The following is a 72,089-nucleotide window of genomic DNA, read 5'->3' as shown; positions in this document are numbered from 1 at the left end:
CCAGTTGAGCCTGTATAAATTGTTAAATATAAACTGATAAACAGGGGCTCATTTTTCCCAACTGGCCCTACTGCTATGGCAAGAGAAGGGGAACTGCCAGATTCCAAGCCTGTGCTCTGAAATCAAGTAAGTATTCTGAGATAGAGAAACTGAGCCGGTGGGGGGGGGGGGGGGGGCACAGGCGCAAGCCAGTTGTACCCCAGAACGGTGGAGTATGTGGACACGTCAAGTTGTCTTAATTTCTCTAAAGAGACGGGGCTCTCTGGGAGGCCGAAAACAAAAATGTCAGGGGAAGTGCCGAGTCAACATATATTGGCCATCTCTGTTTGCAAGTGGGTGTTTTAAGCCAGTCCCCTTCTCATTTCAGTACGTCACAGCTCACGTTGCCTCATCAGTTGTTCTGGGCACGTGACCGGGTTGATTGGCCAGCTTCTAGACTACGAGAAATTGTGCATTCACCTCTGGCATTTGTCCCTCTGGAAAATGAGTGAACTGCACGAAACTATGTAAAAATCCTCCCTAAAATCCCCAGAGGAGATGATTTTCTCCTAGACTAGACAACATAGCCATGGACACCCTCTTCTTGTGTTGTCTGCCTGATTAGTTAACCTGGGCATGAAATTCTGGAGTTTCTCTCTCGCTTTCTTTATTCCCTCTCTCAGCCTCTCATTTTGCTTTTCTCCTTTTCTCGTCCTTCTTCCTCAGAATCTAAACAAACTACTCAACTTGCCTCTTGAGCCTCCATTTAGGATATGTCTCAACCGAAGCATGGTCTTGGGGTGCTAACCCTCAATTCCAAGCAGTTTATCAAAATATTTCAGTATTTTCAAATAAAAATAGAGCACTTCTGCAGAGGAAACCTAGTGAGTGAAAGTTTCTCTAGCTCATTCCATGTACTTTATAACTGTCAGTGATGCTATGGAGCTTGCAAAGTATAATGTTAAAAACAAAACATTATTTCACTGAAAAAAAAAACACCATTTATGGTGCAATCATTATGTGTTGAGCACTCTCCAAGTGATTTGCTTGCCCTATCTTACTTACTTTTCTGGCAACCCTATAAATAAATGTTTTACTCCTTATTTTGAAGGAAATGAGTCACAAAGAAGTTAAACAGTCTTGGAAATCATACAGTTGGTGATGGGGCTGGGGTTTGAACTTAGTAGTTTGGTTTTTACTACATACATCTAAGGAAGCATGAAGGAAATTGAGTTTTGAACCAGATGTTGATGGAGAAGCAGAAGAGAGTATTAGATAAGTAAAAGACATTTGGGAATAGGTACTCAGATACTGTTTTATTAATTTATTAATAATTCTCTGTTTTATAATTGCTTTTTATTTGGTGTGCATTAGTTCAGGCTCAAAACAGTTCTTGACTTCAGGTTTGAGTTTTTGTCTTCCAACCAATTCAGAACCCGAGGAGGACATTGGGGTGGGCAAGGGGGGTGGTTAGGGGTGGCTCCTATACACTGTCTAACCCATCTTTCAGCTCCTAAATGAGGGATGGCCCTTCAGTCTTGGCCCTTAGACCAAGGACCCACATTACCCTCTTGGATACTTTCTATTTAGACACCCTCAACTCTACCTGCACCCTCTGCCTCCTCCCTGTCATGCCTTCTAGCCCCTCTGACCTCTGCTGCCTCTAGAAAAGAAGACCACTCCCTCACCTGTTCTGGTGGGGGGTGGGCTGGAAATAACCTTGGGTATTGTATGTGTAGCATCTGGAAGACAATCAAATCACATACACTCCTAGTGGATTTTCTGTGCAGTTCTGACGTCTTCCCTCTAGAACTGCACACCCCAATGTCCTCTATGTTTTGACTTCTCTAAGTGCCGAGCCCAGGAGGGTGCAGGGTGGCGAGAGCCAGGGGATAGAAACCATTTTTCTGCTATAAGCCACTCATTTTACATCTCTGTTCTCCTGCATATCAGCAATGGGTGCACGTTAATATAAAATCTATTTTTTGGCAAGTGGGAGAATAGTGACTATTGCTTGGAAGGGATCACATAATTTTATATATATTTCTTGTTTAAAACAACACATCCATAGAATTATTATTACTACCATCACACCATTTTTTAAAATATAAGAAGGGTTTCAAATCTATTATTTTACTTATTTATTATTTTCCTTACATGAATCCTCATAACAATATTTTAGAAGGTAAATTAGACATGAATATCCTTGGTGAATCACAAGTTTGTATATTGTCCTCTTTGCTACTTAATGTTTTCTGACCCATGATTGCTATTTTAAAGAAGGCTATCTTACTGTATCTGGCTAGTTTTTCTAAACTGTTTTCCAAGGATTAACCTCTGTCCTATTCTTTTTTATTTCTTGGATTGATGGGATAGAAAAATATTAAATAATAGTTTTACATCTGACATTTTTTTATTGGTACTTATTTTATTTTTTAAAAATATTTCATTTTTAAATTTAATTTTATTGTTTTTGGTATTGATTTTAAAGATAATGGCTCCAATATTTCCCCATTTTTTCTATTTCCAAATTTTATTTTCCTTTTGCATTTTTGTGAATGCTTACCTTTTTCCCTCTTTTTGATAGCAAAATTATTATATGTTATAAAAGCTTTGGAGAATATAAAAAGGTATAAAGACAAAAATACAAATCACAGCTAAAAAAAAAAATTCCACCTAGAAGTAAGCCTATAAACAATTTTGTGTACATTCTTTTCTATCTTCTCATGTTATCTCTATTTTTTTTTTTATTTTTTTTTATTTTTTATTTTATTTTTTTTGAGACAGGGAGAGACAGAGCATGAACAGGGGAGGGTCAGAGAGAGGGAGGCACAGAATCTGAAACAGGCTCCAGGCTCCGAGCCGTCAGCACAGAGCCCGACGCGGGGCTCGAACCCACAGACCGCGAGATCATGACCTGAGCCGAAGTCGGCCGCCCAACCGACTGAGCCACCCAGGCGCCCCTGTTATCTCTATTTTTATAGCATCATAATTTGTTAAAATTCCCAATTGTTATACATTTTTAATGTTTATAGTTTTCCTGTATTTTAAATGGTGTAATGTTAAGCATCTACTTACATAAATATTGAGTACATCTGAAATTTCTACTAAAATTACCTAATCAGTTTTAAGGCTTTTGATGAATAATTCCAGAAGGTTATCCAGAAAGTTTTACCAATATATGCTTCCAAAAACATTGCATGAGACTGTATATTTTACCAACCCCTAAACAACCTTAGGTGTAAACACTATTTCAATCTTTGCCTACTTGATGAGTAAAAGTAGTACTCTAGCACTGTTTTATTTTGTATTTTAATCTTTCACGAGGCTGAGTATTTTGTGTGTATGAATTGCCTTTTCACATTCTTTGTTCATTTCTTCTTATGGAGCAGCTAATTAAAAATAATTCTTATAAGATCTCTTTCTATTCTAAAGATACTAACCTCTTTTCTATTACATATTATTATTGGTTTGTCACTTGCTTGTTTTTGTTTGTTTGTTTCTTTTTGAGAGAAAGAGAGTGCAAGTGAGAGAGGGGCAGAGGGAGAAAGAAAGAGAATCTTAAGCAGGCCTTACACTCAGCACAGAGCCTGATGTGCGGCTTAATCTCACGACTGTAAGATTGTGACCTGAGCCGAAATCAAGAGTCAAACGCTTAACTGACTGAACTCGCCAGGCACCCCTCATTTGCCTTTTTTAATGATATTTTAACAATTTTTTTAAGTTTAAATATTATGGATGGTTATCAAATTTTACCAAATCTCTATTGATACCTATTGATAATTTTCCTATTTTAAAATATATAGATGTGATATATTGCAGTAATAAAGATAAACCATATGGACTACACTTGTGTTCCATAAACTCTACTTAAGCATTATATAATTTCTTTGAATTTTACAGTACTTTTCAGGAGAATAAATCATGTCATGTTATTAGAGATACCAATTGTTTTCTTTCTTTCTTCTTTCTTCCTTTCTTTCTTTTTTCCTTCCTTCCTTCCTTCCTTCCTTCCTTCCTTCCTTCCTTCCTTCCTTTCTTCTTCTTTCTTTCTTTCTTTCTCTCTCTCTCTCTCTCTCTCTCTCTCTCTTTCTTCTTTCTCTCTCTCTCTCTCTCTCTCTCTCTCTTTCCTCCACATCCAGAATGGAGCCCAATGTAGGTCTGGAATTCACAACCCTGAGATTAAGACCTGGGCTGAGATCGAGAGTCAGATGCTTAACTGACTGAGCCACCCAGGTGTCCTGATTCCAACTGTTTTCTGTCTTGGGATTCTTCTGTAGCTGAACAACCAACCCGGCCTCCCCACTTTCAAGCATCAGGTGACTGCACTAGAATTGGACACCCGGTCAGAGGTCCCTCAGTACACTCCCAAATGGCCAGGCTGTCACGACTGTGAGTAGGGCCAATTAGATTTTCCTGTCGGGGACTTGGGACACTGAGTCAGTCAGTGGTGGGTATGTGATCTGAAGTGTGTTGAGTCACATGCCAGATGAACAACAGATATCCAGGAAACCTTGTGGTTTCTGAGAAATAGAAGGCATAGGGTGGGATCCTGAGGGCTTTTGAGTTTCGCATGTTTCCAATGAGTCTTATTTATACTCTCCGCCCCTGGATTTTGTGAGAACCTCCAGAGTTTTTTCAACCATATACCTTCTCCTTTACTTAAGGAAGTTGGAGGTTCTTGATTTACGCTGCCAAAAGCTAACACGCACACATCATCTTGCTGGGTTGAAGTTCGTGACTATGTAATACCAGAACTCCAGGAGGTCACTGGCCTCCTAAAAAACAAAAAGGGTTGAACTCAGCACTGAATGATCCAGGTGTTTCCTTCCAGCCCTATACTTCTATTTGTTTATGAAATTAATGGTGCTTTTTATTGGGGCATTTTGTAAATTTAGCTTGGTAGAACTCTAGAATGACAGAGATTCAGTTAAAACCAACGGTCAAGAGGGAATGTGTTGAGACAGACCTCTTAAGATAGGAGGACGTTTCCCATTTTCAAAAAATTGTATTTCCTTAAAACCTGAAGGCATATTTTGCTTTTCAGTCTTTGAATTGAAGCGGTACCTCTGCTTCCTAAACAGTGGAACTGTAGCTGTCTGTCTGTGCTTCTCTTCACGTACCTCAGACTGGGCATCTGGCAGTGACAGGTAATCAAATCATATCAAGGGACACTGAGCCAGCCATCTGTCCTAATTTCAGCCCTCAGAAGTGAGCTATTGGAAAGGGATTCAGCTTTTCATCTTGAGCTTACAAGCCAGCACAGTTCAATTTCCTCAATGAAAGTATTGATTTAGTCGTTTAAAAATAATTCCCAACCCTGCTGACATCAAGGAGATATGCCTCATAGCACCGAGATAAAAGGTAATCATGCTGTGAATAAAGCTGTTAAATTTTCTTTCACACACAAAACAAAACTCTCAAATGCATGTCTTAAATGGCCAACAGAAAAGAGCAGCAAGCTAATTACGACTTGAGGATTAGGAAAGTACGGTACTGGGAGGTGATGAGGGGGTTGAAGGTGACAAACTGTGGTCCCCCTAAAGCCAGTGCCATACTGGAGTGTTCCTCCTACTGATGTTGCGAGATGTGAAAGACAGCCCTAAATCAACACTTTGGCCGACATATATTTCATATTTTGTTCATCTTTTTGCTATCGAGATAGTGGCATTCTCTTCTTATGGTGATTATATTTGTGTGACGTTTAAACTAATAAGTGTATTTTTATTTGAAGTATCACATTGTATTTGAACTATCGTACAACCAGTGTCAAAACTGATTGGCTTTTACTTTTAAATCCCTAATATCTTAGTCAGTTTGGGCTGCTATATCAAATTATCATAGTCTGAGTGCCTTAATGTGCATTTATTTCTCATGCTTCTGGAGGCTATAAGTCTGAGATCAGAGTGCCAGCAAGCCCAGGTTCTTAGTGAGGGTCCCTCTTCCTGATTATGTCCTCACATGGCCTCTCGTTGGTGCATGCATAAAAATGGGGGGGGGGTATTAACAAAGGAATTTTAAGGGACACAAGCATTCAGTTTATAGCACCTGGTGGTACCTATTCTATTCAGGGGTCTGTGCATTGCATCTTAGGTTGGATTTCCCAGAAGTGGACCCTGAGATTTCCCAGCCCTGGAGAGAGGAGGGACCCCATGTGAAAGTAGTTTGTTAGGACACGAAACCGGTAGGGGACGGGGATTGGCACGTGTGTCATATCAAAGTCCCACAGGGAATAACCCTTACTCAATCCTGCAGTAAAACCGTCCTGACTAGGGCAAGGGTTACAAAGAGCACCCAGGGGGTGCACATTCTTATGAAATTATGGCTCTTAAGCCCAACAGGCTGGGAAATCTGAGGGCAGCCCTCTAAAGAGCTGGTTGGTAGGCGTGAAAGTCCCGTTGAGAGAAGGCTTGTACAGGAAAGGGATCCCACAGCACACGCGTGGAGCACAAACAGCGGATTCCAAGAAACAAAAACAGACTCAAGCTAACGTCAGTAAAAGGGTCTCGATTAAGATTGCATTTGGCTGCATGTGTTAGAAGCCGGACTCGGTACTAAGGAGAAGAGTTTGTGTTTCTAATTAACAGGAAGTTTAGAGATGGGCAGTGTGGGATTGGTGTAGCTGCTTCCTGATGTTCTGAGTGATCCGTGTTCCTACTCTGTCTTCTTGCTTGTTGCTTCAGGATGGCCAGATACCTCTTCTACTTCCAGCCTCATGCCTGCATTCCTGGCAGGAAGAAGAAGGGGACAGAATGAAGCCTACGTGCTTCAGGAAAGCAACCATTTCCCAGAAATCTCTGGCAGACTTTTCGATTATTTTTTCATCAGCTCTTAATTCCGTACTTCCCTTTAGATGTAAGGAATTTTGGGAAGGTGGCACATGGTGCCCCTGAAAAGAACGATTTTTCTTTTAGGAAAGGATGGGCAGTGACTGGGTATCCGGCAGTGTCCATCCAGCAGAGGTTTTTGTTTTGTTTTGTTTTTGCAAAAATACAACCGGCCATCTTAAGGGCATCCCAGGCCAAGATGCAGGCACCCCTTGAATTCCTGGGATTGTGCCAGAACTGGCCGATGAAGAGCTTGTATTCTGTAACTTAAGTTTTAATGGACAATGGAACATGCACCTGCGCAGACGGGATATGTGAAAAAGCATGCTTTCACGTTGACCTGTAGCTGGTGAGCAGAGGGCGGACCACCGTTAGCGTGGCTCTACACGCCATGCCTGGGACCTGAGTTGGGCTGGGTGTGGTGGTGGTGACGGTGATGGTGAGGGCAGCCACAGAAGCAGCAGCAGTGGCAGCAGTAGTCACAGCCCTGGAGAGAGGAGGGACCCCAGTGCCAGGATCCATGGCAGGAGGCCAGTTTGCCAGTGTGTCTCTGGAGCCCGTCTCTGGGGCATTGGCACAGATCTTAACTCTTTGGCCAGGAACTCTTAGAGCTCAGGTGGCAAAACTTTGTCAGCAAAATTATTACAGAATGAAAACGTACGCATGGACATTTCAACAAAACCTGTTAAGGAGGAATTAGAATTCTTCATAGTTGAAAACCTCTGTTTTCGCTAACTGCTGCAGCACCATAAAACAAATATCCATAAACTTAGAAACAGAAATTAAATGGAACGATGATCACACTTCATGAAATAGAACGCTATTTTCCTATGAAGCATCAGATGAAACCGTTTTGATGAAGATAATTTTGAAATTAGTTTTCCTTTGTAATTGAATATACAGTGATAGAATGCATAAACAAGTATTTGAATTATATATAAACCATGAAGTCCTTTTCTTGTATAACCTCCACAAATTACAGGAAATGTAAGAGGAAATGTTAAAATGCCATGGTATAAATTTACATTTAGAATTAAATTTAGACTGACATGAAAATGATCTGTATGAAGACAAGTTTTTTCAGAAAAATTGTTCTGCAAGAATCATCAGCTTTAGATGTACTAATATTTATATATATATTTCTAGTATTTATATTTTAATATAATTAATTGGAAATTTATCCCAATGTTTTCATAGCCTATAAAATACTCTTTTATGTAAAGTTTATTTATTTATTTTGAGAGAGAAAGAGAGAGAGTGAGAGTGGGGGAGAGGCTGAGAGAGAGAGAGAGAGAGAGAGAGAGAGAGAACTTCAAGCAGGCCCCAGGCTCAGCAAGGAGCCTGACAGGGGGCTCAATCCCAAGACTGTGAAATCATGACCTGAGCAGAAATCAAGAGTCGAATGTTTAACTGACTGAGGCACCCAGGCACCCCACCTATAAGATACTCTTAACAGCTTCAGTAACTGTGGCATCAGCAGACAAATCCTCCTAAATATTAAAAATCATCAAAAATTGTTTGCAATCTTGAATTTTCCAAGAGCAACTCACATTGCTTTCAATAACATAGATTGAAAATGAAGTTGTTAAAAGTAAAAATGTTGATGATTGAATAAATATATTTGCAGAAATGAGCCAGAAGAGTCTTACAATCAAGCTATCACACTAATGAAGCATTATTTATTATATTATAAAGATTATGACGCCAAAGATATTTTCTTCAGTTTGTAAGTTTATACTGTTACCTATGTATCACAATTACCCCTACTTATGGACTGAATTGTATCCCCCTGCCAAATCTATATGTTGAAGTCCTAACCTTCTACATGACTCTATTTGGAGACAGGGCCATTAAAGAGGTAATTAAGGTTAAGTAGGGTAATGAGGGCTGGGCTCTAATCCTGTAGGACTAGTATCCTTATGAGAAGACACTAGACATCTCTCTCACTCTGTGTGTGTGTGTGTGTGTGTGTGTGTGTGTGCGTGTGCGTGTGTGCATGCAGAAGAAAGGTTATGTGAGACATGGCAAGAAGGCAGCTGTGTGCCAGCCAGGAAGAGGTATCTTATCAGAAACCCTGACAGCACCTTGATCATACTTAAGACTTCTAGCCTCCAGAGCTGTGAGAAAATAAATTTCTGTTGCATAAGCAACCCAGTCTGTAGAGTTCTGTTAAGGCAGCCTGAGATAATATGCCCGTATACATTTTATAAATAATAAAATATTTTAAAGGAAAAGCCTTCATATTTTAGTACCTTGAATGGCATTTTCCCCTTGCTTTTGAACAAAGGGCTCCACATTTTCATTTTGCACTGGGTCCTGAATTATACAGCTGGCTTTTCTCTGAGTTGAAGTCACACTTTGTGCATCTCCCAAGGGTTTCAAAATGGTTCTTCTCTCTGCTTCCTCTCTCCCCACATCAGCTTCTCCTGGTCGCATATAGCCCAACAAGGCCATTTTCATCCTGACTATATGACCTTTTGTCAAGTGTTCAACAGTAACCCATTAATTCTGCCTCAGAGCCCTGACTCTCCATTTCTGAGAGAAAGAATATAATTGGCTTAGCCCAACTTATGGACTGTTTGGTCTCGTATTGGATGTCCATCTGTTCCAACTGGCTGGGGCCACGCACACGTACCTGGCTGGCCTGGCCTACATTTGCAGGGTCTAGGTGGCCGGCAATTTCAAAGGAAGTGCTGTGGGCTGGGCTTGTGTTCTCAATTGAGGCAGTTAAAATGCTTACATGGAGGATAACCTGGCCTCACTTCCACGCTTAACTTATTTTTCCGAGGGTGTTCAGAATCTCCACTCCTAAATATAACCAACCACAGTTTATAAAGGAAAAGCAGAAACCAGTACTGTGTTCTGAGAAGTATTTCAGGGTTGTGTGGCTCAGCTCTCATTGACAAAAAACCCATTAAGAATAGGATTAGATAGAGGGGCACCTGGGTGGCTCCATTGGTTAAGCATCTGCCTTGCACTCAGGTCATGATCTCCCAGTTTGTGAGTTTGAGCCCCATGTTAGGCTCTGTGCTGACAACTCAGAGCCTGGAGCCTGCTTCAGAGTCTGTGTCTCCCTCTCTCTCTGCCCCTCCCCTGCTCATGTTCTCCCTAGATAAATAAACATTAAAAAAAAAAAACAAATTAAAAGAATAGAATTAGGTGGAGATTTTCAACAGAATAATGCAATGTCCATGCATTGTTAGTTGAGGATCCTCTAAATCTATTTAACATGGATTTTTTTGCTAACTCATTTAACATTAAACTGTGTGTAAAAAAATTAAACAAAATGTATAAATAAAGGTAGCAACATAAAATATTTTCCAGTGAGATAAATTTTAATAACATTTTCTGGCAAGATTCATATTTATCATTTAAAAGATGTAGTAAAATCACAGGGCACCTGGGTGGCTCAGCTGGTGAAGTGTCAACTCTTCATCTTAGCTCAGGTCATGAGCTCACGGTTTGTGGGATTGAGTCCCGCCTGGGGCTCTGTGCTGACAGGGTGGAGCCTGCTTGGGGTTCTCTGTTTCCCTCTCCCTCTGCCCCTTCCCTGCTTGTGCACATTCTCTCAAAATAAATAAACATTAAAAATTTTCTATACATTTCCAGAAGCAAACTTGAAAGATAATGTTGAAATAAAAGGACAAATTAAAATCACTGATTACAAAATATTTGAATATAGCAGCACCTTAGTTACTTGGAATTCAGGCTTATGTACAGCCCCTACAATCTGGAACACAGCGATGGAACAAAGTTCCCCGAAGTGTTGAGACAGCTCTTGCAAAATCAGTGCACTGAAGCTCATTTGCTTTAATTGCAGAAGAGGGACCCAGGCAGAGGCTTTTCACCTTACTTTATACGATTCTAAATAACTTTGACGGTCTGGTTTGGCAGACCACAGCAGATTAAAACAACAATTTTTTAGGGGAGAAGAAATGAGTGAACGAAAGGCAGATATGCTGCCCAAACACAAAGTGTTTATTGACATCAGAGAGGAAACTGAAAAGGAGAAACTGTAAAATGTATCGTGTGGAGACATTCGGTACACACATATTTGACCTACCATTCTTGCATATATTTAATGAGCACGTATTTAATAATGTCTGTTATTAGCCTTTTGCTACGCTAGGTGCCCAGGATTCAGAGATTGAAATCTCGGCGCCTGCCCGCAAGGGTTGATAATCTAGCAGAAAGGTTGACAAATAAAAAGGCAGTGATGATACAGTATGGAGAATGGTTAAGTGCTAGATGGAACTGAAGCCTGGGTGACGGGCCAGAGTGCGTTTAAAATATTACAGGCACGACGCGATGAAGCCCTAATTAAGACAGCAGCAGTGGAAATGCAGAAATGTGTACAATGTGAAAGATCAAGAAGGTAGACTTTCCAGGTCAGGATGACTGGTTGGATCTGAGGGATGAGGGAGAAGGAAACATCAGGGATGTCTCTCAGATTTCTGGCTGCTCCAGTCTCTCTAGGGGGCCTCCTCTTATTAAGGCTGACATTTTAAAAGAAGACTTGGGAGGGGCGCCTGGGTGGCTCAGTCGGTTAAGCATCCGGCTTTGGCTCGGGTCACGATGTCACGGTTCGTGGGTTCGAGCCCGGCATTGGGCTCTGTGCTGACAGCTCAGAGCCCGGAGCCTGTTTCAGATTCTGTGTCTCCCTCTCTCTATGCCCCTCCCCAACTCATGTTCTGTCTCCCTCTGTCTCAAAAATAAATAAACATTAAAAAAAATAAAAAAAAAATTAAATAAAAGAAGACTTGGGAGTCACTGGCAAAAGGTCAGAGAAGTGTGAAATCCATTTAGCAGTGATTTTTTTCTGTTGGGGAATAAAACACCCCATTCTAAATGAACGGTATGCAGAGAAGTCCTCGTAAGTTCCTTGAGGGCAGGGCACACGCCATTTATCCTTGTATCCCCAGTGCCCAAATATGGTGGATGCTTAATGGTAATTTATTTATTTGACTTATAGAAACCAATTAAAATCACTTTGACCTTTTCTAATCATCTCCCTTGAGGGAGTCAGACAAGACTGAGGAAATTTATAGAGGTCTTTTGTCCTTGAGCAGATAGCTATTGGCTTCAGACATATTTCTTCTCTTTCAAACAGAATTTTTCTTAAGGGAATCGAAAGGTCCATGTTGTCTCGTTGGATCAGATCTTCTGAAGATCCTGACAAGCAGCCTTTCCATCTCCTCAGGTTTCCCGAGGCTTTTACAAAAATCTCGGGCACTAGTTGGCTCCCTGACGCTGACACTGTGGGGTACAGAGGGGGGCAGGCCGTGGCACCTCAGGGAACTGGGGGTGGCCTTGTGTACTCACAGGCACTGTATGCTTACAGGTTTAGGGATGGGTGTGCAGAAGCCTGTCATTCCCTAAAAGAAAGGAGGCCTCATTCAGCCGACCTCAGAGACCAAAAGGTTCCCTGGAACCTTCCTTACCCCTAGAAGTCTCCCCAGGGGTTTCTGTTCAGAAAAGAAGCTCATCTCTGAGAGGCAACTTTGGAAACAATGAAGTCAAGATGCACTTAAAAGAGAAGCTCAGAATTGGGTCAGATTAGGATGAAGGGAAGAAATACTCCAGATGCATTATGAAGCTTCTCTGAAAAGAACTGTTTTCATGAGTTTAATCACTGACATCTACTGAAGCAATGTTATTTTTTCATTTGAATGTTTAATTTTGAAAGCTAAGCTTGAGAAATAGAAGCATTTTATCCTTTATCAAATAGCTGTGAGTCACGGCTGATATGTCTGAAAAAATCAGCTATAAAATCTCAGTTGGCTTTGAAGCAGGAACAAAAACAAAATAAAACAAGAATCAAATCGCACAAGGGAACCCAGCTTCCAAAAACACTCCCAAGAATGCTCACCCGTGCCTATGGAATATAACATGCTATCAGATGCCAAATGTGTGAATTTACATAGATGTTGTCATTATAAAATCTGTGGTTGGATGAGCATCGTGCCTCAAGGGCACTGGTATTTAAACGAAAACCACACTGGGCAGTGGGTGTTCTCAGTCCAGTTTTGTGTCCCTTGGTTGCAGAAGGCATGTTTTTAAAAATTTCTTTTGAATCTTCCTAAAGCAGCCATGATTTTCTGCAAGCCTGAAAGTTGCTCAGTGTTACTGGCGAGTTGCCTAGAAAGCCTCCTTGGAGGTGAGCCTTTCCCACTCCGGCCACCTCTTTGTGGGGAGATCATTCTGGATGCATTTAGCTGGAGGGGAGCCACCAAGGAAAAGGTGCACAGCCTAGCTCCCGGGGTGGGGCAGAGGGAGGCCATGGAGGGACAGGGAGCTCGTCACCCCAGCCAGGGGGCAGGCAACTGGGAGAAGATGTGGTGGGCCCAAAGCCAGCCCTGGGAGCAGGTGTGGCCTGGAAATAGGCAGGCAGAGGAGGTGGGTGGGGGGCGGCAGGATACGGGTGGGCAGCCCCGGGCCTAGTGACTAACCCCATTCCATTTCTGAATGCGAGGCCGCGGTCACTGCTCACGCACTCTCCTGTTAGGAACCATCCTTGCCCTTAGCGGAGGGTGATGAAAACATGACAGGCTTTCCTCTGGGAAGCCCGTGGGATCAGAACGAGCCATTTTTGGATACAAATGTCAGTGGCTTTGCCTGCGGCAGTTCACGGAAGACATAATTGCTGTGAGCTGCCTCCCTCCACCCCTCTTCCTGCACTCAGCCACCCACCTCCCTTGAAGCTGATCACAGACTCCGGGGAGCAGAGGGAAGGGCAGGCGGTAGAGGCTGCTCCTTCTGGTTCTTTCCCACTCCCTCAGCGGGAGGCTCTGACGTTTCCAGAATTCAGACCCCAGAGCTGAGCGGGACTCTAGTGGGCAGAGGGGAGGCCGTCTCCCATGGATGTGAAGGCCGCGCGGGCAGTTCTGGAATTGAGGGCAGTGTGTGAACCAAACCCCAGAGCCTTCTCTGTCAACCACGTGCCGAGTTTATGGATTCTGAGGGAAATTCTGGGCTTCTCTGAAATGTGGCCGGGGGAAGAGAAGGGGTCTCCAAGTTTAATTCTTGGGCGCTGCCTTCTATACCTCCTTTGGAAATACAGACTCAACGCAGAGACATTTATGTTTACCAACTACCCCCATCAGATATGTGGGGTCTTTACTAAATCCTCATAAACTTTGTAACTTTAATAATTCGTTTCTATCATATCTACCACCTAGCCTCAAGTGGTATTTAACAGGCAGACTTCTTGAAGGGCAGGACACTGGCTTATGCAGTTGTATATTCTTATTTCAGATTCTGTACAAACCAAACATGGCTTTTGTAAGTGAGCATCGTTCTATTAAAATACTGAGCATTAAAATACTCAGAAAATTCATCCCACTGACAAACTAAAGTATACTTTGATCCTTGTGGGTTTTTTGTTTTTTGTTTTTTGGTTTTTTTTGGCTTTATGCCCAGCGTGGAGCCCAACACAGGGCTTGAACTCATGGCCCTGAGATCAAGAGTCCCATGCTTAACAGACTGAGCCACCCAGTCACCTTTACTTTGTTGTTGTTGTTGTTTTAAATAATTTAAAGCATAAGGGTTCACAAGGTTGTAAATGCTTCTTTTTCGTGACTGAGTTGAAGAGCTATCATAATTCTATGGTCATAGACTCTACTATTTCCTAATTTTAGGCTAGTCCGCAGATCAGGAAACTACTCACCTTCAGCAGTATTCATCTGGTTTTATTCGCTTATTTCAAACACAAATACGTTTTTGACTGTTCCTGTCTGATCTTATATACTGTGCCTGTACTCATAACATGAGTGGAAAGATACCATTAATTTAATTTTCATCATTCCATCCTAATTACTTTTTCTATGAGGCTTTGGTCTTTAAAATTCAATAGCCTACAGGCCTCTCTGTTCCTGAGGGTGGTGCTGATAACAGAGAAAGTAAATGTGCTCATAATAAAATTTCCACACTTTTCTTTTTAAAGTGTCACAAGTAATACATGTCCATGATGAAAATGAAGAAGCATGTAAGCAGAAATAAAAACTATGCGCTTATATGTATTTATAAATATATATTTATAAGGATGTCCATGTATATTTGTAAAAATGTGATGCTTTGCATCACGTTTTAATATTTTCCTGTTTAACATGAACATGTCTCTATTCTAACGGCTGCCCAATTTTGTCTTGTATGGATGTAATACAACTAATTTAATTAATCTCTTAATGTTGGAGATTCAAATTATTTAAAAATATTTGCTATGGTAAATGAACATCTTGTTGCTACATTCTTGTGCATTTGCTCAAGTATTTTTGTAGGATAAATGGACCCTAATTTTCTTTTTGATCGTACTCCCCTCATGGCCTTAACTTGTCTCCTTTCAATGGGACCTGATTGTGCCAACACAGAAGATAGTACTGCCTCTAGTGGATTCTTCATATTAGTTCCTTGACCTTGATTCTTCATTTTAGTTGCTTTATCTCCAGAAATGTCTCATTTTGGGTTTTTTATTCCTTTGCTAGAGATTATATGGAGCTTGGTCAAAGTTATAGTTAAAATTTCTCTGTTGCCTCCTGTCTCTCAACATTGTTCCTCTGCTATTTAAGTTTACTTATTTTCGAAAAGAGAGAGAGAGAGAAAGAGTATGAACGAGGGAAGGGCAGAGAGAGAGGGAGAGAGAGAATCCCAAGCAGGCTCCGTGCTGCCAGTGTGGAGCCCGGTGTGTGGCTTGAACCCACGGACCGTGAGATCATAACCTGAGCTGAAACCAAGAGTCAGATGCTTAACTGACTCTTGCCACCCAGGTGTCCCCCTCTGCTCTCTCTAAGTGCCCGCATTTCCCAAGGTTCTATCCTTGGTTTCCCTTTGCAGCCCACACACCTCCTCAGCCAATTCTTCCCCTCATTCTAATTTGTGAGAAGGGTTAATTCTTGAGTTCTAGCCTTTCCCCCAATTCTTCAACATATACTCCCGACCACCACCTTGGCATCTCCATATGTGCAGGTATCTTAAAGTTAGTATTCCCCAGACTAAACTCATGCTTTACTCCAAAATCCTAGCAAAACAAAAACAAATACAAAATAAAAAATAAAGCAGCCCCTCCCCTCTAAAACCCAAACAACTCACTTTCTCCTTCCATGCTCTCTCTTTTAAAGTAAAAGTGCCCCTTATTCACCATCACACAGTCATCCAGATTCAGTCAATTGGCATTTATTGGTTGCATCAAATCATGTCACTCTCCTGCATATAAAACTCTCTAGCGGCTTCCCACTGTCATTAAAATGTTCCCCAAACTCCTTACGGCCACCGCAAGGCTCCTGGTCTTTACCTGCCCCCGCCCTCATCTCCTTCCAGGCCCCTCCAGGTTCACTACACCCTGGCTGCCTTCTTTTTGACCTTTCCTTCCAAGTGCAAGTGTTTGTACATCTCAGAGACTTAGCACTTGCCCTTCCCTCAGCCAAGAACTCCTTTCTGTATTGTGCCATTCGTGTTATAACTAAAAGCTTATTGCTAAACCCAAGATCACCTATTCAATGTTTTCTTCCGGAAGTTTTATAGTTTTGCATTTTTAAAGTTAGGTCCATGATCCATTTTAATTTTTGTGAAGATTTCTGTCTAGAATCTTTTTTTTTTTTTTTTTGCATACAAATATCTAATTATTTCAATGCCATTTGTTGAATATATTATCCTTTCTCCATTGATCACCTTTATGTCTTGATCAAAGATCCGTTGAGATATTTGAATGGGTCTTTTTTGGGCACTAATTCATATAATTCTTTAAAAAAAATTTTTTTTAATGTTTATTTATTTTTGTGACAGAGAGAGACAGAGCATGAGCAGGGGAGGGGCAGAGAGAGAGGGAGACACAGAATCTGAAGCAGGCTCCAGGCTCTGAGCTGTCAGCACAGAGCCCGACACGGGGCTCAAACTCACGAACTGGATGATCATGACCTGAGCCAAAGTCGGACGCTTAACCGACTGAGCCACCCAGGCACCCCACTAATTCATATAATTCTTAAGATTCATATGTCCCATCAGGAAATATTTATTGAACAACTATTATATGATAGACACTGTTGTAGGTGCTGGAAGCATATCAGTAAAAATTAAATAAATAAATAAATAAATAAATAAATAAATATATATATATCCATGCATTAAAAAAATCCCTGCCTTCATGGAGTTTGTATTCTAGAAGTCAACTAATATATAACATATGAGAATATTTTTATTTTATTTATTTAATTTTCTAATTTTTTTATTTCATTATTTATTTTTAATTTTGTTTATTTTGAGAGAGAGTGACAGAGCAAGAGAGAGAAAGAGAGAGAGCATGTGCCTGTGGGAAAGGGCAGAGAGAGAGAGAGGAGGAGAGAGAATCCCAAGCAGGCTCCACACCATCAGCACGGAGTCCACTGAGGGCTCAGCCCCACAAACCCATGAGATCATGACCTGAGCTGAAATCAAGAGTCGGACACTCAACTGACTGAGCCACCGAGGGGCCCCCGAGAATAGTTTTAGTTATTCACATTTCTTTCCCAAGTAAGTACAGCACGCGCTTAAATGCCTGTATCTCCGTTTATGTTTCTCAAAGCATTTGTTCATCACGAATTTGAGCTCAGTGCTGCTCCCTGTGCAAGGTGCTGGGTATTTGCAGATGTGCCCTTCCCTCCCACCTCTCATTCCGTGTTCATTTCTTCTATCTGTTGGAAAAGCACACTACAGTTAATCCTTGAACAACGCAAGTGTTAGGGGCACCAGCTCCCTGCACAGTCGAAAATCCAAGTACAACTTTTGATCCTCCCAAAGTGTAACTGCTAATAGCCTACCGTTGATTAGAGGCCTTACCAATAACATAAGCAGTTGATGAACACATATTTTGTATGTTCTATGTGTTGTATACTGTATTCTTACAACAAAGTAAGCTAGAGGAAAGAAAATGTTATTAATATCACAAGGAAAATACATTTACACTACTGTACTCTATTTACTGAAAAAAATACGAATCTAAGTGGACTCATACAGTTCAGACCTGTGTTGTTCAAGGGTCAAATGTAATATAATTTTTAGATTTAGGCATATCTGAGATGTCGAGTGCAGTAAGACATGAAATACAGGCTGAATTATACTTCACAGCTCACTGTGATATTTCCAGCACAGAAACTCCATTCCAATGTTAATGGCCTTGGGGTTTTCTGGATAACTGGGATGAGAACAGATAATATTTATTCAGCTTGAAGGGTCATATAGACAATGTCTTCAAAATGTGAATTGCTCTTTCTTGATCACTTATTTGTACTTCATGGATATGTATTTGTCCTAGTAATATCCAGTCCTCGTTCAGAAGTCAGAAAGAGATTTACAGAAACAAGTTGCCTTCTGAGCCTTGTTTGTGTACAATAATCTTCTGACAACCCAGAAACCTAAGAAAAAAAAATAATGAAAGAGACTTGCTAAGCAGGAGAGCAGTGAAAAGGGAAAATTAAAAAAAGATGACATTTCTAGGCTCAACCTAATTTGGGGGAAAAGTGAAGGCTCAGAACCGTCTGTCTGGCTGAGAATTTCTAAGCTCCTATGTATCACATTGAAGGAAAGCTTGGTTCCCCTTAGCTACACAAAAAAGGCAGGTGTATGGTGATTTTTGGAAAAGAATGAGTTACTAGCTAGTGAACTACTTGGAAGAAAAAGGAGAAAAGAAATGGGGGCAAATAAAGATGATTCTAAATATTGTTTTTACATAGTAGATAATTGGAAGGTGGAAGAGACCTTAGAGACCATCTCTTCCAAACCCTTAGTTCCATGGAGGAATTCCCTCTGCAGAAGTCTTAGCAGCAACGAGCCTTTGTTGGAACGTTTCCTGTAACAGGGGACTTAGTGCTTCATCTGGTCAAGAATTAAGAGCTGCCCATTAATTATGGAAAGCAGTGAACTGAGTTCTAACTTGTAGCAACTCCCAGATAGGTGTTTTAATTCCATTCTCTGAAGCCACAAATGCATGTCTAATGTCTTCATTCATAGGAGGTCCTTTGCATATGGCAGCAATCTAGGCTTCACTAAGTTCTGGATTCCCCCCACCCTTCCCCTTATGTCCTGCCTACTAGACCCTCTTTGAGATGTTTTCTGTTGGTTAAAGCCTTTGTTAAAATACGATGCTCGGAATGAACATATGTTCCAGAATTTTGAGGGTTTAAATGATGGAGGTTTCTAAGAAGAAAGATCAACAAATGTCTTTATTGTACTTCTGTTAAATTTTGGGGGGGAGTAAAGTTAAATGTTTAAAGTTTATCATTATGCCTGAATTAAAGGTGTTCAACTTACAGGTGTTGTTGAGCCTCTGACTCATGACCTCAGGGTGGAGAGTTCAAGCCCTGCACTGGGTTTGAAGATTACGGGAAACCAACAACAACAACAACAACAAACAGTCTGTAACTTCACAAATCTCTCACTTTGGAAGCTGGTGGCAACAAGCTGGCAGGAAATACGGGACTTAGGAAAAGCAAACACACTCTATTTGCTAATGATCACTAAACATTTGTAACCAAGGTAAGCTTATCACAGAAAGGTAAGCTGCTCAAGTGTAAGGGCAGAACATTTAAAAATCCTAACCTTCTTTCTTGCACGCTAAAATCAGTTAACAGAGATCAACTATTAGCTGCTACAGAAGGAAGGGATTTGTTTACACTATGTGATTTTTGTCAGAGTGACTGCTTGACTGCCTGCCTGTCCGAGATTTTATTACTTATTAACTCATGATTCCCAGTGAGTAGGAGAAGGCGCTTGGATTTCTAAAGTTTGCGTGAGGCTGGTGTCCTCATTTTTCTGCCAGGGCTCTGGTATTCGTTCTTTGGATAATAGCAGTTCTCAGCAAAGCCAAGGTTTTCCACGCATGCCCTTCACTGTGCACACCCAATTAACGAACGTTTAATTTCTGGTTTCAGATTTTGGACATAATCAAAACGTTGGATACTGAGAAGCTTTGTAAACAGAATATGACCGTACGTGTACTTGTTTCTGACTTCCGAGGGATGACGTCTAACAGCTCTCAGATTGCAAATGCCTGGACCAATGGCACAAGGCTGACACTGATTATGGAACCCATGAGAATGCACAAAATTCAGGAACTCTGGGGCTCTGTTATTGTTTTTTTTTTTTAAACGAAATATTCATACATTAGTGTTTGTGGAACATATATACTCAGTTTAAAGGAGAATTACCAAAGAAATACCCAGTTTCTTCCCATGTTTAAAGAGAACATTGAACCAATTCCACCAAAGCTCTGTGAGCCCCATGTGCACCCCCAGCCCGCGGGGGAACTGCGGTCCTGAACTTCCATGTTAATTATTTCCTTGCCTTTCTTTTCTTTTCTTTCTTCTTTCCATCCTCCCTTCCTTCCTTCCTTTCTTTTTTTTAAGCCCTACCCCAACCTGGGGCTTGAACTCCCCTCCCTGAGATCAAGAGTCGCAGGCTTTCCCTGCTGAGCCAGCCAGGCATGCCCCGTCTTTGCCTTTCTTTATATACTTTTTACCACATATATATGAATAGTGTTTAATTTTGTAAGTTTTGGGACTTTATGTAGATGGATTTATCCTCTGTATAGTCTTCTAGGAATCACTGTTTTTTTAAAAAAAATTTTTTTTTAACATTTATTTATTTTTGAGACAGAGAGAATGAACAGGGGAGGGTCAGAGAAAGAGGGAGACACAGAATCTGAAGCAGGCTCCAGGCTCTGAGCTGTCAGCACAGAGCCCGACACGGGGCTTGAACCCACCGACCGCGAGATCATGACCTGAGCCGAAGTCGGCTGCTTAACTGACTGAGCCACCCAGGCGCCCCTAGGAATCACTGTTTTTGTTCAACATGTTTGTGAGAATCATTCATGTTTCATGCATAGGTATACTTGATTCATTTTCATTGCTTTATCCTGATGATAAATATTAGTGTTTCTTCAAGGTTTCTTTTTTTTTCTTCAATGAATAATACTTCTATGCAAATTTTTGCATATGTCTCCTGGCGCTCTGTCCATTGCTGACATTTATCAAGCACTTATTTTTGTCTCAGGCACTGTTCCAAGCACTTTCAATGTATTGATTTATTTAAACCTTCCACAACCCTATGTGGTAGGTATAATTATTATCCCCATTTCACAGATGAGGGAGTTTGGTCCAAAGAGGTTAAGTAACCTGCCTGAGGTGAGAAGCCTGAGAAGAGACAGGGCTGGACTTTGGACCGAGCTTCTTAGCTATAGAGTCTATCCTAGTCAGTACAACATCCTGATCCTTGTGCTAATCAATCACTCAGGTAATTTGAAAAATTCTAGGGTTTCGTTTTGTTTTGTTTTCATTTGTTCACGTGTATCTTTGTTAGTCAAATTGTTAGTAAGATGGGTCAATTGTTAGTCAATTTTGTTAGCAAATTCTTTTAGAAGCACAAAGTCAACGAATTTAGTAAAGATCCCATGCCTCCCTTTTGGGGGTTGGGATTAAAATTCCCATTGTTTCTCTCCCCCCGCCCCCCCCCCCCCCCCCGCCCCAACATCTAATATCCCAAAGTATCTGCATTTTGAATCAATTTCAGAATGGGGAAGAATGTACTTCATGAAAAGAAGGATTACTATGTAAACTATCTTAACTGTATGAGGCTTTGAAGACCAGTGGCTAATTTATATGTCCCACAGATATCAGTTTCAGTGGCAGGCAAATGGTGGATGGTATTTATTCCCATCAGTGTTCATTATCTCAACGGCCTGCGTATGAAAACATAAACATGAGCCATATGTACGTCTTCTGAGTTGGTGGGAAGCCTCCAAGTACGACCTAATCCAGAGAATAACAGGTTGAGAAATCAAAAGAAATCTGCTGAGGAAGTAAGGGAGAAAATACCTCATTTGCTTCCAAATTTAGCAAAGAGTCAGAGACAGGTCTTAGATAGAAACACGGACAGTCATTCGTGAGGACAGAAGGAGCCTCCCTCTACCTGCACAAAGACAACATAATGCAACAGCCCTCACCTCTTTCTGAAGCCTCGGATGTAGCAATATGAACCTTAACCTGGCATCTTTACTGGCATTCAGAAAGGAAAATCAACTGGAAAATCTGTTACAGACTAAAACTAGCAAAGCAAGAAAGAAATCTCGCAGCTTTTACAGGTAAAGGAGACTGGAGAAATATCAGTGAGAAACATGAGTGCTTATCCAGGCTTAATAGTGCAAGCAAGGTTGTCTTCAACCACTTTCACCGAAGGTCCTGAAGACTTCAGGAGGAGAGTAGTAGGAGCCAAGCACAGAGGAGGCCAATACCTCAAAGGGCAGATAAATGACCACCTAATAATCAACCAGCCGCTCTGCAGAGGTAGTGATTTTCAGGAAATGACATTTTGGAAAGGTTCAGTTATCTCTAAAGGATTCACGGCACTTTGCTCTTAACATCTCCAATTTTTGGTTGCTGTTTGACTAAAACAATTTTAAAGCGTTAAATTTAGAAAAAAGAGTTCACAATCTGCCATTTCAACAGTTTCTAGTTTGATTAAGACTGATGCTTCATAAAGTTAATCCAAGCATAGTTAAAATAAGATTGTTATATTTTTTGAGTGAAAAGAGCAAGTTATAAAAGAGTTCAATATGATCCCTCTTTTTGGGAAAAGCATATACCTATAAACATGGAGAGTATCTGGAAAATTCTACGCCAAGATTTATCAACCTAGGCACTATTGACATTTTGTACAAGGGAACTCTCTGTTCCGGGCGACTCCCCTGTGCATGGGAGGAAGGTTAGCAGTATTCCTGGCCTCTCCCCTGACATTAACAGCACCTTTCCCCTGAGTCCTGAGGATCAAACATGTCTCCAGCCATTGCGAAATGTCCCCTGGGGGGTGAAATCATTCCCAGGTGAGCATCATTTCTCTACCTTAATGTGTTTACAGCAGTTAGACCTGGGATGGTAGATCATAGGTAACTTTTATCCTTCTCCCCTTTATTTCTAGTGACTGCACACTGAATATGTGTATTTATCTTCTATAGTGAAAAATAAGAACTACCATTAAAATACCTTTCACCATGGCACTCTTTGGTAAAAAATTATGGGCACATGCTTTGGAGCAAGGTCTTTGGAAAAAAAGAAAAAAAAAAAGACATAAAGCTAGAAGATTTATGGAAGATTTCATGAAGGGAACCACAAAGAAAATAGAGAAAAACAGTTCTTCCAAGAATTCCTCTGCAAAAATTCATCTCCAGACAGGAGGGTGGTAATGTGTGGGCCAGAAAGAATTTGATTTGTGATCTGGGTGTACCGATTCACGCTGATGGAGCCCTTTCTTCAATGTTCTCATTAGATTTACCATGCTGGACAGACTTGCGCTCTGGGCTGTACAACTAGTTTTTCTCTGCATTAATTTCCTTGAGCTCAGCCCGGGAGCACCAGATCTTTCCCATGTTGTAGGCTGAGGGGTAAGTGTCCCTCTTCACGTCCTTCCTTCCCATACACATGATGTGGCACTAGATTTCACTCACTTTGTAGATGTATTTTCATTCACCCAATTTAGAATTTATGGCGTGCAGAAATAGAGCCGCTAATTGTTTTCACAAGAAAAACTTACCCAATGTGGAAGAGGTAGAAACAACAAAATTTTTAAAATGCTCACTACTTCTGACACGCTTAGGATGGCAAGAGATGATGTAAACGCTACTCAGAATTAGATTCCCTTTTATAAAACCACTGACGATTTCACTCTGAAGGCATAAAGGAGGGAGCAAGTTAATGATTGTACTTTTAGGTAAGAAAAACAGGGTGAGGCAAACTCTACCTTGGAGTTGAAACAGTCATGTCTAAATGGCCTGTCTTTCTGGAGCCGAGCACACGTTCTGGCAGTTAACAGTAAGTACACAGTGCTCCCTACACACCAGACACTGTTCTAGGTGCTTCTATGGTCCCCTCTTTTCATCTCAAAACAGCCCTAAGGGAGTTGTTATCCTGATTTCATAGACGAGGACACTGTAGGACACAGCAGGTACTCAAATAAATCTTTTGTGAATAAAACCAATAAGCCAAGCCATCATCAATCACTTTGTTCTCTTTCTGCTTTTGATAACGACTCATTCTTTCCTACTCCTGAACCTCTTTTACAGTTAGTGTTAGAAATTTGGTCTTCAAAACCAGCAGAATCATGTCTACAGGGGTTGAGAGGAACAGGACACTCTAGTTAATAGGATTATGGTCTAAATTAAATCATGAGCTCAGAAACTGTTCGGATTTGTGGACAATCTCAAAAGACCACGACTCCAGAATTCATCTCTCCTCCCAGGGTTGTCTGCCTGTGCCAGAAATATAAAGAGGCAAATATGGATGATACCTGTTTTCCTGCGAGAGCATCAGTGGATTAGGAGTTCATGATTAAAACAAATATTTATTAAGGTAAAATAATATGATATTGCTGTTCCTGCAGGTCAAAAACTGTCAAATGTCTATGATTTTATATGGTTCAACTTCATAGATTCTGTCGTATTTTAATGCATTGGCTGCAGAGTTTAATTTTCTAGGTGAATGGTAAAGGAGAGGAAACTGGTTACTGGAAATTAACTAGGTTGGTAGTGTTTTATAGTATATTTTATTTTTCTTACAGTAAATTGTGTCAAATTTTAATACGTTCTCCCCTACATATTTATTTAACTTCTTTCTTTTGTATATCTTTGTTTGTTTATTGATTTTAAAATTATGTAGATAGGGGATATTCATTCATACATACTCCAAGGAATGTTTGAGGCATTGCTCATTCAGATAGAATATTTCATATTATAATAGTAACGTAGTGTTTCAGCTGCTAAACATGTTTCAATTTATAGACTACGTAAATATCTTTTTAAGGGCACATTTCCAAGGGCACCTGGGTGACTTAATTGGTTAAGTGCTCAACTCTTGACCTCAACTCAGGTCGTAATCTCAGGGTCATGAGTTCAAGCCCTGCGCTGGGCTCTGCACTAGATGTGAAACCTGATTAAAAAAAAAAAAGAAAAAGAAAAAGAAAACAAAGAAAAAGAGAAAAGGCACATTTCTAGAAATAAATGTACTGTTCTATCACAAAAGGTGGCATTTTCTTTCAGGTTAGTCCCCTACTAAAAAGTGCCTATTAAGTTACTGAGAGGACATTTTCTGACTACAAAATCATAATAACAATTTATCTTTACACTCCAGAAGTTCTCACAAAATATGAATATGGCCACTTAAAGTAGCCAAAAGCATGTAATTTCAAGGTCTGTGCCTGATTTGCTCACTCTGAACTCGGATTATTACGACTGAACGGGGGGTTGGTGTCCTTAAATGTGACCAACTGACCACCAACTTAGTGGTATTTGTATGTTTTCAGTACTTCCTTGCTCTGACAATAATCCAAATTCTAAAAGAAGAGTAATATTTCTAAAATGAATGGTCTTCATGAGATATTTTTCTACAGTGCTATATGCTTGTCAAGTGCCCGGAAAAATAATTGCAGAAGTAGGCTTGTTACACAATAATAAACAGAGAGGCCATACATAGCACACTCACCTGCGGGAATTCTTTATCCGATTTGGCAAACATTTTTGAATGCACACAAAAAATGAGCCGGCCACTGCATTCCAGATACCGGCTCCCCCCCCCATATCTATATGAGACCCCCATGCATGACCCAACTCCCTTATGAGGCAGGATGAAACCAGTCCTGTGAGAGCAGAGAAGAAATAAGTACTTCTCACTGACAAATCTGAGTCACATTTCTTTTATCCCGCATACTTTATTTTTCAGTCCCTTATACGTTTGCACCCATGTGCCTTGTAACAGCAGGGGTGTGGCAAAGGGAAGTTTGGGTGTCAGTCTTCCATCTGCACATAGAGTCCCCATTCCTCCATAAATTTCAGGAGGTCGGTTTCGTTGTCTTCCGACGGCTTGTCTGGAGCCTGCTCCTCATACAGTCTAGACAAAAGGCCCTCCTCCACGAGCTCCTTGGACTCAGGCCGCTTGCCTCCCTCTGAGCCATGTTCAAAGCTAGGGAAGGACGGTATGCACAGCCTGCCGGTCCGAGGGTCCCAATCCACCAGTGTGGTCGACGGCTCTTCCTCTCGCTCCTCTTCTGTGCCCACGTGCTCCTGCAGCAACTGGTCCAGGTCTCGGAGCTGAGGGGCATACGAATACAGTGGTGCCTGGGGGCTCACGTCTGCCAAAGCAGCCTGTTGCTCAAAGAATGTTCCTTGTAGGGACACCTTCTCCTGCAAATTGAGCTCAGGGCCGCCAGGCCCCACACAAACGTCGGCAGCTCTTACATCATATTTGTATTCAACAACTGCCTTCTCGGTGGGTATTGCTCTGCCTGGTGACCCTTGCTGGGTTAGGGAAGTGCCCTGGGTGCTTTCCCCAGAGTCGCAGGAAATGTCCACCAGATGTGAAGCATACCCTAAGTGTTTCACCTCCGTTTCCGCCTGACGCGGCCGCTGGTCCCCACTGGGCTCATCCCCGTCCGACCCAGCGTCGCTCTTTTCCACTACGTGTCTCATATCCTTATGAGAAATTTTAGAATCCTCCAAAATATTGAGGGTGATAAAATTAATCACAATTTTTTCAGCAGGTACAAAGAATCTTTTGTCAAATTCATTTCCATAAATCAAAATCTATAAAGAGAGAAGAGAATGGTTTTCACCTTTTCACTTGAGAAAGACATGAAAAACAGCTGTTAAGTAGAACTTATACTGTCATCAGATAGTTTTAAAGACCTATTCTTACCCACTCATGGAAGTGAAAGCTATTCTTGGAATAAACAGAAAGCCTCATTCATGGAGGCAAGAGACCCAAGACACGAAAAAGGCATTGGAAGTGAAAAGTGGTTCCCTGGGTGAGTGTTTATCCGACCCAAGGATCAGGGTGAGACAGTGCCCTTCCCTCCCTGGCTGAGGGAGTTCAGGGGAATTATTTAATTTCTTGAGTCTCAGTTGTTAATTCCGTAAAATCTGGATTTCTGCCACGTGAGAAGTGGTGAGGACCGAGTGAGCCAGTTTTGAAACTGCTTTGTTAATTATGGGTGATGACGTATTTCTTAGTTAGCTATGGTTCCCCAGGTTACCAGCCCTGTGTTGGATATACTCCGGACATGAGATGTGGGCGGGCATGAAAACTGCATGTAAAAAAAGAAATACGCACATGAGTAGGGATGGTTTTACTCATTCCCCGGATACCACTCTAATCACAGTATAATGAGGCCAAAAAGGGAAATTCATCTGCCTGTTTATGGCAGATAGAGAAGCTCTAAATCGTGTCAGGGAAACTGGTTTGAGGTTAAAATTGTGCTGGGGCTATGTGGAATGTGACTGTTTAGATGGCAAGTCATGAATTATGTGACAATCCTCATTGCCCACCCCATGAAGTGATTCCATCCAACACCACAAAATATGACATTCAGGGGCGCCTGGGTGGCTCAGCGGGTTGAGCGTCCAACTCTTGATTTCGGCTCAGGTCATGATCCCAGGGTTGTGGGATTGAGCCCCATGTTGGGCTCTGCACTGAGCTTGGAGCCTGCTTAAGGTCCCCCCACCTCTCTCCCTCTGCCCCTCCCCGACTCGCTTGAATGCAAGCACGCTCTCTCTCTCTCTCTCTCTTAAAAAAAAAAGACAAAATACGACATTCAGCCTCATTCCTTTACAAAATTTTGGTTCCAGAAAGCCACTTGTGATCAATTCTCTTATGAATTATCCTCCCAGGAAAGGTCTCCCTGTGCCATTAGGAAGCTAACTCTAAAGCCTAAAAGCAGGCAGAATAATAGAAACATTGAAATGCCAAACTAACAGCTTGCGTTGCGTACATGGATGCATTGTGCATATGTGAACATATATTTTAATAACAGGCAAAGAACCCATTTTATCATTGAAATATGCCCAGCCCTTCAGAGCCCTTCAGTGCGCAGTCCAGAAGCATAAGGTTTACTCCTTCTTCTTCTATTTTCTTGCTCTCCTTGCTGTGAATGATTGTCCTGGCCATTTTCCTCCTATGTTTTCCACTCCATGCCTGTCTCTGGCCCTGCATCCCACTCTCCTCTTTTAGACTCTCCCCTTGGCTCCCCTGGACAACTGCCACAGTCTCCTAGCTGCTCTCCTTGTTTCTAGTCTTACTCCCTCCAAAGCTGTCTGAGACCCACCATCCAGTTGGATCTAAAACCCGATATTGACCATGAAGCTTCCTACTCAAAACCCCACAGAGATTTCTCCTTGCCAACAGAATGTAAAATCGAAGCCCCTTAGAATAACATCCCGATTCTCCTGTCCCCTGGCCCTAACACCCCCTCTCCACTTTCACTTCTGTAGCTCCTCATCAGCAACTGTATGGTTCAGCAAGATCATGTGGTTTTCCAAACATCTGCTCACGTTGGTCCCTGCTGGTTTCTCTGCCAGCAGTAGGTGCCCTCTTACTCCCCTTTCATAACCAAGGCAGGGCATAAAGCTTCTCCTGGACCCCAATGTGGGGTTCAGTGCCCTGCCTGTGTCCCCAGAGTCCTCAGTGCCTGCTTTCATCTTAACCTTCACATACCATTTTGAAATTCGAGTCCTCAACTGAACTTGAACGTCTGGAAGGGCATAGATCGTGACTTAATTTATTTGTGTACCTCAAGACCTGGTCTAATCTGCTCATTAAACCTAAAATCTTTGTCAAAGCTGAGGAATCTTTCTCTTTCGTTATGTTAGTGAGTTAACCTAGTGCCAAAGTGTTTCTTTTTTAATTAATTAACTCTTTAAACTCACCCTGCTTATAAAAGGAATGTGTCTGTTCTAGAGCCTCATTTTCTACTCTGCTGAAAGTGAGTGGTTATAATGACTCCTGCCACACTGAGCACTCACCAAATTTGCTGGGTGTTTCTCTTTGCCAACATGGATATATCTGTACATGGAGTAGCCCATCACAGAAAAAATAAACACGGCAACAGATATGGGCAAAACATACCAGAAGATGATTTTAACCTTCAATGCTGATGTTTGATCTGTAAAAAAAAGAAGAGGGATAGATAGTTGTGATGCGGTATGGTGGGAAAACATTGGCAATGTCATGAGGCTTTGGGCCGGTTACTTACATTTAGGAATTCAGTCTTATTTATTAATTGAGAAGCTTGAACTAAATGTGATAAGGGGTTTCAGAATTCTTACTCTTTGACAATAGGTGGTCTTAGGGAATCATCTGGACTTACGGATGCCTTAACAACCCCATCAGCAGACATTCCAACATTTTATGTCTGGCTATGAGATTGATGCTGGGTCTTATATATCTGAAGCTAAGTGTGTCTAACATTCAGACAACTCATACACTTTAAGCCAACCCACAAAACCCTCTTGATAGGATCCCATTAAGCTGCCCCACTTTTCCATATACTCATTGGACTCAATCTTTTCCATAGACTCAGCAGAAGACAGGAATGTATGGCATCACCTTGTGTGTTATTAATAGAACCATCCTCGAGCGGGTTGGCTAGACTTTCTGGGTAGGGAGCTTGGGATGTGTGTAGGGAGGTGGCTGAGCTGGTGTGTGTGAGGATGGCAGTAACTCCTTTCCAGGTCCTGTTGCACTGTCGGTTCATGATGGATGAAAGTCCATAGGGGACTGGAAAGACCTGGTGAACAGCTTTTGAGAAAGCAGTCCTGGCCCACCATCAATCAGACTATACAGTTGTGAATAGGGCTTATTGTGACTAACTTATATTTGTTGCACTCCTGTAGGATACTAGAAGTTGTGATGGATATTTTTCTGTCCCCATTTGGCTAATCCATGGTACCCAGCTCTTTGATGCGATATTCTAGATGTTTCTGTGATATTAGCATTTAAATTAATAGACTTGAGTAAAGCAGATTAATGTAAAGATGAAGTCTTTATAATGTGAGTGGGCCTTATCCAATTAGTTGAAGGCTTTAATAGAAAAAGTAGTGACCACCTCAAGAAAGAGAGAATTCTGCCAGCAGATTACCTTCAGACAAGAACTATAACATCAACTCTTTCTTGGATATCCAGCCTGCTGGATTGCCCAACATATTTTGAGCTTATCTGCCTCTACAATCATGTGAGCCAACTCCCTAAAGTAAATCTCTCCATATATATATATATATATATATATATATATATGAGAGAAAGAGAGAAAGAGAGATGGGTTCTGATTAATAAAATCAGAGTGTCATGGGAGCTCTCTAATCTATACAGATGTTTGGATACTCTTGATGCCTAGGCTTGAGACAAAGTAGCAAAGTCACAATCCAGTTAAATACCTAGTTAAAGATTGGAAATAGAAGTGTCATGGACAATGAGGGTGGTTGACAATAGCCAGTGGGAAAAGTCCAGGACCAGGTGTCCAAATGCAGGCTCTTCCACCCCAAACAATTCCTGACGAGCACATCTGTCCTCAGGTTCCACATAGAAAGGTGCCAACAGCACAGCGCAGATGTTCAGGTAGCCAAGCATTACCTGCCCCTACATCAGACTAAAATTCAGTCTAGCCCTCTTAATACAACCTCTGGTCTTGGGACTGAACTTGCCCTAATTGAAAACCGCCATGACGACATTGACGGATGGCACTTAGTATGTAACAGCACATGTTTGCCACAAAAAAACTAATAAAATGTGTCTATATTTTAGGGATTGGGGGACTGTGGAGAGCAGAAATATTTTTCAAAGAACAGTCCCCAAAGAGGTAGTATGGCTGGGATACCATGGAAAGGTCGGAACCTGAAATGATGCCTCCTTATTTTGTGACCTTTCTCAGACTAGTGAGACAGGTGGTTCCACCTGTTCCCGGGAAGGATTTAATTGAACCTGTACTTGGAGCTGCTCTCAATCTGCCAAGTGCTCAAACGATCTCCACTGGAAATGCATCCCTACCTGATCAAGCTCTTCGTAAACGGAGCCCTTTTTCCAAATACAAAGATGATCTCTTCAGTCTGCTTTGTTTTGCCTTTTGCTTGCTTAGCATTTCCGTTTTATTGGCCACACGGCAGAGCCCCCTTCATTTTAAAGGGGAAGGTATGGTAAGGATAGAGATTCAAAAATAAAGCCTTTCACTTTTGATATGTACTCACAAAATCCCCTTTTTATTCCTTGGGACAGTTTCATCTTGCAATGCGGGTGGTGGGAGGGAGGATGGAAGCGGGGCTCCTGTCACCATTGTGATCCCAGAGCTGGCGATGGGACCGGGTTGGGGGAAGAGCTGTGGCACTTGTCGTAGGCCAGCATGTTTGGAAGGAGGAAATGGAAGAATAATGGATGAAGAGCCATTCGATGAGGGTAAACTTGAGGGTTTATTTTCAACGTTCAGGCTTTGAGTTCAAGCTCCTCACAACTGTGGGGAGGAACAAGTAGACAAACACCACGCTCTGAACTCTGTGTCTCCTAACGGGAATGAGAATCTTCAGGCAAGTTCAGAAAACATGAGGAGAAGACAAGAGGAAGGAGAGAGAGGCAATGGCGGGGGAGTAACTGCTGATCTGCTGACCCCAGACCCTCCTGCAGCCAGTGAGTGACATCTGAATACAACTTGCAGAGCCTGTCATTTGCATTCCCGAGGGAGAGCAACAACTGCTGTCTTCAAGTGTTTCTAGGATAATGTTTTGTTTCTAGCAGTGCAATTTGATGTTGAAGACCACAGAACTTCTATTGACAAAAGCGATTACAATTAAAAAAGAATAGACGTGCGTAAAAATTCTCAATTGTTATTTTCCCACGCAAGAGGCTTGTTGGCATTGGACACCAAGGGACGGGTGCTGAGAGTTCCCCAGGGGGAGCAAACACACCCTTCACGTTGGCCAAGTTCAATGGCCAAGTTTCAATTCCAGGCTGCTCCACGCATTTCTGGTGATGGTTGTTTCTGCCTCTGCCTCAACTTGTTTCTGGTAGACATGGGTTTGTCAAAATCTTGTTTAGAACTGCCATCCTTCTCCTACTTTGATCAGATCTCCTTCGCAGACCAGCTGAGATTTTTTTAAGCTTACCTTTCTGAGTACGGACACACTGCTTCTCAGAAGGCTGAGCAAGGCGAGGGGGCCCTGGGACAAAGGTCTCCACACGCACGCAGTACAGGGTGTCTGGCTCCAGCCAGCTGAGCACCAGCGTGCGGTTGGTCACACACTGGGACCACTAGGGCAGAGGATTGCAAACAGCAGTTAGTGCCACAGAATCCCAGCACCATCCCAGGCAGATAGCTCTAGAAGGAAGTAAAACGCTAAGATACCCCTAAATCCTTTGTAATCACTACAAGCTTTTCTTCCGCAACAGTTTTAAAACATCCCTTTCCTTGAGCTCGGCAGAGCATGATCAGGAAATGGACCCACTCTGGGAACAATTCTAAATAATAACACATGGATGGATTTCTTAATCTGCCTTGTCCCATGTTCTTGCTGACATCTTTTTTCCTGCGTGGAATGTGACCGACAGGTGTTATGCAAGTAAAAGCTCTCCATCAAAGTGACGTGGACAGTGGTTCTCCATCTAATAGCAACATCAGATCCCATTAACAGAGACTCTGTAAGGGAAATCTGAAGGAAGTTCTCGAGTTTTCTACGTATTGGCTTCAACTGCTTCTTGTACGGCATCTCTTTTGAATATCGTATCTTCTCAGGTTCACATGCGTCAGGATGCCTGTTCCAGCACTAGCTGCAAAAAGGAATGCCGATGATATGTCCCCATTCCAGGCTTACCGTTCTATTAGACTTAGCATTATATACGGACACGTTGTACTTCAGGTTAGAGTAAATTTGTTGCATGGAAATAGAACTTTCTTCTGGATTTCTCTTCCACTTCTCTGGAGCCGTCAGAACAATAGAAATGGATTTCTCATCTGTAGATAAAGCAACTTCTGGCGGGCCAATTTGTGCTTAAAGGGGAGGGGAGAGGGAATGATCATGTTCAGAGGTAGAAATCACCGTGGATAAAACTACAATATAATCCTACGGGGATGAAAGCCCTACAGCCCACCTCTTAGCTGAGATGCCTCAGAATGCTCTAAGGTGGGCCCAAGTTATGCTACATCTTAAAACGATCCTTTCACACACCCTGACACAATATTAAAACAGAACATTCAAGTGTTGTATTTACCTAGTTCCTAGTCACATGGGTAAACAGATGGAAAATAGAAATAAAAGTGTTTACGACAGTCCTATGACATCAAATGAAAAGTTGGTGATAAATTGCATTAATACGAACTGTAAGTGATGAAAATCAGACATGGAGGGATGAACCACTATTAAAAGACCTCTGAAGAAGCACCCGGGGGGCTCAGTCAGTTGATGTCTTGATTTTGACTCAGGTCATGATCTCATAGTTTGTGAGACAGAGCCCTGTATCAGGCTCAGCACTGACAGCGGGGAGCCTGCTTGGGATTCTCTCTCTCCCTCTCCCTCTGCCCCTCCCCCGCCCATTCTCTCTCCTCTCTCTCTCTCTTTCTCTCTCAAAATAAATAAATAAACTTAAAAAAAGACCTTTGAAGATGTGATTGGAATGACCTATAACAGAGATTCTCAAACTTTTACCACAAAGATCCACACAGCAAATGTTTTAGGCTTTACAAGCCATGTGATCTTTGTTGCAATTATTACTTATATAAATGTAAAAATCATTCTAAGCTCTTGGTCTGTAGAAAACTGGAGAGGTGGTAGTGCTTCATTTGGTCTGAGGGCATAGTTTGCTGACTTCTGATCTAGAAGGACACCAGAGGACGGGCTCTGGCCCCAGGTCTCGAGGGGCACTTATAAATTTCATGATGTCAGCTCTGAGTGGGTCCTCTACACCTGAGTCAGCCACAGAATAGGAGATGGGAAAATTTAAAAAGCAAATATCAGGATGATGCTGCCTTAATTCTGAGTTACACCTACAAATTACATCATCACACTACCAAGTGTCTAACAAAAAGAGACTTAGTTTGGCAATCAGAGCACCGTGAATCAATCTTGTGGACTTAACGCCATGGTTTATAAACCCACAGCAATTTAAAAAAAAATCTGTCAGTTCCTCAAATTTCATAGTCCCCACTAAATAACCAAACAAAATTGAACTTGGATAATATTGGCATCTAGTGTTAATTTTGGACCTGGGAGAGATCCTAGTGATGACTCAACCAAACTTCTCACTCTAAAGATGAAACTGCGATCCAGTGAGATGAAGCCCCTTGGGCTGGTCATTCTTGGAGCTGAGGGACAGAATGAGAACAGAGCCATGCAGAGCACTGGTCTCTGGCGAGGCTGTCCATGAGTCTAAGACTGTATACTCGACGGTCAGATGAACTTGATATTATACGTGTTTATAGACAATTGTGTTACTTACTCTCTAAGAATGGATAGAATCGTCCGGTTTCTGCCCATTTGGAACAATTCGTTTCCCAAATGGCCTTAACTTTGGCATAATATTGATGTTCATAATCGGAAGTTTCCACAGAGAGATCACAGCAGGTCCTATTGATATTTCTACATTCGGATTTATTCAGCCATTTTTTTTGCCCATATCTGCTGAGAAAGAAACTGAATTAATAACGAGGTGCCCTCTGTGCTTTACAATAGAGAAAAAAAAACAGTCCTTATGCAAAACTGAATGGAAGTTAAGGCCTTCTCTGCAGAACAACAAATGTGCCTGTCATTGAGATAAAAAGGAATCCACGTTGCTGCTGGCAATTTTTTTCATGAGCTGTCAGGAACATGAGTCAGAGTTTCTGCAAACACCTTTCTTTTCTGTGAATTATAATGTGGATCGTACATTTTGAAAGCATGTATTTTATTATTATTCTTGGGCTACAGTAAAAATTCTACGTATTGTGTGATCAATTCTTCTAGTAATTATCCATGTAAGGTTTTAGTCTGCCATGCCTACAAAGGTCAATTTGATGGGTTGTTTTAAGAAAAATTAGTCATTTTTTTTTTCTTGGAAGAAAAATTACCTTGACATTCTCATAAAACTTAAAAATCTACTTGCTATCAAGGGTTCTAGGGAAAATTCACTAGGTAGAAGTGTATGCCACAGTAATTACAGTGGTGATGACAACAGTGACCAGGCTGTTTATATCATTTCTCCTTTCCTTTGTTGAAAACACAAAACCCATAGCAAGGAGGGAGGGGGAAATACTTTTAGAGCTTTTCAGGTGGGGGAGACTGAGGGATAGAGAGATTAAGTGACGCCGGATGAGCCAGTGAGAGAGACCGGGTTGCATGGGAGGCAATGAAGGGATTCATGCAGGTGTGTTGGGGTTCTAGAAAGCTAACTGGTGTAGCATGGAGAACGCAGTGGGTTAGGAGTGGCAGCCTGGGGAGCAGCTGAGAGGATACTGCAGTGGTCCAGGTGGAAGATGTAGGTGGCTTGGACAAGGACAGTGGTGGCAGAAGAAATGACAGGACAAAAGGAAGAAATGTTGGGAGCCAAGACTTGGTAATTGAGGTGAGCAGGTGAGAGATGAGGGAGATAACGATGTTCAGGATGATGTTTCTTTTCTGTCTGGGACAGTGGTCATGTTTGCCAAGATAAGCAACGCCAAAGAATGGGTTTGGGAAATGGGGAGGACGGATGGGAGGAAGGAAAGGTAACAAGTTGTGTTCCTGCCATGTTGAACTTCAGGTATGTGAAAGCCATCCAGGTGCAGATGCCCAGTAGGCCCTGGGGCTCAGCAAAGGGGTGGGAGTGGGAGGCAGTGATTTTGAAACCAATGGCACAAAACTGCTCATTGAAGGCATAGGCGCAAATGAAATTATCATGGAGACAAAGCAAAGCCTAGGATAAAGTTCCAGGCTCATCAGGGTTTAAAGGTTGGATACAAAGTACAGTTGGAAATAGCAGCTAAAGAGGCAGAAGGAGAAAGAGAGATCATAGAAGTCAAGACAAGAGTATGTCTTGAGAACAAGGAAATGTCAACTTTATTAAGCGTTGACAAAGTTTAAGAGTATCCTCTCTTTTCAGAATATGGCAACAGATTCGTGAAAGCAAATGTCTCCTGTTTCATAAAGTACCATACATTCCAGAAGGCACTAGAAATACAGGTAAGATCCTGTTGACCAACTTCTCCATCAAGTGGTTACTATTGCCTAAGGGCTTTCAAAACTTTTTGTGGCTGTGAGCCACAAAAAGAAATCTGTTTTATGGGGCACCTGGGTGGCTCAGTCGGTTAAACATCTGACTCTTGATTTCAGCTCAGGTCATGATCTCACAGTTCATGGGATTGTGTCCTGCGTCCGGCCCTGTGCTGACAGCGCGGAGCCTGCTTGGGATTCTCTCTCTCCCTCTCTCTCTGCCCCTCCCCTGCAGGTGCACACTCTTTCTCTCTCTCTCGCTTTCTGAAAATAAATAAAGAAATATTAAAAAAAAATTTTTACACTGGGACCTGGCTCCCATAAACATCCATATATTTAACATACTAAAAACAAAGGTTTTATAAGATAATATTTAAACTTGACTACATGCCATGAATTCCGTTATTTTCCACTCCAATCCTGTTCATGCCATTCCAGTCCCTTCTACTAAAAATAATGCTAGTTATATCCCTCAAAATTGATTTCATGGTCCATCAACAAGTCTTGACTTATGTGTGGTTTGAAAAATACTGCCATCACTGATTTGATGCTCTCTCCTCAAACTTCTTTATTCTGCCAAGGGCAGGGCAACTTCCCATGACAGAGGTGGGTGGAGGAGAAAATACTCTTTCCCGGATTCTGGACAGTATGCTTTGTAAGTCTTACAAACTGATAGACCTCAACTATTCAATGAGTACTCCAATAATGATGTTTATGCAGGGCAGAAAGTCCTCTGGAGCCCTCAGTGGTCTCTGACTGGTTTCTGGTAATGGCAGTAAGTGCTTATTAAGTGCTGGGACCCATGCTTAGGATTTGCATGCTTTATCTCATTTAATTATCCTAACGACCCTAGCAGGTAGGTGCCATTATTTTCACCCTCTTGTACAGATGAGGAAACTGAGGCCCATGGAGACAAATTCATATGACTAATAACAGCCGTATCTGGGATTTGAACCACTCTTCCCTAATGCCAAAGCTCGTGCTTTTAGAACTACACGGTGTTTTTTCGGCATTAAATTCTTTTGGCAGATATAACTTAAACTTTTGTTAAAATTTCATCTTTTACTTGGAAACAAGCTTCACTCCAAAGGGTAAAAGCATATGTAACTTGCCCAAGGATACCTGGGTAGGTTCATAGCCTAGCTACAAACCACGGACTGTTGACCGTGCTGCTGCGCTTGGGAGCCTTGTCGGTGACATATGCTACTCTGTATTCCTGTCATCTCACACGTGCACAGGCATGTAAGGCCTCTAACATGGCAAGTGTCTTTTAAAGTACTCACTTCTGAAAGTTGTACCATCTAAACTATTTGCTCTCCCAGAGCAGTGATGACTCTGCCTCTTTTCTCGTTATCCTTTTCTGAATCAAAGGAACATGTAAAGGACAGAGCAAGCTCTTTGCTCCACCTAATAGAAAAGGAGGCCAGGGCATAGTCAAAAGCCATTTCTCTTTGCAGAATGATGTCTTCTTTCCTAAAACACCAGCTTCCAGAGAAACTCCTTGAACATGAAAGTGAGATTCTGGATAAATGAGGTCATTGTGAATAGCAGCTGAAATATTTCACTGCCTTTAGTGGCCAGGATTTTTTTTTTTTTTTTTCAAAGACAAAAATGGCTTTTTTTTTTTTTCAAATGTGATATTTTTTAACTCAATCAGAAAAATATAATCAAGAGAGAGAAAGAAATCACCCTAAGACCTATTAGGCCAAAAGCAGTTGGCATACCTGATTCTGGACGTCTCATGCTTCTCTATACACATGGGAATGATTATATGACTGCACACAGAGGCAATAACTAGATTATACCACGCATATCGTTTTAATCAAAGCTGTAAATTTAACTTGATTTGAACTTGAATAGAAAAAAATTGAAGCGAAAGTAAAGGAATTGCTGTGGTTCATGTGTTTCATCACCACAAAAGACACTAGTTCCTAAAAGATATTTTAAAATAAGAAAATAGCTTATGAAAAATATTGGGAGTTTAGTTATTAAGATGATGAAATATTTTCAGTTTAGATCACATTTAATGGCTTCCTGCTATGAAAGTCTGTACATTTAAAGTTTTCCCCTACCTCCTAAAGTTCCATAAGCACATTTCCCATCACTGTTTAGTCTTAGCTCTTCACTCAGATGGTTTCGGTGTGTTTACCAGTCTTTTCACAGTGACAAATAATGTTGTCAGTACTAAATTCTTCATCCAGGTTCATCTTTATTTCTGTTGGACAGATATCATCTTTAGTGAGTGGTTTCCTCCCCCTCAAGAAGGTCTCAAGGGAGTCCCATCCTGAGATCTCTCACTTGCTTGAAAATACATCTGGTGAACTTGACAAGAATCCCAGATCACATCTATTTCTCCCTTAGAAGATGTATCGCTGTCTTCTGTTGAGTTTTGCCAGACGGAAATCACCCCACTCCCCCTGTTCCATCCCACTTGAGTCCCGCTCTTGCTATGATCATCATAAAGTACTTCATTTTCTTAAAGTTCAATAACCTCACCAGGATATGTCTTCCAATGCTTTTATTACATTTTCCTAGACAGAGCATGCATTTATGATGTGTAATTCCAGACAGTAATTATCACTTTTCCATTATTCCTATCAGTTAGCTATAGGTTTTTCATCTCTGTAACATTTTTATTTTCCATCTTTTCCCTAAGTTCTGCCCACTTGCCTTAAAAAAAAAATCTTCCTTTTGTTTTAGAATCTCTTCTTTGACTGTTTGCTTTTTCCTTCCTCCTTTCCCTTCTCCCTTCCCTTTCCTTCCCTTCCCTTCCCTTCCCTTCCCTTCCCTTCCCTTCCCTCCCCTTCCTTCCTTTTTCCTCCCTCCCTCCCTTTCTCTATCCTCCTTCCTTCCTCCCTCCCTCTCTTCCTTCCTTCCTTCTTCCCTCCCTCCTTCCCTTTCTCTATCTTCTTCCTTCCTTCCTTCCTTCCTTCCTTCCTTCCTTCCTTCCTTCCTTTCTGACTTACCATTAGAGATCATGTTATGTATGATTCAAACTATGAACACTTATTTGTCTGAATTTTTCTCCTTTTTCCATAAGAAAGCTTTTCAGGAACTTTTCACTGTTGTCATCTCCCTCTCCCTCTCCCTCTCCCTCTCTGTCTCCCTCTTCTCTTCCTCCTCCTCCTCTTCCTTCTTTTTGTCTTTCTCCTTTGCCAATAATTATGGAGAAATGCTGTGCCAGGTTCTGTGGGACTATTACTCTTTGAACAGGGCCAGCTATTTACTGAATATTAAGTGAATGGGTATAGGAGTGTGGGAAGTCAGACACCTGTTCTCTAAATCAGATCATTCCCTTTGCTGGAGAGCCTGCTCACCCTCAAGTTTTGGAATTACAGGAGGCTGATGTGCCCCATGGCACATCAGTAAGTCACGGTCCCCCTAGGCTGCCTCCCAGCCATCGTCACCTCCCCTCCCTCCTGCACCCACCTCACTAGGGTGACTGGGCCTATACAGTGGATATGTCATTTGAATCCCTTTCAGCTCCTCTGTCTCTGACATTCTGTGGCACTAACTGGGGCTCATGGGGACACTTCCTCAATTTCTGGTGGTGGAAATCCTTAGATTCCACATCCTAAGACTGTTAGGTAAGCCTCTTAGTACTATGACATTGATTCTTGTATAAAATTATTTTCTACTGTTGAAGTTCAAGAAGATTAGACACTGTCAGTGTCTGTGGTTGTTTTCCTTCAGATTTCACAGTATTTGGCTTATATCCTTCATAGTTTATGGCTTGGGGTTTGGCCATTTCCTCTGTTTCTTTGAAGATGGACATAGTCTATCTGTTTTGCATTCTTTCTCGCTTTCAATGACTTTTGAGGGAGGGATACAATATGAAAATGTCCGTCGCACTACTATTTTTAATAGGAAGAGCTAGTGGCACAGAATTCTGCACTCAGTGTCACTTAAAATTGTCTGTTAGTAACCGTAAGTTTAGACATTTCAGAGATGATGGATTTCCTTGTTTGCTCAGCTGCAGAATAACATTTTGACCAACTTCTTTCCTCCATTTAAGTAACTTTCCCTCGCCTAAGCACCCAATGCTTCTGTCTCCACAAAGAAGTGTTTTTCTTTATTTAAAAAATTTTTTTTAATGTTTATTAATTTTTCACAGAGAGAGAGAGACAGAGCATGAGCGGGGGAGGGGCAGCGAGAGAGGGAGATGCAGAATCCGAAGCGGGCCCCAGGCTGTGAGCTGTCAGCACAGAGCCCGGCGCGGGTCTCGAACTCACAGACTGCGAGATCATCACCTGAGCCGAAGTCGGACGCTCAACCGACTGAGGCACCCAGGCGCCCCAAAGAAGTGTTTACCTAATTTAATCTAGCAGAACGTCCCAAGAGAATTTAGTATGAAATATCTAAAACTTTTCTTTTTTCCAAATGCTTACTTAATACAACAGACGGTTTATCTTTGCACAATTAATAGGTGTCTGAGTCTTACGTGTATAAACTATCAAAAAGGAAAAGAACTAACTTACATGAAATACTGCACAGTGTAAGTAAGTTCAGCTTCTTGTAGACCCTCTGGCGGACTCCACTGTAGGATGTTCCTCATGTTTATGGAAAAGAAGGTGATATTCGTAGGCTTAGGTAAACCACCAGAGACGCAGGGAACTGCAAAAGGAGAGAAGAACTGAGGTCTTAATGGAGAAAAAAGAAAACAAAGTCCCTGTAGTAGATGGTCTTCAGACATGGCCCCCACAAGCCACACCTTCTGGGACCCGTGTCCTGTGTATTTCCTCCCAAACCTGAGCTGACCCCATGGCTCACTTCAACCAACAGAACGTGACGGAAATAAGTCCAGGACTGAGGCTTAAGAAGGTCTGGCAGCTTCTACCTTTGCCCTTTGGAACGTCCTGAGCTGCCATGTAAAAAGCTGGGCTACTCTGCTGGAGAAATCACATGACGAGGCCACACAAAGAGGGAAGCATTCAGTGGTCCCAGCTGGGCCCACCTTTCCAACCAGGGGGCCAGAAGGAAGCCACCACGGACGTTCTAGCCCCATCTGCCATAGACTGAAGCTGCATGAGAGACTCCAAATAAGACCAGCAGAAGAACCAGTTAACCCTCAGATTTGTGAGAAATAATAAACTGATTGTTTTAAACTACTGAATTTTGCGGTGGTTTGTTGTGCACCAGCAGATAACTGAAACAATTCATTTGTTAGATACAGAAAGAAAACTTAGGATGGATGGCCCTGACAGGTTTGAGTTTTGGAGGTTGGCGTTAGGGGCAGCTTTGCTGAAGTATGGAATAAAGCCATAATTAGAAAATAAAGCAGTGAAAGAAGACAATGCATTTAATTAAATGCTGGTATTTTCACATAACTGTGCTCTAAGAAAACTATGCTAGGGGCGCCTGGGTGGCTCAGTCGGTTAAGTGTCCGACTTCGGCTCAGGTCATGATCTCGCAGTCCGTGGGTTCGAGCCCCGCATCGGGCTCTGTGCTGACAGCTCAGAGCCTGGAGCCTGTTTCCGATTCTGTGTCTCCCTCTCTCTGACCCTCCCTCGTTCATGCTCTGTCTCTCTCTGTCTCAAAAATAAATAAACGTTAAAAAAAAAAAATTAAAAAAAGAACAAAACGAAAACTATGCTAGAGGATTCCCTTTAGAAGTTCTTTGTAGAGAAATTATAAAGAATTGAGTCACTCCCAACAAGTTAGAAAAGGACGAAAGGCAAGTGGAGGGTAGTTTCTTATAAAAGGATAGTCTTCCATAGGACAAATAAAACGAGGATGATCCTGGAATTAAAATAAATTAAAAAGATCACCGGTAACAGGTAAGAATCGAAATATTAATTTAAAATATTGGAGAGGCTCCTGGGTGGCTCAGTAAGTTAAGCGTCTGAGTCTTGATTTCGACTCAGATCATGACCTCATGTTTCGCGAGATTGAGCTTCGAGCTGGGCTCCGCACTGACCCTGCAGAACCTGCTTGGGATTCTCCGTCTCCCTCTCTTTCTCTGCCCCTCCCGTTTGTATGCACTCTCTCGCTCTCTCTCGTTCTCTCTCGCTCTCTCTCGCTCTCTCAAAATAAATAAACAAATTTTAAAAATTCAATAAAATAAGATATTGAAGAGATCACAAAGTCCTGGGTAATAAACAGTCAGATTTTATAAACAACATATCTTATTAGAAATACACATTTTAGTCATGGACCTTGGAGAGTAACAAATTTTGACCCTTCAATCCAACCTTAGGAAATGAAAGCCTACTCACCGAAGACTGGTCAATTCTTAGCTAAAGTCTCATAATTCTTGTGTAAATTTGCTGGGACTAATTTGGAGAAGGAAATTAGCTTTATCCTGAGGGTAATCATTGGTTAAGATTAGGACTATGCAACATATTATAACTCCACAAACCAAATGAAAAGAAAAAAAAATTCTTCAGAGTTAAATTTTGTCATAGAACCTGGTTTCTAAGCCAAAATAAGGTCTTTAAACGTATAGCAGAGTAACCAAAATATAGGTGGTTGAGTACGTGTTTGGGTGTATGTACATATGTTATATACACATATATGCACAATGGCTCCTACTTTTAACCCTGATCATTTTTTAAAATATCTGTTTTATTTTTAAGAAGAAAGTTAAATACTCAAAGAGAAGCCCTATCAGCTGATTACTGTGTGGGTTTGAGTCTGGTAGGAGTAGAGAGGATCTCAAAAAACACAGCCTACTCAATGTCGTCTTTGATTTCTAACCTTTTAACTCTTTGGAACCACTGTGTTTCAACTGGTATTGGCTTTTTTTTCCCTGGAGATTATAGGCCGTGAATAATTATCAGTGATTTCGTACTGCTCTGTGCTATCAATAGGTTCTGATTTTTAATCAGATTTTGGAGGATGAAACAGAGAACATGGAGAGGCAGTACCAGGAAATATAGTACTTTTCAACCCTTCAGAAGTGAGGAACACTTTTAACATAAAAAGTTCCAAAGGGTCTTTTCAGATCTAAAACCTGTAGTTCTATATGTTTATATGACACATACATGTGAAGAGTGGTTAGCATCTTGTAAGAACTAAAATTAAAATAGACCGTGTGTTATAATATCACAGATGGAAAATATTACCAAAACGTGACTTCACAGAACTAACTGATAAGAAACTACAGTATTTGGTTTGTGGCAACTTGAGTTTGGAGATATAAAACACAACTTATACTAGATATTATAATCTAGGCACATGTCTCCGTGTTTAATCTATACAAATCTTTATCTTCAACAACACTGATTTCTGTTCATCTTTATTTTTAAATTTATTTTTAAGTATTTTTTAATGCTTATTTATTTTTGAGAGAGAGACACACACACAGAGTGCAAACAGGGGAGGGGCAGAGAGAGAGGGAGACACAGAATGCGAAGCAGGCTCAGCACAGAGCCTGACGTGGGGCTCAAACTCATGAACCATGAGATCATGCCCTGAACCGAAGTTGGACACAACCGACTGAGACATGTTCAGTTGTTCATCCTTAAGTGAAAATAAACAATTGACAGAATTCTCAAGATTTCTAAGACCTACTTTAAAAGTTTTTAAGAAAGAAGCTGGAATAAAAAAAATGGATTGTTCATTCCAATTAATGTAACTTAATTTTCTCGGTCACTGTCATGGGGGAAACAAAGCATGAAAAAGGAGGTCACGTTCTGGTATCCCCCCATCTCTGTCACACCGGGACACAAAATATTCCTTGTTATGACATGGTCTGCAAGTTTCTGAACCATTTTTTATCAGAGTAAATTAAGCCATGTAATCATCTTTCTTAACATCTTGACTGTCTGCCTTTATTTCCAGAAATGGATATTTATCAGTTGTGGGGGGAGGGTTGATAGTGATTTATTTACCTGTATCATTTATAATATTTGTTAATTGTGGAATTTTAATGAGTTATCTTTGATCAATGGAAATAGATATTTCTTGCTATGGTGAGGTTTGACCTTTCCACAAAGAAGAGTTGTAAGGACTGCTTGCTCCCTTGGATTAGTTCTGGTTGCAGTAGGACATGAGAGGTCTTTAGGCATGATTAACAATTATGTTGATAGTGAGATCCATTCATGACAGGCTAAGAGATTTTATTTTAATAGTAGATATAGTATGTGAATAAAACTCAATTTGCATAAGACTTAAAAAATTTTTTAATGTTTATTTTTGAGAGAGAGAGAGAGAGACAGAGTGTGAGCAGGAGAGGAACAGGGAGAGAGGAAGACACGGAATCTGAAGCAGGCTCCAGGGTCTGAGCTGTCAGCATAGAGCCTGACACGGGGCTCGGACCCATGAACCATGAGATCATGACCTGAGCCGAAGTCGGGCACTCAACCGACTGAGTGACCCAGGTGGCCCTGCATAAGACTAAAAAATATAATAAATATGAAAGCCTTTATATGCCATAGTATTTAGTTGAAGTGAGCAAATGGCTAGCATATAATGAAAATAGTAGCTAACATTTATTGAATCCTTACCATGTAGCCGACACAATTCTATGTGCTTTGTACAACCAAATCATACAATTCTCATAATAGCTCTATGGAAGGTACCCTTTTTATCATCTCCATAATACAGATGAGGAAACTGAGGCACAGAGAAATTAAGTTGCACAAGTTCACCTAGCTAGTAAGTGGAGGAGTTGGGTTTAGAACCCATACTCTTAACCCCCTCACTCACCTGGTACCTCTTTGCAAATTAATCCTTATCTGAATTTAAACAAAGAGAAGAAGGATGAGAAAACACACATTATCTTATGTTCATATATAAAATAATTTAAGTTTTAATAAATATTTGATATTTACGTAGTCAGTAAATTTCTTTAGATCCCACCACACCTTGTAGTAGGAAACCCTTTTCCTTTTCCTTTCAGAGTATTTTCTTTTATTTCTGCCCATATCTGATCCTGCAGAATGCAAATAGGAATTCTATTTTTTTAATGTTTATTTATTTTTGTGAGAGAGAGAGAGAGAGAGAGAGAGAGAGAAAGAGAGAGACAGTGTGAAAGTGGGGTAGGGGCCGAGAGAGAGGGAGACACAGAATCCGAAGCCGGCTCCAGGCTCTGAGCTGTCAGCACAGAGCCCGACACGGGGCTTGAACTCATGAACAAGAATATCATGACCTGAGCCAAAGTCGGATGCTTAACCGACTGAGCCACCCAGGCGCCCCAGGAACTCTATTTCTGCTTTGACACAATCCCCGGACAACGATGGTGACCAGAAAAACAGATTTTTAGAAGGCTGTGTTTGAGTCTATTCTGGTGTCTTTTTAGTTGTTGAGTACATCCCGTCTATCAATTTGAAACCACAGTAACACTTAAAGATGTAGAAATATGTGTATCTTCCTTTGGCCTTGGGCTTTAGCTCTTTGTCTCCTATACAGAATACACTGTAGTCAATCCCCCTTATACTGATGAGAAATTTCGGTTCAGTCGTCATTTTATTTATTCATTCAACTAATATTTGTTAGGTGCTATTACAAGTTGAATTGTGTTCTCCCCAAAAAAGATATACTGAAGTCCTTAGTAGTCAAGTAGTTAACTTAAGCAGTTAAGTAGTTAAGATGAGATCATACTGGAGTAGAGAGGTCTCCTAATCCAATATGACTGGTGTCCTTACAAGAGCATATGAAGACACAGCGACACAGGGAGAACGCTCTTTGCAAATGGAGGACTGGAGTGATGCTCTACCAGCCAAGCAATGCCTGGGACTACCAGGAGTTGAAAGAAGCAAAGAAGCAATGTCCTCTAGAGGCTTCCGAGGGAGCACAACCCTGCCAATACCTTGGTTTTGTAATTCTACCTCCAGAACCGTAAGAATAAACGTTTTAAGCCACCCATGCTACGGTACTCTGTTAAGGAAGCCCCAGGAAATGAATACAGGGGCTACTATGTAGATATCTCGTGGTGAATACAGATGTGCTCCTGACTAGAGTTCCCAGACTAGAAAGAAGAGGGACAATGTTAACAATGTACTCGTCGCCAAATGAACAAACATGTACTCATAAATTTGGTGATCAGGCTATGAAAGGGAACAAGGTTGGAGCAGTGGGTCACAGAACCTACTCAGATAGGGTCTTAGGAGCCAGCTTGGGCTGGGAGGGCAGGCAAAGGTCCCTGAGATAGGAAAAATGTCATCCCAAAAGACAGCTCCTTGGACCGAGATCGAAAGACCAGTGTGTTTGAGGTGCGCCTGAGTAGCTCAGTCGGTTAAGCTACTGATCTCATGGTTCGTGAGTTTGAGCCCCGCGACGGGCTCTGCACTGACAGCGCAACCCTGCTTGGGATCTTCCGTGTCTCTTTCTTTTTGCCTCTCCCCCTGCTCATAGTCTCTCAAAAATAAATAAACAAACATTAAAAAGAAAAAGACCGGTGTGTTTGGGAAAAAAGTGAGGAAGAGGAGAGTGGCCAAGATGAAACTGAAGTACAAAGGGGCTAGAGTCCCCATCTCTGCGAGCCCTGGGAAGGAATCTGGATTACATTTGAAATTCAGTGGGAAAGCATTAAAGCCTTTTCAGTAGGGGATGCCCTGAGCCTATTTACCTTTCAAATAGATTACTTCATTACTGGGGGGAAAAAAGATCCGATGGGGGCAAGAACAGAACTGGAGAGACCAGCAAGACCATCATTACAGCAGTCTTAGTGAGGAAGGATGGGCTTGCCCCCAGATGCTGGCTGTAGATATGGAGATGGGGGGGGGAGGGGGCAGCTCGCAGCCCTGTTTTCAAAGTAGAAACAACAGGACCTCCTGATGAAGCAGAGCTACAAGAGTCTCATCAGCAACAGCATTACTATGTTATGAAAGCTAAGTTAACAAATGAGGATTTATCAAGGAATACTTGCCTTTTATCTGTTTTGATGATGCAAAGTATAGAATAGAATAGAATAGAATAGAATAGAATAGAATAGAAGTAGCATTAAAATTTTTTTTTAACATTTATTTATTATTGAGAGAGAGAGACAGAGCATGAGCGGGGGAGGGGCAGACAGAGAGGGAGACATAGAATCCAAAGCAGGCTCCAGGCTCTGAGCTGTCATGTCAGCCCAGAGCCCGACGTGGGGCTCGAACCCATGAACTGCGAGATCATGACCTGAGCCGAAGTCGGATGCTTAACCGACAGAGCCACCCAGGAGCCCCTAGAATCAGCATTTTTTAAAGAAGAAATGGCACACTTTAATGAAAATGATCGATAACTAGTGTTTTTTGGGGGTTTTAAAATCTTTGTGAAGGTTTTAGGTACTATGTTTGTTTCAAGTTTGGAAAATATAAAGAAGACACCCCTGAGTAAGCATTTAAATTGCCATAAGTCATTTTTCTACTCTGCCAGTACTGATAAGATAATTTATTCAACACTGAAGTGAAAATATGTCACACCCACATTAATATCAGGAGTCATGTGCCAGCTTATGGGTGACAAAAGCATTTTTTTTTTCACATAGATTTATGGCCTGTAAGTACAGGTCCGATTCCCTGACATTCCGTCCATTTCACATCCTAAATCATAAAGCTGTTGGACTGGCACACGGAGTTTTCCAATACCTTGTATAGATACAGGTCTCAGGTGTAGCGCAGTGGTATGTAACATTTTCTAGTGGCCTCAAAGCTAATACTACATCCCTGCAAGAATGCTGCAGTTTTAACTATATGCCTGACAGTAAAAGATATTTCCATTTTGCTGCACTGTGGGAAAAGCCTATGCATAAATTAGTGCCTGATGAACACCCACCAAAAGTGGGGAGGTTTTCAGAGCGAACTCACGAAGGGTCAGGGTACTCAGGCTCACGGTTACCCAAACCTCTGTCTTTGGGGGCTGAGGCATTATGACTTTCCTATCATAGACTGTATGTTCATTCAGCAGTGAGGAAAACAACCAGGCTGTAAGAGGCTCAACAGTCAAAGGCATCCACCTCTGGTGGGTTCCCCTTTGGGGCCATTCAAGTTTCTCAAGCCTATGACTAACTAGGGGACCTCAGCACAGAGGACACCCGGCCCAGCCTTGCCCAGAGACAGTCTCCAGTTCCCAGTCCCCTCTCTCCTTCTGAAGCTGGAGCAGGGCGAAGGAATCACCACGCTCTGAGCTGTTGGACACTGGACTCCATGACTTACAGTCTTCGTAGCCCCAGTGCCTGGTGAATGAATGCTTTTGAACTGAACTAAGCAGGGGCTGGTGGGACTCACATAAATCCTGGAGACGGGGCAGGACCCAGAAGCACATGTGCACTGAATGGGGATGGAACACCTTGAACTGCCAAATCTTGGTGGTAGCTTGAAGCCGCCTTGGTAAACCTACATTGTACCCAGGGAATCATCACCAGCAGCAGACACTCCACAGACGATTTTTCTTAATGTTTAGCTTTATTTTTGAGAGAGAGCGAGAGCGAGAGAGCAGGGGAGGGGCAGAGAGAGGGGGAGACACAGAATCCGAAGCAGGCTCCAGGCTTTGAGCTGTCAGCACAGAGCCTGACGCGGGGCTCGAACTCACGGACCGTGAGATCATGCTGAGCCCAAGTCGGATGTTTAACTGACCGAGCCACTCAGAAGCCCTTCAACAGATCCTTTTGAATGAAGGAACAGTAGCCCATGCATGACAAGTGGCTGCTACCTATTGTATCTTTTGAAATAGGAAAATACCTTAACATGTTTGTATCTATCCTTTCTGTGGGGAGTGAGGTTAAAAGAGGTAAGAAAAAGCACCAGAGGGTGATTAACTAATTTCGGGAAGCAAAAGCTGTAAATAACTCATCCTGAACACACCAAGTGAGAGCCAAACAGCATTGCTGCTTTTATGCATTGATGCAATCCCTTAGATATTGTTCTAACGTCACCATGCCGAAAGGAAAAGCAGATTTTCTTTTGTCTCAAGTTGTAAATCATCTCTCCTGAAAATTGTTAACTCCTCTCTCTTCCCCTCCTTAATTATATATCAAGTGTTCTTAAAAATCAGTCATCTAACAACAGCCCTTAAAATGTGAGTCAGGAACTATGTACCTAAGAAAAGATATGCAGCTGTCTATAAAGGCAAGAGCATGGTTTGGTGTTAACATTAGTTCCTGTAAACTTGATGATTTTCCCTTAACCACCATCTCCACTGTTATTTCTCTACTGTATCTTTGCCCACTCTCTGCCAGATGTGTGTGCTCCCTCACTTTTCTCTCTAATAATAGTGTACATTATGTAGGGTGGTCGCTGGCCCTCTCTCTCTGGCTTCTAGTAATTGATTATGTGAGTTGGTCAGAGAGAAGTTCTAAGGGCAAGAGTTCTAGAGCTACACCGGGGTCCACTCCCTTCTCTACCACTTACCAGTCGTGCATCCCCACGTTAGTTATTTATGTCTGCACCTCAATTTCCTCTTTATAAAACAAAATAATACTATCTGCTTCATAGGCTTGATGGGATGATTAAATAAGATTCTTTCCAGGGCGCCTGGTTGGCTCAGTCAGTTAAGCGTCCGACTTCAGCTCAGGGCATGATCTCACGGTTTGTAAGTTCAAACCCCAGGTCGGGCTCTGTGCTGACAGCTCAGAGCCTGGAGCCTGCTTCAGATTCTGTGTCTCCCTCTCTCTCTGCCCCTCCCTGCTCACATTCTGTCTCTCTTTCTCAAAAATAAATAAACGCTAAAAAAAAAAATAAGATTCTTTCCATAGACCTCTTGGAACAGTGCCCGGCACAAAGAAAGAGCTCAATCATTATTAGCTCAGTGTTGTCCTCAATAGTTAACTATTCTCACTTTACAGATGAATAGACAGAGCCCCAGAGAGGCTGAATGATTTGTCCATGGTTATTCAGCCATTTGGAGGGATCCTTGGTTGAGTTCAAGTGTTCTGACCATGACTGGGCTCCTATAGTAGGCCACTTGCCTACTGCCTTTCAGAAATGATCCTGAGAACACAGTTGCAGGAAGAAGGGATTGTATGATCATTATAGATTTTGCATGTCATAGATGATTGCTTCTAAGGAGAGATATAAGAAATTCAATGAGGAAAACCCAAGTATCTCTTCTTCACTGAAGCTTTTCCTGGTGGAACTGTACATAGTCATATCATTCATTCAACATGTTTACTAGGTACCTACCGTGTGCTAGAAAGAGTGCTGACAGGCGCTAGGGCAGTAGAGGAGGGAAACACACAGAAGGCCCTGCTCTCAAGGAGCAGATAGGATCTGAATCTGGGACATGATCCATCAATATATGCTTTCCCTGCCAGGTATGTGAACATTTATGTGGATGAGTGATGCATAAGTCATACAGAAAAAGCGGTGTTATTTCTTTATAGCCACACCTCAGTAAATAAATTTATGTGCTTAAACATGTTTTTGACTATTGCTGTCGGTTCTCGATAGCAAGGAGGCCTTTAAGGTCGAGATGACTTCCTAAAATAAGGAGATTGGAGTTGACCCATCAAAGACAGTGTGCATCTTCCATGTAGTTCCTGTGGGAGGGTTTATAATTATTGCTAGGGCACTGCTCAGCTCGTGGCATTTAGGGCACACTTCCTTTCAGCTATAATTGTTTTCAAAGACAACTTAAAAACATACAAATATTTCCATCTCATTTTTTTTTTTTTATAATCACACCTTGTTTTTGCAAAACCATAACCTGACTTCTCATCTTGATTACCCAAGTTTGTTGGAAATGGCTTGGAATGCATTTGAAAATTAAATCCCATCTCCAAGATGAAGGTTTGCCACTTAATGGGTTATTCTGACCAAAGTATGCAGGCTCTACCCGGAACTCTGAAAAGAGGAGCTTACGAAATACATTGTTGTGAGATATTTTGTACATTGCCTTCTAAAATGCCTATTTTGAAGACACCATTAACTTGAATATGTCAGCCCTGCTGTTAGAAAACCAGTCACACTACCTTATATCATCTCTCATATAAATGTCTTCCTTTCGTTTTTAGAAATCAGCCTTTTCAGGACAGGAACTTGATTTTCTCCACATTTTGTGATCTCTCTAAAGTAGCTGGATTTGTAATAATGAACATCATAGTATCTGGAAAAGTAAGGTAGATTCAAATGTGGGTTGGAGTCTATACTATTGATAACTTGCCTCAGAAAGGAAATGAAAGTAAGAACAGAGTCAAAGGCAAACCATTTGGGACCACTAAGGTATTAGAAAGAATAGCTACTGGGAATTCCAAGTTGAATCAGCAGGTATTCATTAACTATCATCGACTTTATTGTTCAAATCATTTTCACAACTAGTATTTCTTTATATTCTCACAGAAGCCGTTCTTTTGTCAATACCTTCATCACTTGAAATTTTCAGAGGGAAAATCACCAACCTAAAAATGGGGGAAAAACATGTAAAAAGTAAGAGAGTTTCAAAAATAATTAGTGGAAATTTGGAAGTAGTTATTAGTATTTGCTTCTGTTCACTGTAGACTGGAATTTTGAGGGAAATGAGGTTGATGAGTGTGGTCGCAATTGTGATCTCAGATTTTCCTGCTGAACAAGACAAGGATGGAAGCAGACAGTAGCCATCAAAAACAATCAGGTAAATTTTTTTCACTAGGCTAGCTCTCCTCTCTAGTGACAGGTAGATGCTTTGATATTTTCGAGAATGACTAGAGTGTAGGGTTGAATTACGCCTTGAAGTTGTGTAACTATATGCAATAAAATGAACAGACGTTGCACGTGCTGCTTAGGCCACACTGAAGATCAGCTCTTTTAGGTCCTTAACGGCCACAAGATGTAAAAAAAAAAAAAGAACACTGGTGATGAGAAAAGCAGAGCAACCACGAAGAGTCCACGCACAAGGAAGAATCAAAGGCACTGTTGCACTCTCGGCCTTGGAACTTGTCCATGAACAACTGAGTGGATCAATTAAGACACTGCCTTTGCTCACTAAAGCTAACAGGGCCTTCAAAGGACTGTGTTGATTAAGGAAGTGGGAAATAGCACCGAGGACAGAAGCCCTAGCTTGCAAAACCACAGCTGTAACAATTGTGCCTTTTGATAATTGTTTGTGGTTTGATTCAGTATTGCAAAGAGCCCCACAGACCACAGTGACTTGAGGCTGCCAATGACCTTGAAGTCAGGCCGTCCTACAGCTATGAAGCTTCCTACTCCTGCCCACTTCTTGTTTGTTGATGTGTAGTTTTATAAAAAAAAAAAAAAAAAAAAAAAAAGAACTGAAAAGTATATAAGAAAGAACTATAGGTGTGAAAAAAGAATATTAACTATCTAGTAATTTATAGACTGTCTATGCTTAGAGCAGGATTTAGCTTTTTTGGTTTCCCAGTGAATATAAAAGTTATGTCAACACTATACTGTTGCCTATTAAGTGTTCAATAGAAATAGAAATGTACACAACTTAATTAAAAATATTTTATTGCTAAAAAATGCTAACCATCCTCTAAGCTTTCAGCAAGTCACAACCACTGATCACAGATCACTGAGAACTATAAGAAATATAACAATAACTGAAAAGCTTGAAATATTGCAAGAATTATCAAAATGCGATACAGAGACACAAAATGAACAAACGTGGCTGGGAAAATGCACTGATAGACTTATCTGCTCGACACAGGGTTGACACAAATCTTCAATTTGTAAAAACTGGACTATCTACAAAGTGCAATAAAATTAGATATGCCTGTATTTTCCTGCTAAAATTTTAAATGAAAAAGACCTTAATTTATATTGAATGATATTATTTTATATAATATGGATGCCAGCCTACCTAGAACTATTTATTGAATTTTGTTTTTCCTAAAAGCATTAAAAACATTTTTTTTTAAATGTTTATTTATTTTTGAGAGAGACAGAGACACAGCATGAGTGGGGGAGGCAGAGAGAGCGGGAGATATAGAATTTGAAGCAGTCTCCAGGCTCTGAGCCATCAGCACAGAGTCTGATGCGGGGCTTGAACTCATGAACTGTGAGATCATGACCTGAGCCAAAGTCAGATGCCCAACTCACAGCCACCCAGGGGCCCCTAAAAGTGTTTGAAGTATTTGTTCATACTAAGACATTTACTTTGAAATCTCATTGCTTTTCTAATGTATCTTTTCTCAAGTAGGGCAAATGTGAATTGATATATATAAAATTTTATGTATATATATATATATATATATATATACACACACACACATATACATACATATATATGTATGTATACATACATACATATATATGTATGTATATATACACACACCAGCAACTCTTGTAAATCTCAGTTTAAAGGACCCTTTTTAGAGGAAGCCCTGCCTGACTTCTAGACTCAATTGGTTACCTTGTTCTGTGCTTTTTTTTTGAAGTTTGTTTGTTTTTTTTTTTAGAGAGAGAGACAGAGACAGAGAGAGGGAGGGAGAGAGAGAGAGAGAGAGAGAGAGAGAATGAATCCCAATCAGGCTCCATGCTGTTGGCACAGAGCCTGAAGAGGGGCTTGAACTCACAAACCGTGAGATCACTGCCTAGGCCGAAATCAAGAGTCAGACGCTTAACCCATTGAGCCACCCAGGCACCCCTGTGCTTGTAAAGAGCTTGGTCTTCTCAATTCTAGCATTTATACTTTATTTTCTTTAGGCTTATTTATTTATTTTGAGAGAGAGAGGGAACAGGAGGGGCAGAGAGAGAGGGAGAGAATCCCCAGCAGGCTCTGCACTGTCAGCACAGAGCCTGATGCAGGGCTCAAACTCACAAACCTCAAGATCGTGACCTGCGCCAAAACCGAGAGTTGGATGCTTAACAGACTGAGCCACCCAGATGCCCCTGGCATTTATACCTTGATGTAATTACCTGTCTGAGACCAAAAGCTCTGTGAAGAAAGAGACCTTGTTTTCTTGTTCACCTCAGTGCCTAGACCTCTTCCCGATATATATGAATGAATGACATTGCATGAATAACAAGTGTTCAAAAGAAAATTATTTAAAAATCACAGTGTGTTAAGTTATATATTAACTCCTGGAAACTCCAAATGGATGTATGGGCTGTTAAGGTAATTCTTCTTCATTAAATCTGATCACCTCAGCTACCTTATCCCCCTAAGTTATTTGCTCCTGAGCTGAATGCAATATTCTATTTTGCACTTAGAAATTAGGAGCTAATTTTTAATAACAAAGTAGAGCATTTAGTAGATAATTTAGTGGGCCTTTTGAAACACATATATTTTAATCAAAATTGGAGGAGGAGGGCTGGCTTGGAATTAGATGGATAGTTAACCTGAAATATGAAAATGGTCCTTGTTGGATCAAGGGTGAGGATTTTGTAGTTGAAGTGCCCCTCAGAGAAGCCGGAGGTAGAGATCTCAGGAGAGTGAGCCCCTCTGCTGAAGAAATTTAAACTTCACTGTCTTTATTACATACCTATTGATGGCTTTCCCTTTTTATTTTTATTGAGGTATAATTGACCTATAACATTATCTTCGTTTTAGGTTTACAAAATAAAAATTCAACATTTGTGTATATTACAAGATAGTGGCTCTCTCTTATGTTCATGTTATGGAACATACAAGAGAAGACCTCGTCTCTGCCTTCAACATTCTCAGGGGAGGCTTCCAGGCATGACGCTCCCAGGAAAGTTGTCCTTCGGCAGTGGCCATGTTGAAGAGGAGAGCCGCTGCATGGGGATGAAAAGGTCGCTTTTCTCCACCTTAGAAGCCAAGCTCATGGATCCTGCCCTATGAGCCTGTGCTCACTGCCCTGTGAGCCTGTGAGGGTATGAATTCAATTGTGCCTCCCAAAAGAAGTATGTTGAAATCCTAACCCCCAGTACCTCATAAAGTAACTGTAATTAGGTATAGGGTCCTTGTAGAGATGATCAGTTAGAAAGAGGTCATTAGGGTCGGCCCTAATCCAATATGGCTGGCATCCTTATAAAAAGGGGAAGTTTGGACACAAAGAGAGAAGATTATGTGAAGAGACAGGGAGAGCACCATATGAAGGCAGAGAATTGGAAGGATGTTCAACAAGCCAAGGAAGGCCAAAGATGGCCAGCAACCACCAGAGGCTAGGAGAGGGGTCTGGAACAGATGTTCCCTCACGGCTCTCAGAAGGAGAGCTGCCCATATCTTGATTTCAGACTTCTAACTTCCAGAAACATGAGATAATAAATTTACATTACTTTAGGCCACCAATTGGTAGTATTTTGTTATGGTGGCCTTAGAAAACTAATCTAGGAGGTGTCATTTGCTCGCTTCTATCGTTCCTCAAAAATGAACACGATGCTTATTGAAGAGAATGATAAATTCCTTAAGGGCTGCCGAACCTCTAGAAAGTAAAGATGAAGGGACTGACGTAGGAGATAATTTAAATGTGGGAAATGATGGAAACAAATGCTTTAACTAGGACGACGCAGTTACCAAAAAAACCCTCATATCACCAAAATACAAATGTAACTGTATGGGCTGGAACTTTGAGAAGGCTGAATGAATAGTATACATGTTGACAATCTGGAAGTATAAGGACAATTTACTGACAAATCTGTACACGAAAAATTATGCTCTTTCTCTGTGACTGGACGTAAAGCTGGCATTTGGGAAAGCAGCGTGTATCTGTGTGGAAGCCGTTTTGTGGCTCAATGTGTAACGCGGTGACCATCACAGGCAAAAAAACAGAACCAGAGTCGAATAGATAATTAGCAAAAATTTTCTCCGGGAAAAGGTATCCAAAGACCCCCGTCACAGACCTCACAAGCTCTAGATGAAACGTTACGCCATATTTCCATCCTCTGTACTCTGAGAAGCCAACAGAAAGGAAACCACTTTCGCAAAGTGAGATTGTCTTCATATGAAAGTCTGAGTTTACATGAGGGGTCAGAGTCTGTGTCTCCTAGGAGAGGAGAACAGAGAAAACGAGGGCACCTTATAGGCATCAGGAACCCTGTGTTCACCAAGAACCTGAAGCTGAGTTATTTAAGAACAAACACGCCAGGTGTAGGGCTTCGAATATAGTAGACCAGCCATGTCATCATGATCTACGCGGAGGCAGCCTGGGAGCTTGCAGACAAACTGGAACACACACATACTAGAAAGACCAGGAGACAGAGGCTGGCATGACATAACGGGGAAGGTGGTTAGCGGAGAGGAAAGAAGACACAGATGGCTACATCCTGTTACCTGCACAGCTCGTCCCGCATGGCCTTAGCAGCATACAGCGAGCACCAGGAATGGGTGAAGGTCAAAGAGATTAAGAACTTAGCTCATTATATGGAAGAACATTTTCACGGTAGGAAGTCTGCGATGACAGCACATCCCGTCTTGGGTGCCATGCAGTGAGTTGCCCATAATGACAGGTACTCAAATAGCAGACAGGCAATGACCTGGAAGTAATGCCACCAAGGAGATTCACTGGAGAAGCAGCTGGATGGGACTTGAACGGCCTGTCACCCCCAGGTTTCTATACCCAAAGGAATTCTGAAGCTAAAGCAGAGGAAGGATTTAATTTTAATGTCTCCAGCCAGCAATTTTTTCCTAAAGTTTTCTTGTCCTCCAATTTTATAAGTAATTGACACATCCTGGAATTGGTTATAGTGATTTAATTCATTTTTCTGGTATCAGCATTTGTGTCAGATAATCATAAATGTGGACCGAGAACAAGTAAGAGTGCTGTCAGAATATCACAATCATAGCATGAGTGTTATGTTAATAAGATGGATAAAATGCTTTGACTCGTTAAAATACATGCTACATTAAGCTGCAGCTGATTCTAAGATGTCTTTTTCTTTTTTAAAAATAATCATGGAAGTGAATATGTCAGTAATACCTGGTAAAGCTGTGCAAAGAAGAAAAAGATGCAAATAGAAAATCATTTTAAAAATAACATGTATGTAACGAAAGGTGCTTTTAAGCAAAAAAGGCAAATTTACTGAGTAGTATTTTATGAAAAGTACTATGCCAAGCACTAGCAAAGTCAACACACAGATATGCAGTTTTATTTATTTAAAATATTAAAATAGGGGCACCTGGGCGGCGTAGTTGGCTAAGCATCGGACTCTTGATCTCAGCTCAGGTCACAATCTCATAGTTTGTGAGTTTGAACCCCACACTGGGCTCTGTGCTGATGGTGTGGAGCCTGCTTGGGATTCTGTCTCTCCTTCTCTCTGCCCCTCATCTGCTTGTGCGTGCTCTCTCTCTCAAAATAAAGAAACCTTAAAATTAAAAATAAATAAAATAAAATGTTATAAAAATAGCATAATGTTTTATGTTGAAATGCTTATGCTAACGTATTTACTTTATAATACTAATAATTCCATCTACCTATTCCTTTGTCCAGAGTGTATGTTTCAATGGAAAATGTATGTCCTACCCATGGCTCTGACATCCAGAGCTATACGAAAAGTTACACTCAGAACTGTCACTCCCCCCTCATCCCTACCCCCTTGTTCCTATACCACACCACCTGCCAGAGGTAACAAATCTCTTTACTTATTCTCTGGAGTGTGAATACTGCCTTTCTTGAATTTATTCTACAGGAAGATCAATACATAGTTATAGGCACTGGGTGCACACATTTTGAAGACTGAGGCTGATGATGTCTACAGCTACATGCTTGGATCTGAGGCACATGATATTCTCCAGACAGGCTGGGGATGAGCCTCAGCTGATAAGTGTGGAAGCCATGCAAAGATACAAGAAATTACCTCATATCTGCTCCAACGTAACAGTAACTGCAGTGAAAATCCCTGCAGACACCACCTTAACCAAGTGATCAAGGTCAACACCACCACCGAGAAGACATTGATATCATAAATCCTTGGCTATGACGCGCTGAGAAAGACAACACAATTTGCTCCAGAGGAATAACCTCACTCTAAACATGAAGAGACATCCGATGAACCCAAATGGAGGGACATGTTAAGGAAAAGATGGCACTCCAAAGTGTCACGGGCATGAGGAACTGTTATAGATTGGAGGACACAAAGGGGACAATGACAGCTAAATGTAAAGTGGGATTCTGGAACAGAAAAAGAGCCTTAATGGAAACATTGTTGAAACGTGAGCATGGTCTACGGTTCAGTGAATGTATTATGCCAAAGTTAATGTCCGGGTTCCGAACATTGTACAATGGTTATGTAAGATGCTAAACTCGGGAGAAACTGGGTAAGGGATTTATGGAAACCCTTCTGTTTCTGGAACTTTTTTTGTAAGCCTCAAATTATTTCAAAAGGAAAAGCTAAAAAAAAAATAATGAAGGGAATTTTGTTAGTTCACCGGAATCGTCTGTGTGTGTACAAATAACTTCTCATGAAACAGAATACCCAAATGCTGCTGTGTTGATATCAGAGAAGAGACACTTCAACAAATACCTTCACCGTGCTAATTATAGTATATTAGTCTAATAAGCATAGATAGGCGTAGTAGTAATATTTAGACTGTAATCCAAAAGCTCCAAAACTAAAGTTAGGCTCATTTGTTCACAGACATAATAAACTCCATATTTTTTTTCTTTCTTCGGGGATTTTGGGGAGATCTCCTTGCTGAAGGCATATTGGAGGTGAGATGCCAAGTGTGAGCAAGCAGTTAGCTGGGGCTAGAGTGGGTAGGAGCACTCTAGCAGAGGGAACTACAAGTATCTCATTTCTCTGAGATGAAAAGTGGTTTGGCTTTGTTCTAGAAACTGGAAAAAGGCCAGCAGAGCAGGAAGTAAGCGGTGTGAGGTAAGGCTGAGAATCTGGGAGGAGTGGTCCACAAAAAACATTGTGGGGGAGGTCAGAATTATTCTACAGCAATCGGGGCACCTGGGTGGCTCAGTTGGTTAAGCGTCCAACTGTGGCTCAGGTCATGATCTCCGGGTTCATGGGTTTGAGCCCCGCGTCAGGCTCTGTGTTGACAGCTTGGAGCCTGGAGCTTGCTTTGGATTCTGTGTCTCTCTCTTGGCCTCTCCCCTGCTCACCCACTATCTCAAAAATAAATAAACATTAAAAAATTAAAAAAAAAACAACAAAACCCCAAATCATTCTACAGCAATGGATGCCCCCGAAGGGCTTGAGGAGAAGGGATACGGGACCTTGGGAAGTTATTTTCTCCTGCTCTCTCTTACTGGCTTTGAATGCTTTTTATATAATGCTGACTACAGTTCTTTATGTTCACTGAAGAATAAGTATGGGAATGGGCTGCCAGGGCAGAGTTTGAAACGTACAGGAATAAACTTCCTGGTGAAACTTCTGTCCCTGGAGAGTGTAGAGAGTGAAACTGAGCATGTGTCACGCTTGCATCACAGATGTTCTGAATTCCATTAAAAGCTTACCTGAAATTAAATATAACTATTTTCCCAGAGTGTTGATGTTTTTTTCTCTCACTCTGAGTGTTTGGGATTATACAGTCTGACCCAAAGCCTGAGTTGGGTGAATGAATTTTTGTGCTAAAAAGTTCAAAAACTTAAAGTATTCACCTGCCCAAGAGTGGCAATGTCATCCAACCCTTAGAAAGCTCACATTGTTTGGTGGATATTGTGATTGATCCATCAGGATAGAGGTCACTTGCTATTAAGAGGTAGGTATAGTATCTAAGGAGCTTCTAACCTGCTTTTTCCAGCGGTCCTTAGGGTACCTGAGGACCCAGAAGAAAATAGCACCTGGGTCTCGTGGATCAGAGAAGAGTTTCATCTGGGCTTTGTCAAGCCGAGAATATTACTGCCTTCTGTTGTAAGTCCCCAACCCAATTATGGAGCACACTTTATGTCCGTCTTTGATTACAGAAACAAACAAATTCCTATCTGTTAGTTTGAGCCTCAATATTGGCGTAAGTCAGGAGCAGTCTCATCCCGTTGAGCCTATGTAGGAAATAACTAGAAAATGATACAATACAAAATCATATGATAATATATTATAAATAAGTTTATAAACACAAAATAAACTAACCATAATTTTAAAAAATAACCATAATTTTTGATAAATTTAGGATTTAGACGAGAAACGCTTGGGGGTATAAAATCTATTGTTGAAAAATACTACGTTTTGGAACTGTATTGAACTTCTTGCATGTTTACTGAAGCGCAGTTGACACACAATGTTACATTAGTTGCAGGTGTAGACATAGTGACCCCACAAGTCTATAGTTATGCTATGCTCACATGTATAGCCGCTATCACTCTACAGTGTTATTACAATACCACTGACTCTATTCCCTGTGTGGTACCTTTTATCCCTGTGATGTATTCATTCCATAACTGGAAGACTGTATCTCCCCCTCCCCTTCACCCATTTTGCCCATTTCCCAGCCCCCCTCCCTCTGGCAACCATCAGTTTGGTCTCACTATTTATGAGTCTGTTTCTGCTTTTCGTTTGTTTCCTCATTTGTTTTATTTTTTAGATTCCACACATAGTTAAATCCTACGGTATGTGTCTTTCTCTGCCTGACTTCTTTCACTTAGTGTAATACTCTCTAGGTCCACTCATGTTGTTGCAAAGGGCAAGATCCTATTTTTTAAAATTTTCTATATTTTTATTTATTTTTGAGAAATAAAATAAATAAATAAAATTCTTCATTTTTTTTTGAGTGTGTGTGTGTGTGTGTGTGAGAGAGAGAGAGAGAGAGCGTGAGAGAGAGTGAGAGAGAGCACAAGTGGGTGAGGGGCAGAGAGAGAGAGGGAGACACAGAATCGGAAGCAGGCTCCAGGCTCTGAGCTGTCAGCACAGAGCCCAATGAGGGACTTGAACTCGTGACCCACAAGATTAGGACCTGAGCTGAAGTCCAACGCTTAACCTGCTGAGCCACCCAGGAGCCCCTAGATCCTATTCTTTTTAATGTCTGAGTAATATTCCCATGTGTGGTGTATGTATGTGTGCATCACACCTTTATCCATTCATCTACCATGGACACTTGGGTTGCTTCCATAATAACTGTGTTGCACGTAACTTTTTCTTTGACTACTAAGAACACTGCACTTTTCACGGACAACTTTCTGCATTCACTGTTGTTCAGCTCTGGGTTAACAGTAAAAGTTAAAAGCCTGAACCACGTCTCTACAAAGTACAGTATTCTGGGAAGCTTTGCTGGTTTTAATTAAAAAAAAAAAAAAAAAAAAAATCCCAGATATCTTGCTTTAAAAAAACATCTTTTTCTTATATATCAGAAAAGCAGAAGAAAGAAAGAAATCAGGTTACTGAATCATCCTGGCTTACTGGATCCCACTTGGTAGAATTTAAACTTAAAAACACAGCAAAACACATTTCGGTTACCTTATGTCAACCATAGAAGTTTTGTGATTTCCGAAACATCAAAGAGCACTTACCTGTACACGGTCCTAACCACAAAGGGGGAAAAAAATGACGTGCTCAGGAGAAGTGATCTTATTTTAGAAACACTGCCGCTTTCTAGACCCTGTTCTTTCCGAGCAGACCCTTCCGGGGAGTCCGGTATAAAGCGCCGTGGTCACCGCCGGCCCCGGGGTTGGCCCCTGTTAAAGGACGGCAGGTCCGTGCGGGCGAGGGCGCTGCGCGGGGTCACTGGCGCCCAATGCAGGCTCCGAGCTGTGGGTTCCACTCAGAGCCATCACTGTCACACTTCCTCCGCCTCCCTGCCACCCGCGCAATGGAAAGTGTGAAACGCTCGGTCCTGCAAACTTGACTCAGAAGCAGGCGCGCGGCGGGCTGCGGCGAGTTTCTCCGGGGGCTCGCGGCGCAGACCCCCAGGCCGAGCTAGCGCGACACCCGGCCGGCGGACAAGCCGGTCGGCGCTGCGCCGTCTGCGGAACCGGCCCGGGAACATCCGCGTCCCTCAAGGGGCTGGCCCCGCCGCCACCGACCTACCTGCGCATCCCGACGGCGCGGCCGCGAACAGCAGCAGCGGCGGCAGCAGCAGCCTCAGGGCCGCGCGCCCGGGCGCCTGGACCTCTCTGGCCGCCGCCCTCGCCGGGGGTCGGCGGGCCCACATGGGCGGCGGGGCTGGGTCACATCCCCGCGGGCGTCCCGCAGCCTCCCGCGGCCCCCTCGAGCCGCGGCCTCCGTCGGCGCCCGGCACCCACCGCTCGGGCTGCGCGCGGCGCTCACGGTGGCCCGGCGCCCAGGGAGGCGGTGCCGCGGCCGCGCCCCACCCGCGTCCCGCCCCAGCCCAGCCGCCAGCGCGATCTCCAGTCCCCAGGCACGCGGCGCCGAGAGCCTGACCGAGCATCCAGGGCCCCAACCAGCGAGGGCACTGGTGCAGGGAGGACCTCACTCCGGGGAGGAGAGAGAGGGCGGCGCAGGGAAGAGGGGTTCTGCTGTTCGGGCCTGACCATCCCTCCTCTGAATGTGAACTGTCGGAGTTCAGTACCGGAAGAATGAGATGGACGTTCATCTCTCAACATCCCGCCAGGCACTCTGCCATGCACTGTATTTGATTTCACGCAGTCCCCACCACCCGCAACTAGGTACTGTCCCATTGTACAGAAGAGGAAAGGGAAGGACGACGTATCTGCTTGAATGAAGTCTCCAGGCTTGTCAGCAGTGGCCTGCAGATGTCCACACAGGCCGGGTTCTAGGTTCCAGGCTCTTCATAACGGGATGGTGGGGGGTTGAAATTAAGAAACGTGTGCAGGGGCGCCGGGGATGGCCCAGTCCGTTAAGCCTCACAATCTGGATTTTCACTCAGGTCCTGATCTCAGGGTTGGTGACATGGAACACCCTGCGGACTCTGCTGACAGTGCAGGGCCTGCTTGGGATTCTCTCTCTGCACCCGCACCCCGACCCCCACCCTTCCCCTGCTCTCGCTCTTGGAAAATAAATAAATAAAACATTAAAAAAAAAAGAAAAAAGAATGCGTTAAAATAGTTGAAGTAGTATAAAGAAAACCTGAGAGCCAGTCTCAGCTCTGGTCCTTAAGAGGAAGTTGTAAAGGCTGGGAGATGTACCCAGATGTACCAAATTAGATCCCTAAATTTAGATCAACTACCTCCATCCTAGACAAAAGAATCTAAAGTAATTGAAAAGAAAGAAGTCTTTTTGCTGGGAGGAAGTGAGAGGTCGGCCAGGATTTTCAGAGTTCTCTAAATATGTTACTTCCTTCTCCCCGAAAGACTTGGAAACAGAGGCTAACAAAATCCAGGTCACATCGTCCCTTTGGCTGGGACTTCGGCCATGTGGTGCAGAAGCTGGGACTCCACATAAACGTTTGTCAGCCAGGTCCTTTAGGCTCCACCAATAGGGGGCGCTGGAGGCATGCTTGGCAGCCAGGGGAGGAGCCAAGGGGCCGGGCTTCCTATTGGCTGTTCTTGTCCACACTGCCCCACCATGTCCCTTCACCCCAGCAGGAGCTTCTGGTTCCACACTCCCAGAATCAACCTAGTTCTGCCCCCACAGAGATTCCAGCAATGGGCTGACGGTGCCCATTCTCAGAAGCCAGAGCTCCAGTTTCCGGGGTTCCTTTTCCAGGATGTAACCCCCACATCTTCCCTTTGTTCTTTCTGCCCTGGGTGCTGAAGTAGCTTTTGTAGTTACTTTCACTGCCTCAGTCTGAGAATCCCCCCTTTTACATTTTTAGTTCTTCAATATCTGTTTCATCAATTCTACAGAGCACATTTTTTTTTTTTTTTTTTTTCTGTTAAAATAACTGGTATGGTTTCTAATCTCCTGGCTTGGGTCTTACTGATTCAGTAAGATTTAGGAAGGACCGAATACTTTAGGAAGGACTCCATGTGAGCAGGACATCATCAGCATTGTTGTGAGTTGCTGTTGTTCTTATTATCCACAAATTATATTAGTATAGCTTCATCCTTATTTTAAGTCTTGTGAGTTAATGTGACATATATTTGCCACAAAAGTATTTTGGGCCAAATGATTTTTGGTATCTAAGGTTTAGGACTTGTATGCATTTCTGTTCAAATATGAATCATTTGTGGCCCTAAAGGGGCTAATGCAGAAAGGTACTAGCCCTTCCCTTCTTATCTTGAGCAGTAACACTTCATTGTTTCTCCACTAGGAAGTGGAAATGGGTAGGGGTCCTTCCCCCTCATAAGTGGGCTACTCTTTGTTTGTGAACCAACAGCCTTCTGTACATCCGCCTTCCCTCTGGCCCTTCTCAGGTTCCCCTTTGCACTTAGCAGCATGTCAGAATCTCACTGGCTTCCTACCTGTTATCAAATTCACCACTCAGTTGATGCCTGTGGTTTTTGTATGATGAGTGTGACCTAAAAAATCGCTGAGTGTTCAGTCGATGTTTCCCATGCATTAAATTAAAGAGTGTAGTCATGACTCCTTTTGTTTTTACCCATGACCTGGAACTCAACTTAGGGAGTTTCCTTTGTACCTTCAAATTCTTACCCTCTTACCCACCCTGTGAAAATCAGGAAGAGACCGTCCAGTACCCTCCCAGTCGAAATCTTCCCAGTCAAAATAAATCCTAGTACATCCTTCAGATGATTTTTGAAATGACTCAACACATCCAAACTGGTATTTTCTTCTACGCATGAAGATTACAACCTTTCTGGGTTTTTTTTTCCCTTTGGTGCTTTATTTCTTTTATTAAGTTTTTTATTTTAATCCCAGTATAGTTAATATAGTGTTATATTAGTTTCAGGTGTACAATATAGTAATTCAACAATTCATTGCATTACTCAGTGCTCATCATGGTAGGTGTGCTTTTAATCCCCCCCCCACCCCCCCCCCCCCACCTCCCCTTTGGTAACCATCAGTTTGTTCTCTATAGTTAAGAGTCTGTTTCTTGGTTTGTCTCTTTCTTTTCTCCTTTACTCATTTGTCTTGTTTCTTAAATTACACATATGGGTGAAATCATATGTCATTTGTCTTTGACTTATTTTGCTTAGCATTATACCCCCTAGATCCATTCATGTTGTTGCAAATGGCAAGATTTCATTCTTTTTTTTATGGCTGAATAATATTCCTGTGTGTGTGTGTGTGTGTGTGTGTGTGTGTGTGTGTATGCCACATTTTTTTCATCCATTAATCTATCAATGGACACTTGGACTGCTTCCATAATTTGGCTATTGCAAATAATGCTAATAAACATAGAGGCCCATGTATACTTTTTTTAATTCAATTTTTTTAATGTTTATTTTTGAGAGAGAGAGCACACGAGAGAAACAGAGACAGAGCGTAAGCACGGGAGGGGCAGAGAGAGAGGGACACACAGAATCAGAAGCAGGCTCCAGGCTCTGTGCTGTCAGAACAGAGCCCGATGTGGGGCTTGAACTCATGAACCATGAGATCATGACCTGAGCCGAAGTCAGACGCTTAATCGACTGACTCACCCAGGTGCCCCTGCTTGTATCCCTTTGAATTAGTGTTTTTGTATTTTGGGGACAAATACCCAGTAGTGTGATTACTGGATCGTAGGGTAGTTCTATTTTTAACTTTTTTGAGGTAGCTCCATACTGTCTTCCACGGTGGCTGCACCAGTTTGCATTCCCACCAACAGTGCACAAGGGTTCCTTTTACTCCACGTCCTCGCCAACACTTGTTGCTTCCTGTGTTTTTGATTTTAGCCTCTCTGGCAGTGTGAGGTGATAGCTCACTGTAGTTTTGATTTGCATTTCTCTGCTGTTGCATGATGTTGAGCATCTCTTCATGTATCTGTTGGCCACCTGTGTGTCTTCTCTGGAGAAATATCTAGATGACAATCCTTCTTGCCATGATTTACCACCTACCGAGATCTTAATTTTGTGGAGCCTGATGTACGGGATTTTAGGCTTTCTGATCAGCACAGCTATAAATCGATACCCTGCACCCTCAACCCTAGTGCTAATACCACAAACAAAAATACAAACTTTTTCTATTCCAGTTGAACTCCTAAATAGTTTCCAGGGATGATACATCATCAGCTCTATCAGCACCATTAGGTGAAGTTATTGAATTCTTACCTTGAGCTAGGTAGTATGCTAAGAATTTTACACTTACCACCTTACAACAATGCTATGAGTTAGTCACATTACCCTGAATTACAAAATGAGGAAACATGCTTGGACAGGTTGTTCACTTAATAAATGACAGAACTGGGATCTGAAGCCTGGTTAATCTAATTTCAAAGTCTGTGTTTGTAATGACTTCCTTATGTGCCTCTGCACTTAAGAAAATAAAGCAAATACATTTACCAGGTGAACTGCAAAATAACACACATACGAAGATGTATACTTACTCATTTATGGAAAATGCAGCATTGGTGTGATTTCCATATTGTAAACTACGTTGTGAATGGAAACAGATGCCCGTTTTTTGAACACTCAAGTATGGCCAGGGGCAGGTCCAGAACGTACTAAGAATCCAAAAGTAAACCTGAAGGTTAGAGGGCAGGCCATTTTGGGGGGAAAGGAGGAAAGGAGAGAGTCCGGGGGAGACAGTAAGCATCCAGGACTAAGGAGATTTCTGAAATCCTTTTAGTCTACTCTGCTGTTCTCTGTGGATATTTGGGACCCCTGACAATGTTTACATTATGCTGTCTGCTCAAATCTAAATAATATCAAATAGTTAAAATCTTATGGAATCCTATCTCATCAGATCTTCCTCCAATTCTTTCAAAAAAATTTTTGAGAAGTGGTCCACGCATTAAGATTTTTTGTAGTTGTTAAGTATAATACACATACAGAAAAATGCACCAAGATAGATGTTACAGTTCAATGAGTTATCACTAAGGGAATACGTTGGTAAGCATCACCCAAGTCAAGAAATAGAACAATGGTAACTCTACATGGGCTGTCCTCTTACCCCTTCTCTTTTCCCCAAAGTAATTCAGTGTGCATTCCATTGTATCTGGCTTCTCTTACTCAACACTATGCTGAGAATTATCTGTTACTGCCTGTAGCTTTAGTGCAACACTATAAAGTTATCCATTATGTAACTATACTATAATTTATTTATGCATTTTATTTTGATGACATTTAAATTGTTTCCAGTTTGCAGCTATTGGCAATAGTGCTTCTTGGAACATTTTTTTTTCTGGAACATTCTTATTTGTGTCTCTTGCCTACGTGTACATATTTCTGGCAGGTACATACCCAGAAGTGTAATTACCAAATCATAAGACAGACATAATTTCTGCTTAAGTAAATAATGCCAAGCCTGTTTTCCAAAGTGGTTATAACAATTTACACTGCCATCAGCAGCAAATGACATTGAGAACTTTTTCATAAGTTTATTAGCCATTTTGGATATACTCTGTGTCAAGGATCTGCTCCTGTTTCTTACCTATTTTTTTATATCATCTCTTTTATGTTATTTTTTTTTTTGGAGACATTTGTTACATATTCTGAATATTAAGCCTTTGGCAGTTATATATTATATAAATATTTCTCCCCTTATTGTGGTTTGCTTTTTTACTCTCTCAATAGAGTAATAAAAGTCCTTAAATGTAATATGGTATAATTTACCAATGATTTCTCTTATGGTCATTGTTTTTTGTGTCCTGTTTAAAAAATGTTATTCCGCCCTAAGATCATGAAGATATTCTTCTGAGTTCTTTTCTGAAAGCTTTATTGCTTTATTTTTCACATGTAAAATTATGATCTGCCTCGAATTGATTTTTATATATGGTTTAAACTAGGGGTTCAAATTTTATTTTTTATATGAGTCTGACTGTCCCAGCACCATTTACTGAAAAATCATCCTTTCCCTAAAGCATCATCTTCTTCATAAACTAAATGTCATTCATTAATGCATCTGTTTATAGACTCTGTTCAGTTGGTCTCTTTGTCTATTATTTTGCCAAATCCTACACTACTTTAATTATTTTATTTTTTTCCCTTTCAGTCCCTCTACTTTGTTCTTATTTGAGTAACTTGCCTATTTTTTGCCCTTTGTATTTCCATGGAAATTTTAGAATCACTTGTTAATTCCCACAACTGGATGAGGGTTTGTTTTTTAAAGTTTTTTTTTTTAATTAAAATCATAACACACATAAAATAAGGTGCTTAAAGCACACTAATCTTTACTTTTCATACATGCACAACCATGTTACTAACCAGAGACCAAAATCTAGAGTATTTTCAGCACTCCAGAAGATTCCCTCCTGCTGCTTCTCATATACCTCCCAACAGGAACTCACTGTTTTGACTCTCATTACCATCTGATTAGTTTTGACTGTTCTTGACCTTGTTATTAGGAGAAGCATACAGTATGTATTCTTCTGTGTCTGGCTTTTTTTGTTCAACATAATGTCTTTGAGATTCATTCATGTTGTTCCATGTATGAGTAGTTTTGTTTTGTTTTGTTTTGTTTTTAATTGCTAGGAGTGTTCCGTGATAAGTTGTTAATGTCTGTTCATTTTTATGCCAAAAGCAAATACCAGGTTTCCAGGGCAGAGATCAGAGTTATTAGTATTACCTACAGCAATAGCTGCGTCTGTTCCCTCGCTCCATTCCTCTCTCTCTCTTCTGGGGAGACGTGGTGAGAGCTAGGTGGGTTCTGTGCATGCACTACAGGAGAGGAAACCCAATATTATTATAATCTGGAAGCTTAGATTGACGACACACTGCTTAGCTGCTGTCCTGTCTTTCTGAGAGAGGGAGAGAAACTCTTTGTCTCTAAGGTTAACAAATACTTTGGAGAGTAAATGGATTCTTTCAGGAAGGCAAAGGGGAAAGTCCCTACCTTGGACCGCAAACATTTGGCTCTGGAGGAGGTAAGTCTTATCATCTTCTGAATGAGAACATATGGCTGCAGGTCTAACCCCCTTGCAATTGTAAGGAGCAGATGAGTCAAGGAAGAGGAGACATTCTATGGTGTGCCTTTTTCCTTTGCTTAAGAAGACAGACTGTCCAGAAGTTGAAAATATTCATGGATCACTGTTTCCCTGACATTCCGTTATATGAATTTACCACATTTGATTTGTCCATTCTTCTGTTGATGGGCCTTTGGGTTATTGCTTGTTATTGGGCTGTAAGAGTCCTTTATGTATTGTGGATATCAGATATGTATGTTGCAAATATTTTCTCCCAGTTTGTGGCTTGCCTTTTAGTTTTTACAATCATGTCTGCAAGAGCAAAATTTGTAATTTTGAGAAAGTCTATTTTTTCAATCTTTTCCTTTATGGTTGTGTTTTGGTGTCTCATCTTCAGAAATCTTTGTGTATTCCAAAGTTGAAAATGTTTTCTAGAAATTCTGTAGTTTTACCTTTTACAATTAAATCCACAATACACTGTAAGTTAGTTTTTATGGATGGTATCAGGAAAAAGTAGAGATTAATTCTTTATCTCAGGCAGCTGTCCTTTATTTCTGTTCTATTTGTTGAAAAGATTTTCAGTCCACGTGAAATTGCTTTGGTCACTTTTTTTTTTTTGGAAATCTGTTGACCATATGTGTATGGGTTATTTCTGGATCTCTATTCTTCTCATTGGTCTATTTGTTTATTTTGAGACGAATACCACATTAAAAAAAATAAACTTTTTTGTTTTTATTTATGGACTTTTGTACAGAAAATTTGCAAAGGCAGTACAAGGAATTTGCATACTTCTCACCCAGTTACATTACCACAGTAAATTTTCTAAACTAAGAAAGTCACACTGGCATATTACTGTTCAGTAAACTTCAGACTGTATTTGGATTTCTCTGATTTTCTTTCCATTGCTGTTCCAGGATCCAATGTAGGGTGCCATGTTGACATGTTTCCTCAGTCTCCTCTGGTCTGTGATATTTTCTCAATTTTTCTGTGTTTTGCATGACCATGGCGGTCTTAAGGAGTACTGGCCACGTATCCTGTAGAGTGAAAAAATATCTATGGGTAAATATTAATGTGAGAGTTTATCAGGGTTTCTAGACATGAATTCAATTTCCAAAAAAACAATTGCATGTCTACACACCAACTAGTAGAATGTATTAAATTCTAATGAGTGACATCGAAGGATATTTTTCTGGACAGAGAAATGTAGATTGTGGTTATGGGTTGAGAAATCAATATCTGTTAAAATTAGGTCATAGATACAATGCAATACCAATGAAAATTTTAACAGATTTTTGTGAAAGGTGATTATAAAAGTCTTGACAAGGTGATTATAAAATTCATGTCAAATCTCAAAGGTCCAGAATTAATAAAGACATCTTTCCAAAAGTTCAGATGGGAGGACTTCCCCTTTCACGTGTGAAGAGCTATTATAAAGGTACGGTAAGATCATGTGGTAGAATAAAGGATCAATGAAACAGTCTATGGAGTCCAGCATTTACACACATTTGATAAAAGAGAATATTTTAGATGAGTGGGGAAAGAATGGGATTTTCGGTGAATGGTTCTGGGAAAATTGGTGTTAGCAGGTTTGTTTCTTCTGAGAGGGGGAGTAAGGGGGAATCTGTTCCAGGCATCTCCCCTAAGCTTCTGGTGGTTTGCTGGTAATCTTTGGTGTTCCATGGCTTGTAGATACATGACCCCAATCTGTTAACCTTGTGCCACATCACCTACAAAAATAATTTGAGGTGGATTAAAGAAAGAGCTGTTATAGGTTAAATGATGTCCCCTCCCCAGTTCTCAGAAAATGAACTAAGTTGGAAATAAGGTTGTTGCAGATGTGAATTAGTTAAGTTCAGATGAGGTCATACGGGAGGAGGATGTGTCTTTAATCCAATATAACTGGCGTCCTTGTAAAAAGGAGAAATTTGGATGCAAACATGCACACAGGGAGAAGCCATATGAACATAAAGGCACAGATTGGGGTCATGCATCTACAAGCCATAGAACACCAGAGATTACCAGTAAACCACCAGAAGTTTAGGGGAGATGCCTGGAAGAGATTCCCCCTCATTCCCCCTCTCAGAAGAAACAAACCTGCTGATACCTTGATTTTAGACTTCTAGCTTCTGGAACCAAGAGATAATAAATTGATGTCATTTAACCCACCTTTGTGACGGCAGCACTAACAAACCAATCCAAGAGCTGTGAAGGCAAAGCCAAAAAAGATTTTAGAAGACAGTATAGTAGAGTATCTATATCAACTTAGAGGAGGAAAGCATTTCTTAAGCATAGAAAGCATTAACTATAAACAAAAAAATTGATAAGTTTGACTACATTAAAATTAAGAATTTCTGCTCATCAAAAGGCAATGAAAGAGAGTTAAGAGACAAGCTACAAATTGGAAGACTATATATGCACCATACGTAGCATAATGTATCATGTATATTATATAGAATATATATTGTATATACATATATTCTGTATACATATATGTATATTATATATACATTTATTATATATTATTATATATATTATATTATATATTATATAATTATATTATATATAATTTTATATTATATATTATATAATTATATTATATATTATATTATATATTATATAATTATATTATATATAATTTTATATTATATATTATATAATTATATTATATATAATTATATATTATATATATTATATTATTATATAATAATATTATATTATATATAATGTATATTATATTATATATAATACATATTGACTTCAATATGTATATTATATATATTATATATTATATAATACATATACATATTATATGTATGTATATTATACATAATATTATATATAATATATATTATTATATATTATATATAATACATATACATATTATATATAATATACATGTATATATATTTCTGGATACTAAACAATTTTCATTTAATTTCAAAGAACACTTTTCACTAAGAGATTTGTGATGTTGTTTTGGTCATTTCTTTTCTATTCTGAGGTTCAGAATTACTGTGGAAAATGGAACACTAGTCCTAGAAGAAACAATGGCTTCCGGTAGGGTTTATAAACACCAACAGAAGTTATGTTCATCAGTACCATAACGAATGGTGGCAATAAAGAAGATGAAAATTCTTGAAAATATTGAATGACCTTGGCATTTATGATCACCAGAAAGTTCTCAATGCAACAACTGTTGGTATAATAAGTCCAGCCGGTGGTTGCACCTGCTGGGAATGCTAATTAGCTAGAGTATGTTAAAAGAAACCAAAGACTCCTCTTTTCTGGTATGGAAAGACAAAGCACAACACTAATAATTTGCTTTAGTCCAAATCCAGAGGTAGTCTGGTTTTACTTGGTAGTAGCATAGTTCCCTCTGCTGGGTAATTTAGGGAATTCAGATCTGAAGACTTTTTTAGGTTGGCACATAGCTCATTGCAGAGTTTTTATTTCAAAAGGAAAGACTAAGATAATACTGAAGAAGAATGAAACTGGGCAAGTTACACCAAGATATCAAAGCTTACTGCAAAGCTCTAAATTAGTAACTTAGAATTCATTAAAATTAACAACTGCTGTTCATCAAAAATACTGTTAGAGAGTGAAAGAGAAGCAGAAGATATTTGCAACGTATACGTATGTGGAAAGAATGCAGAAAATATGAATAACCCCTACAGACCGATGAGAAAAAGGTAGACTACCCAATATAAAAAGGGGCAAAAGTTTTAACAGGTACTTTAACAAAAAAAAGCAAGTAAAATGACAACAGGCCTTTGAACATCAGCCTCATCAGTCATCAGGGCAACACA

The 72,089-nt window shown here is 41.2% G+C and overlaps 1 protein-coding gene and 2 long non-coding RNA genes across 10 annotated transcripts in view; 1 reads left to right on the top strand and 2 right to left on the bottom strand.

The window, feature by feature from the left end:
• Positions 1–8,385, top strand: part of LOC109249877 (uncharacterized) — a 9,053-nt gene extending 668 nt beyond the window's left edge. The window contains exons 1-3 of one of the 2 annotated variants that reach the window (XR_002072799.2): positions 1–126; positions 5,027–5,129; positions 6,663–8,385. The exon at positions 1–126 is cut by the window's left edge and continues 182 nt beyond it. This is a non-coding gene — a long non-coding RNA (uncharacterized LOC109249877). The remainder of the gene's footprint in view (positions 127–5,026; positions 5,130–6,662) is intronic. The other variant, XR_002072798.2, reaches the window with a different exon arrangement.
• A 17,113-nt stretch (positions 8,386–25,498) lies between these two features.
• Positions 25,499–61,688, bottom strand: IL20RA (interleukin 20 receptor subunit alpha). Of its 7 annotated transcripts, none has more exons than XM_053904446.1 (7): positions 61,449–61,688; positions 40,266–40,401; positions 34,061–34,242; positions 32,440–32,615; positions 31,735–31,879; positions 28,609–28,748; positions 25,499–26,394 (listed from the first exon to the last, which is right to left on the bottom strand). In XM_053904446.1, the coding sequence occupies exons 1-7, from the start codon at positions 61,570–61,572 to the stop codon at positions 25,600–25,602; spliced, it is 1,698 nt and encodes a 565-aa protein (XP_053760421.1). In that variant the 5' UTR covers positions 61,573–61,688; the 3' UTR covers positions 25,499–25,599. The 7 variants fall into 7 exon arrangements, with proteins under 7 accessions (XP_053760421.1, XP_019276012.2, XP_053760417.1 ...); XM_019420467.2 differs by having other exon boundaries at positions 34,061–34,239; XM_053904442.1 differs by having other exon boundaries at positions 32,440–32,579; positions 61,449–61,682.
• Positions 61,689–69,000: 7,312 nt separating this feature from the next.
• Positions 69,001–70,671, bottom strand: LOC109249875 (uncharacterized). The gene is made up of 2 exons (XR_002072797.2): positions 70,450–70,671; positions 69,001–69,317 (listed from the first exon to the last, which is right to left on the bottom strand). It is a non-coding gene; the product is annotated as an uncharacterized LOC109249875 (long non-coding RNA).
• Positions 70,672–72,089: the final 1,418 nt, after the last annotated feature.

This window comes from Panthera pardus, unplaced genomic scaffold (assembly GCF_024362965.1).
Source record: "Panthera pardus isolate Hobbes unplaced genomic scaffold, ASM2436296v1 HiC_scaffold_17, whole genome shotgun sequence".
Lineage (NCBI taxonomy): Eukaryota > Metazoa > Chordata > Mammalia > Carnivora > Felidae > Panthera > Panthera pardus.
Note: the sequence above shows the minus strand (reverse complement) of the source record. Positions and strands in the feature narration are given on the sequence as shown.

Excerpts from the sequence above, each read along its gene's own strand:
- IL20RA (XM_053904446.1), bottom strand. The coding sequence starts at position 61,572 with ATGTGGGCCCGCCGACCCCCGGCGAGGGCGGCGGCCAGAGAGGTCCAG. Across the intron at positions 32,616-34,060 it reads ATTCTATCCATTCTTAGAGA|CACAAATTGGCCCGCCAGAA; the intron begins GTAAGTAACACA and ends CTCCCCTTTAAG. Across the intron at positions 26,395-28,608 it reads AGAAACACCCAGCAAATTTG|ATTTTGATTTATGGAAATGA; the intron begins GTGAGTGCTCAG and ends CTCTCTTTATAG.